At 39.3% G+C, this 67,167-nt stretch overlaps 2 protein-coding genes across 5 annotated transcripts in view; both read left to right on the forward strand.

Moving 5' to 3' along the window:
• cbfb.S (core-binding factor subunit beta S homeolog) overlaps nucleotides 1–14,215 on the forward strand; it is a 22,810-nt gene extending 8,595 nt beyond the window's left edge. Inside the window, exons 4-6 of one of the 4 annotated variants that reach the window (XM_018259639.1) lie at nucleotides 10,510–10,626; nucleotides 11,320–11,448; nucleotides 12,899–14,215. In XM_018259639.1, coding sequence (XP_018115128.1) covers nucleotides 10,510–10,626; nucleotides 11,320–11,445 — 243 coding nt within the window. In that variant the 3' untranslated portion in view covers nucleotides 11,446–11,448; nucleotides 12,899–14,215. The remainder of the gene's footprint in view (nucleotides 1–10,509; nucleotides 10,627–11,319; nucleotides 11,449–12,898) is intronic. The other 3 variants (XM_018259640.1, XM_018259638.1, NM_001093578.1) reach the window with 3 other exon arrangements.
• A 13,197-nt stretch (nucleotides 14,216–27,412) lies between these two features.
• phaf1.S (phagosome assembly factor 1 S homeolog) lies at nucleotides 27,413–50,186 on the forward strand. Its single transcript, XM_018260457.2, has 17 exons — nucleotides 27,413–27,802; nucleotides 29,646–29,770; nucleotides 30,899–30,981; nucleotides 34,986–35,069; nucleotides 35,159–35,202; nucleotides 35,386–35,465; nucleotides 35,540–35,634; nucleotides 35,852–35,949; nucleotides 36,037–36,149; nucleotides 37,193–37,326; nucleotides 37,863–37,946; nucleotides 40,281–40,363; nucleotides 41,448–41,491; nucleotides 43,202–43,245; nucleotides 43,618–43,676; nucleotides 45,399–45,471; nucleotides 47,297–50,186. The coding sequence occupies exons 2-17, from the start codon at nucleotides 29,707–29,709 to the stop codon at nucleotides 47,384–47,386; spliced, it is 1,272 nt and encodes a 423-aa protein (XP_018115946.1). The 5' UTR covers nucleotides 27,413–27,802; nucleotides 29,646–29,706; the 3' UTR covers nucleotides 47,387–50,186.
• The last annotated feature ends 16,981 nt before the right edge of the window (nucleotides 50,187–67,167 follow it).

Below are 67,167 nucleotides of genomic sequence, written 5' to 3' on the forward strand. Positions count from 1 at the left end.
CCCTTTCATAAGCTTGCTACACTAACCTCTGATATCAGTTTGTGAGTGATATGTTTTCTTTCAATAGCCCTCTCCTGATATAGTTGCTTAGTGCATGGATTTCTAGACACAAATATAATGTTTGTTTTCATCCACTTAAAACTAGGGACTATAAAGATAACAATGATATGTGGGAGAAGAAAAAAAACTGGTGTTTAAATTAACAGGATAGCAGCAGTTCACTAGTTAATCTCACTTGGGCTGCCATCCAACTATAGAAACTCCATCTCACATTCTTCTCAGATTCTGCACCCGCTGAATTCCTGTATGATCCCACACACCTTGGCAAGCAGCCCGTGCTAAATGGCTTTTCTGTTCTGACTGTGCCAGGTTTGTTTCCTCAAAGTCCTTAACCATTTCTCACTTACTGGTTGGTACTGCTGAATTTTTTACACACTTTTCAGCTGTTCCAAGTAAGTCATTGGCTCATAATTTGTCTTCTGCCTATGGCAAACTGGGTATCTCATTGCAGCTAATTCTCACAGGAAAAACTCTAGAGATATAGGGGCACGTTTATCAAAATGTGAGATTCGAACTCACCCCAGAAAATCTCAATCGCTTTCTATCCAGTCCTATAGGATTTTTAGAATCGTATTTATCAATGCAGTTCACCATTTGATAAATATGCTTTTAAAAATCCCATAGGAATGAACTGAAAGTTAGTGAGGTTTTCTGTGGTGAGTTCTAACCTCACATTTTGATAAATCTGCCCTGAAATGTTGAAAATTGTTGTGTTGTGGACTCCAGTTGTGGACTCCAGTTGAGCTATGGTTTACTTGTGTGTCCCTGTGTTGTTTTATTGCCTGGAAAATTCACCTCTTTTAATTAAAATGAAAACAGCAATAAACTATTGACAGTGGCCTAGTTTTGTGCCGGTCTGGTGTCTGAACATTGGTCTTACTGAAAAATATGTTTTCTAAGAGGTAAAAACTTCACCACAGGAAATGTTTAAGTATGCAAGAAGCAAGTTTCATTTGTGTTTTCTTTGGTAAGGAGTCTGCTTTCTATATAACATGCCAGGAACTGCAGATAACACAATTCATTCTAAGAAAAAAAAAATGTTGCTGTAAAATATATTGGTCCTTATTTGTATCACTGTGTTTCTGTGTTTTTGTCTATATGTTTTTATAAACTAATTTCTGTACATACATTGAATATCTGCATTCTGTGGAGTATTTGTCAGTATGGTGTTAATGGAAAAAAACTGGAGTAAATAATATACATCAGTACTAGTATCCTATATATAATTCCTGAAAATCCTGTGATGCTTTTCTCATTTTAACATTTTTAAGAACAAATCATTCTATAGCATACTAAAGGTAAGCTGGGCACATAAGGAGTACAGTAAAGCTTTGCCAACATTTTTTAATGAAATTCTTGAAAACTGACCTGCAAGCTTCAGATGTAGATGGGTTAGAGAAAGAGACTAAAGGAAAGGGGGTGGCACTGGAGGGTGACTCAGAATGCATAGACAGCAGGAGTGAAATGTTTTGTTACTCAACAGGGGCCACTAGTCCCCCTGCCTAAGGGCAATAAGCAGAATAAGTGCCAAGTGAAGGCATGGCTTGAGAAACCAGTGCTACACTCCGTGACCTGCAAATAATTGACTGTATATTCAGTGTAGATCACTGTAGCCACAGACAATAGATTATGTTATCTGTGGAACTTTTAAGGGTTAAACAAGTTACACCAGAAAATTAAAATGCCCTATATGAATGTTCAGTTAATGGTACATTGTATCAATGTGTAAAAGCACAGGCATGAGATCTATCGCCTGGAATGCTTGGGACCTGGGGTGTTCTAGATTAGGGGCTTTTCTGTAATTATGTTCACCATACCTTAACTCTGCTAAAAATGGTACAGGTATGGATCTGTTATCTGGAAACCTGTTATCCAGAAAGCTCCGAATTACGGATAAACTGTCTCCCATATACTCCATTTGATCCAAACAATCCAATGATTTTTTCTCTAATAATAAAAAAGCATCTTGTATTTGATCCAAACTAAAATAAAAGTAATCCTTATTTTAAGCAAAATCAACCTATTGGGTTTACGTAATGTTTACCAGGCCTGGATTTGTGGAAAGGCCACAAAGGCCCAAGCTTAGGGAGCGGCATGCTGCCCAACCACACCCACATTGGTTCGGAAGCACTGAGGATTCATAGGAGATACAAAAGTTTTAAAAATTTCCCGTGCACCAATCCCCAGTACTCCGAAACCGATGCTGAAAATTTGTGCATAAAGGAAGGGGATGGGAGCAGTGGCGTAACTACCGAGGAAGCAGACCCCGCTGTTGCGGGGGGGTACAGGGGGCCCGGCGGGGCCTACTTCCTCAGCAGTATGCACAACCGGCAGGGACCATTTCAGCAGTGGCGGAACTACCCGATGGGGTCCGCAATCATTGCAGGGCCGGCCCGTGCCAACAGGGTGCCCTAGGCACCAGGTCGGCTATTCCACCCCCGTGTGTGTGCATACACACTCTTTACGCGCTTGTGCTCCATAGGAAGATGGTGGAGGGAGGTAGTGGGTGTGACAAAGGGAGGAAAAAAGATAGAGGAGAGCTAGTGCGTAGATGCGGTCCGCGCCAATCTCCACAGCGGCCTGGTGTGACAATGGAGGGTAGGTAACTAGCCACTATTCTTTCTATTCTCCCTGCTGACAACCAAGGGAATAGTTGGCCATACCGTAGCCCTCATTCCTTGCCGGCTTTACCGATGCACTTTTGCCGCACATTCTAGGAAGGAGTAGGACGTGAAATGTGGTGATTTACTTTTATGGAGGGAGTGTCAGCTAGCACATTAACCTCCCTGACAAATAAAGCTGTTTGGTCTGTGCAGTCTGACGTCCCCCCCCCCCGAGTTATATTTGTTCCATAGATCTCTATTCCAGTATTGGGGACATGCTGGTGCTGGCCCCATTGTAAGCAGCAGTCCTGCCCTACTTTACGACTGAAATTCTAGCTATCTATAACAGAGCATTCTGTCCCAGTGGCTGCACAGATCATATCTGATCCCCATTGTAAGCATCAGTCCTGCCCTGCTTTATGGCAGCTGAAATTCTAGCTATCTGTACAACGGAGCATTCTGTCCCAGTGGCTGCATAGATCATATCTTATCCCCATTGTAAACAGCAGTCCTGTCCGGCTTTAGGGCTATCATCTTAGCTATTTGTATAGCAGGGCTACAGGATTAAAGGTTGATAGGTAATTCAACAGCATCAGAGAAGAACTGTTTTGCCTTGTTAAGTATTCATATTTATCTTATTATTAAAATCATTTTTAGCATGTTGTATCTAATAGTGAAGGGAAGGTTATGTAGCTGAAATAGATCTGGCAAAAGCAAGGTCAGAAAGTCACACAACATGGGGCATCAGAGCATGAATACAATGTACCACTCAGTCAGCTTTTTTTAGCAGACCCTCTCAGCACAGGGGAAGGATGCACAGAATGTGAGGATGGTAGACAGACCATTTTAAAATACATTAAACCTGTGTGGATGTGCTCCTTCTACACATTATACAGTATACTTGTGGATATAGCAAAGCTGTGTAGAAGGTAGCATTAACTAGGATGAGTTGAGGCCGGGGGCCCAAATGTATTTTTGCAGGGGGGCCCTGTGACTTCTAGTTACGCCACTGGATGGGAGAGATGAGCGGCAGTGGGCCTAGGGGCACCTGCTCTTTAAATCCGGCCCTGATTTTACATGATCCTCTAGTAGACTTAAGGTATGAAGATTCAAATTACAGAAAGATCCATTACCTGGGGAAAAACCCAGGTCCGATAATAGGCCCCATACCTGAAAATATATCCAATATGGATTATGCTAAATTGGAATATTGTGGAATATTTGATAAACATGGCCCTCTGTTTTTACTTTGTAAATCTTCATTGGGTGGGCCTTTCTGACCCTCATCATGAATGAAAATTATAATCAACATAAACATATCTAACCCTGTATTTCAGAATAATTTGTATTTGTTAGTACAGGTTCTGGTTTCAAGTGGTGTATTTGCTTATCTTGCCTATATCATAATTGATCTGTTCCATAGTCAAGAACCCTGCCTACTCGTTCTTTTTTGTCAATAACTAAACATAAAGATACAACAAACAAATAGTCCTTGTCTGGACCTGCAGTGCTGGTCTGGCTGGTGAATTGTGCCTACTCACCACTTGTATACAAAATATTCATATTGCATGCACTTACACTTTATTATTCAGCTCAGTACTTTATTCCAGAATCATGGGCGGGGTTGCCTCCAACCAAGAGCATTCGCTGCCCATCAAAATGAAAGTAAAAGACACAAAAAGATTATTAAAGGAACATTTAGTCAGGATTTGTATCAGCACTCCATTACACAGAGTTTCATTCATGTGGTTACAGTTTGGGTTCTCTCTTGTGTAGACTGGTGTTTTGTTGTATGTGTGTGGTACATACTTTCTCATACATGTGGGTATGGGTATATGGTTATCATTTTATCTAATGGTCTCTGCTTATACCATTCCTCTGACCACACACAAGTCTATATGTTAAACCTGATATTTTAGTAAGTTGTGCATTGGTTCCCCATTTTTTCTAAGGATAATGTAACTTAGAAGAGCATAGTATTGTCATTTCTAAGTCATTATTTTTTTATTGTGTAATTCACAATTATTTTTATTAAATAGTCCCAACATTTGCGCTGTAATTTATGTGTGTGGCTTTTGATTGTGTGTGGCTTTTGATTGTGTGTTGGTTAGATGTTGTGTGCAGTCTCAGTCAAGATATAGACAGGAAGCTTGATCCTGTATACTGCACACAGTGTGTGAGCTGAAGCCATGGCTTCTGTGAAGCAGATAACACAACATCCTCTTCCTGAGTCAGCATGCTTATAGATATGTAGTTATAGGCACAAGCCCCAAACTTGTCTTTCCTCCACTATACAAGCTTTCAATAGTAACGATATAAGTAATGATATATTTTTACTTTTCCCATCAAAGACTAGTCTCATTGGCTTATTTATTGCTTTACAAATTGTATTCAAAAGTCTTTCAACCCTTTGAAGATATATCAAAAAGTAGGGACTACTGTGGCCACAGCTTAAACCCTACAGGTTAAAGGAGAACTAACCCCCCCCCATATACCCAGGCTCCCTCAGCTCCCTTTCCACAACATCTATTTCATTTAAAATGTTTCCCTGTGTGTGGACCTGGCACAAAAATGCAGAGTTGAGCAACCAAGTTCGCAAATGCCATTTTCCCCTGTCATTTCTTATGTAACATTGACATAATAAAAATATTAATAAAAAGCATGAAATAGGAGGGTGATTTAGACAAATTGTTTGTTGACACTGTCTTGAGATCTATTGATCACCAGCTAAAGGTCTACTGGTAGATCCCGATCTACCTTTTGGGCACCCCTGGAATAGATGTGGGGAGTTTTTGTGCTCCTTTAAGGCATTCAAGCCTTTCTGAGTGAGGTGTGTGTGTCTGTATATGTTATTTAAAACATCCACATACAGGGGCGTAACTACAGAGGAAGCAGACCCTGCAGCTGCAAGAGGTCTCAGAAGGTAAAGGGGGCCCTAATAAATTAGCAATTTTATATTGGTAAAAGAGGTCAACCTCTGCATATGTTAATTTTTTATTTTTTTTAAATAAATTTTCTGTGGAGCCCAGTATTAATTAAATGCTATAGTGAATTTCAAGTGTATGCACAAATGATCAATACCAGCATTTATTTATTTGGCGCCAAAGTTACACAGCATGTTACAATATGTCAGTAGAAGGATCTGCACTCGCGCTGTGAAAAAAATACAGATTTAGTCTAAATCACTTTGCATTCCAAAATGCAAAATTCAGGCCTTATTGGGACCTTTAGCAAGGATCCTGTTCTCAATTTATGCATGTTAGAGTGCAGCTAAACAGCTGTGTATATATGTGTGTATATATATATATGTGTGTGTGTATATATATATATATATATATATATATATATATATATATATATATATATATATATATATATATATATATATATATAATTTATTTTTTTTTATATATATTGGGAGCCAGATCTAAAGGGCACCATGTGAAAGCATATTAAGATACAATTACGAACCCCTCTCCTGTTTGCAGTAGCAATAGAGCCTCTGGCCATAAGTATAAGAAATGCCCCTAATATAGTTGGACTTCGCTACAAGACATCCGAAGAACGCATAGCCCTCTATGCTGATGATATTCTGCTATTTTTGGCAGATCCGGGTCGTACACTTCAGTCGGCCTTAGATATAATACAGGACTTCGGTATGTACTCTGGTCTGAAGATAAAGTGGGGTAAATTGCTCATAATGCCCATAGATGACATCCCCCCACATCAACAAACCCCGGTCCACCAACTGGTCTGGGCAGCCCAAATAAAATACCTGGGTGTAACTGTGACATCAAAGGCTACCGATTTCCCTGAGCTTAATTTAGGTCCACTGGTGGCTAAGTTTACAGCGACTTCTGCTCAATGGCAGAACTTGCCTCTGACATTATGGGGGAAGATTAATATCTTTAAGATGGTTTTTCTCCCAAAATTCCTATACTTTTTCAGAAACACTCCGATCAAATTGTCGAAGGAATTTTTTCGGAAAGTCAACACGGTGTTAATATCATTTATATGGGCAGGGAAGCAGGCCAGAATTTCCTGGGAATCCCTCACGGCTCCACCTTCGTGTGGGGGTCTAGGTCTACCAAACCTTTGGCTGTATTATTTAGCGGCTCAACTATCACATATTCATGAATGGTTTAATCCTGATCCTGAAAACCCCAATATGCTATTACATGGCCTGCTCTTGGGCTCTTTGGAAGCTTTGGCACTTTGTCCCATGCGTAAATTGAAAGATCTACCCCAGCTTCCCCCAGTTCTATATGCCCCATATATGGCCTGGCAGCTGGCTCTCCGACTGTGCAAGGTGTCTCCAACTTTGTTCTCCCACCACACTCCACTGTGGGGAAATTCCAATCTCCCGCATCTCCGCTACCTCACTGATTTTTTGTACTGGCCCACTAGACGGATCAAAAAACTCGGAGACATCCTGAAAGATGGGGTCTTTGTCACTCTCCCCCAATTGCAAGAGTTATGTCCTGACACAATAATCAACCCCTTCAGATACTTGCAATTAAAGCATGCCTTTAAAGCTCAGTTTGATGGGTATATACCCTCCTTTCACAAATTTGATGTTTCCAGTACATTACATGCGGAGAACCCGCGCAAATTGGTATCATGCCTTTACAGGAATTTAATGGAGGCGGGGAGTACTCCCTTCCAAGTAGCCCAGCGGAAATGGCAGAGAGTTCTACCTACGATAACTGATGATGTGTGGGATGAGGCTACTGACAAAGCCTATAATTACCTTATCTCAACGAAAGACAGGCTGATTAGTTTTAAAATATTGCATTTCTATTACTATTCCCCTCTTAGGCTGAGTAGGATCTTTCCTGATAAGTCTTCGGCATGTCCCCGATGTGCTCAGGCTAATGCAGATTTTATATATATGTTGTGGGAGTGCCCAAGAATACTCCAGTTCTGGAAAAGAGTGGTTGGTTTGCTTAGTGATACTTTAGCCCTTCCCCAAGTAGTCTCCCCTGAAGCCTGCCTTCTGGGGGCAATAGATGAGCTAGTTCCTAAAAGCGGTACTAGAATAATGTATAGATCCCTGTTATTTTATGCAAGGAAGGTCATTATTATGCACTGGATTCAACCTATGCCTCCCTCAATTAACCAATGGCTTAACATGGTGAATCATATGCTTCCGGTAATAAAGCTTACGTATGAAGCCCGTGGTCACCCTGAGAAGTTTGACAAAGTATGGGGTCAATGGATAGACATATACCCTATGGTTTCCGGAAATGTGTGAGCATTGTACATTACAAGAAATGTGGTAACTTATGCTGTATGGTGTCACGTGTGATATTGTGTTGCTGTGCAACCTTTGTACTTTTCTGTTACTTGTCATTTGATGTCCTGCCAACTGTTCTTAATAAATAAAAACTTTTTTAAAAAAAAAAAGATACAATTACGAAAATAAATAGAAGGTGGACTGCAAAACCAATATTTTAAAAGTACAATTTATTATATAATCACAGAAACGCTGGCCGGCCAGAAAACACTGAAATTACTGATTTTAGAATTATTTATTCATAATTTATTCACTGTGTTTTCTGGCCGGCCAGTGTTTTTGTGATTATATAATAAATTGTACTTTTAATATATTGGTTTTGCAGTCCACCTTCTATTTATATTCGTAATTGGTTTTTATCCCCAATAGAACCTTAGGAATTGAAGGTGTGCAGTCTCGACCAATATAATACCCTTCCCCCATCTGTCACAGGAATTTCTTCATATTAAGATACATAATTTCTGTGAGGTTTCAACTCTCCACAGTTACCTGCTGGCTTTTGCATTACTTTGCTTTAACTTTCATTATGCTGCAGTCTTGGTTTATAATTTTATCCTGAAATATCTGGGGTAGTTTTATTTTTGGGTCAATGCTCCTCCTTGGTAAAACAAGTCAAGTCCAGTAAATATTCCCAGCTATGGTATCTATGGTTGAAACTGAGATCACTTTATTTAAAAAAGTTCAATAGGAAGAACATCATGGAGCTTCATTACAAACAATGATCTTGTTGCTGTTTAAACATTATTTTAAACCTTTATTCTATCCTGTTTCCTAGAACAGGCGTATGTTAATACCTCTCTTGCTTAATTCTTAGGGTAAGTCACCTGGCGACTAATCGCCTCTTCTTCTGGGTGACAATCTCCCCGATCTGCCTTCCCCTACATTCCTGCCGGCTATAATAAGAAATCGCCAGCGGGATTGCACTCGCAGCACTCAGTTTTCGATGTTGCTTCACAAGGAAACTTCAGGCAGATCGGGGCGACCCTTATGTGAAACAAATGTGTGCACTATCTTGCTTATCAGTGCTGCCACATCTTCCTGTCTATTGCAGCACAAACTGCTCTGTGGTATGTCCAGGTTAGACCATCTAATGAGTGTAGTGGAAGTAGGGGGAAGCTGCAGCCCTTACACACATTGAGAAGATGCACTGGTATGCAGCGCTTTCTGTTCAAACATATTTAATCTGATTCACTACAATACTCTGTGACTATGAAGGGTTTTTGTGGTTTTTTTTTATTGAAAACTTTATAACAAAATATGAACAGTGGAATATAGCAATAATCAAGGAATCTATAATAGCACTGTAATATTACTAAGGGGGTTAAAACATTTCACAAATGAAGACAGCTACAAGTTAAGGGGAGTGTGAGACACAAGGTGTAGTGATGCACAAGTTTAGCAGTCAGCAGAATAAGATGTTGCATTGGTCATTGTATTAAAAGAAAATGTTAAACTCATTGTACAATAGGTCAATAAAAAGGAAACATTTTTGCCATAGGAAAAATTGCTAATGCAACCGATATTATTTTGGCCAGTTTTCAATGTGGCATTAGCAGACTCCTTATTACAAACTACTTTAAAGAACTGTACAACTTATCTGCTTTCAGAAATATTTTTTTTAATGAGGTGTGATCCTGCCTTTTTGGGGAACATTTCAATGAGGAAAATATAAGATGCGGATTTCTATGAATGTTTTCATTCATCCAGGTCGTGATATACAGTATCACATACAGTACAAGTCTAAAGCAACTTGACTTTGAGCATCTTAAAAATGTGTCATCATTCATCCAAGCGGCTTCTTCAGTTGAACTGAGTGGTAGGGAATTCCCTGGTATTATTGTTAACATGTATTTATAAAGTGCCAGCATATTATGCAGTGCTGTACAGTAAATGGGTGTATACACTGAACATACAGATTTACTCACAAATCAAACCGTAACCAAGAGAAAAGATAATGAGGGTCCTGCCCAAATGAGCTTACATTTTAAACCCTTAAAAAGGCACAAAAGATTTAACAGCAAAGCACAACAAATGGTTATCTATGCTGTTCAGTGTAGTAAAGGCTGCTCAACTTTGTAAATTGGGAAACCAGGGAACTCTGTGTCGCTCTGAGGTGGCTTTTGCAATGCTGCTCCCCCAGGGTTACCTTTCCAGCACCAGAGTGGGTCCAGAGGGGCTGCGTTGCTAGTGCAGACAGTACAATTATGCTTTCTGCACTAGAAGAATGGAATTTCCAATTCAATACCAGAAAGTAGGCTTTTACATTTACCAGGAGCTGTTTTTTGCTGTAGCTTGTAACTAGCAAAGCACTGCCATGTGAGGCAAGGTTGTCACATTTCCTCATTTCAGTAGCACCCCTACAAATAACCACTACGTAAGGAAATAACCCAACATAGGCAGCGTGTAAGGGGGAAAAAAAATTACCTTTCAGGAGAGTAGCTTCATCCCTATATTTGAGCAGTAGGCTGAAATAATACATATCCTTCTCTTTAAGATGTAAAATGGTATTAATTGTCAATACTAAATACAAAAACTATGGCTCTTTTACAGGTTTATTTGAAAGCTCCAATGATTTTGAATGGTGTCTGTGTCCTGTGGAAAGGCTGGATTGATCTTCAGAGATTGGATGGGATGGGCTGCCTTGAATTTGATGATGATAGAGCACAGGTAAATGGGTAGCCTGTTTTACGATGGCAATATCTTGCAGGCAATTCTACTGTCTCAGCCTGGCTTTCAGAGTCCGTTCTATGGTGTTTAACCTGGACTGTGGTAATGCCTATCTTGTAATGATAGGTCCTGTTTGTGGTAATGTCTGGGAGGGCTAAGGGGTTATTTGCTGCAGGCGTACTGATAAATACATTTAGCCCATCACTGTGTGGGCAGCTTGCACCAGGGACCCATGGCATGTAGTAGATAAGAAATAGTGTTTTCCCAGCAGATTGCTGTTATCACAAGGAAACACTTTTTTTAGCAGATTCACAAAATTCTGAGCTGAGGCTTTGTTAATTACTGAATCTTAGCTACATTTTGGTCCTCTTTAAAAAGACAATACAACTCATCAAACTTTTTGGGACAAGCTTTGTTCTTCAGTTTTGCCCACCTAAACCCATTTTATACCTTGGATAGTCTTCATTTATTACTTGGGCTAAATTTGCCCCAGCCATTTCATGGCATCCAGACATCTGTCACAGAAATGCTCCCGTTTTTAGAAATGTTGCCATAAAATTGTACTGTCTCGCTGTCGCTCCTCATAACCATCATTTAACCATGCCTACATCACTTGTATCGCTTTGTCCTTATCTTGTGTGGCCCGTGTTTACCATCTCAGTTTGATCTTATTTTCTTCTCTTTCTCCCCCAGCAGGAGGATGCTTTGGCCCAGCAGGCCTTTGAAGACTCTCGAAGGAGAACACGTGAGTTTGAAGACAGAGACCGCTCTCACCGGGAGGAAATGGAGGTGAGAGTTTTACGACCACGCTGCCCATAACTGGTCAGTACCCATGATAAAATGATTACTAATTTTGTTTATTAAGCTGCTAATAAAACAGCTGTTTGAGTAATATATTCTCCACATCTGTTTGCATATGTCTTCAAGGAACAGTTCAGTGTGAAAATAAAAACTGGGTAAATAGCTAGGCTGTGCAAAATAAAAAATGTTTCTAATATAGTTAGTTAGCCAAAAATGCAATGTATAAAGGCTGGAGTGACTGGATGCCTCACATAATAGCCAGAACACTACTTCCTGCTTTTCAGCTCTATAACTGAGCTAGTCAGCGACTTGAAGGGGGGCCGCATGGTACATATCTGTTCAGTGAGTTTGCTAATTGATCCTCAGAATTCAGCTCAGATTTAAAAGCAACAGATATGACCCATGTGGCCCACCCTCAAGTCTCTGATTGGTTACTGCCTGAAAACAAGGGTAACCAGCCATTGTAAACCAAGAGAGCTGAAAAGCCGGAAGTAGTGTTCTGGCTATTATGTTAGACATCCAGTCACTCCAGCCTTTATACATTACATTTTTGGCTAAAAACTATATTAGAAACATTTTATATTTTGCACAGTCTATCTATTTACCCAGTTTTTATTTTTACACTGAACAATTCCTTTAACACACTTCTTCACAGCTGTCAAGACAGACCACAATTGCTTTTGTAACAAGATAGTCTCAGATACATGTGGCCTGGTGAGATTTATGTTGCCTTTATATTTAACTTGCAACATTTGAATTTTCTGTACTGTTTAGGGCCACTAATCTCTAAAGTCTTCTTGCTGAATATTGGGGGGGGGGGCTTGGATAGTTAATACAGCCTCCTTTAAGGGGATTAAAGGAACACAAAAAAAGTGTTTTAAAGGAATGACAATATATTCTACTGAACTGGTAAAACTGGTGTTTTTGCTTCAAAAACTCTACAATAAATAATATAAACAAGCTGCTGTGTATCCATGGGGGCAGCCATTCAAAGCTGAAAAGGAAAAAATGCACAGGATACACAGCAGATAACAGATAATCTGTAGAATGTATCTATAAACTGTGTATCCTGTTCTTGAAAGGCTGTCCCCATGACTGCACAGCAGCTTGTTTATATAAACTATAGTTGTGTTTCTGAAGCAAACACACCAGTTTTATCAGTGCAGAGCAACTGTACATTATATTTTCATTCCTTTAATAAACTTTGCTTTTTTGGTGTTACTGTTCCTTAAAAGAGAAATTAGTTAGAGGCTTATGGGTGACAATTAACATTTTGGCCTGGCTGACAAGTAACAGTGGAATCTTGTGCAAGGTTGACAGTCAGCAGTACATTTTTTGTAAAGAAGCTAGAGAAAACAAACCCTGAAATACTTCTAAATATATCTATTTCAGATTGTTCTAAGTCTCCTTTATTTTCATCACTGTTTACCTCTTGTTAACTGAATTTGCCTTTGTTTTAACCTTTTAACAGTATTCTGTTTTCATGTAGGCTCGGCGACAGCAGGATCCCAGCTCTGGTCTGGGTGGCGGGGATGATCTAAAGCTGCGTTAAGTCTCTATCTCCAAGTTCACTGTACCACCTGCTTAACAAGGAGAGTAGGACTATTTTATTTGCAGCCCCTTGTCTTTGGTTCACTGTGGACCTTTATGCCTTTCACCCCATGTCTGTAAGCATGCTGCTTGTGCTTTTACAAACGGTTCATATAGATCTTTTGGTGCACTATGTGTCCAACAATAGGTCATGATTTAAAGTTTACTACATAAATTAGGTCAAGTTTTAAAATATTGTTTTTGTTCTGTTGCTTTTAGGTGCTGGTAGTTTAATTTGAATATCCCTGCAAGATGTATAGTTGAAATGACTGTCAGGTCACACATAAATGCATTGCACAATTTAAGATGAGAAGCTTTGGATCCCCATCTATGTAATGTAAAAACAGTTACAGAGCAGTCTATGCATGTTTTTATACAGAAAAAGTCTAGTCATACCTTAACTGGAATCATATAATCAAATTAATGTTGTTTTCTGTTATTGTTTTTATATTCTATGTAATATTTTGAGATAGCATACTGAGACTATATTTTCTCTTTTAATAAAAGTCTGAAGTAGTTATAAGCACACTAAAAAGACATTTTCATATGCTATAAATGTTATAATGGCAATTTTAAGCTGGTTATTGGCTATCAATTGAAAGGTATGAATAGATGACAGTCCCATGATAAAAAGAAAACCAGTCATAACAAAACAGCTTAAGGAAGTGTATTTAAAAAATGTAGAAAAATGTGATTTTTCCAAAGCGCTTACCTTATTTTTTATATATAATTTAATTTCATTTTTTGGAAATTGGAAATGTCTAGCGTGAGCAAAATTTGCAAAATTTTTGTTAAAGCCCTATAACACCCCCCTGCAGGTTAAGCAATTTGTTACATAAAATCATTAAAGGGAAAGTATCAAAAATAAGTTAAATATAAGACTCATATATCATAAATATAAAGCGCTTTACAGTTTTAAGAGGGGTGAGTTCCATGTGATTTGCAGATGTCAATCATGTTAGAACTCTAAATTATTTTATTCAGAAGTCAGTTTTACCAGCATATATCAGTGTTGCAAATATGTAAATCCAAACAAATACATACTATGCATTGTTTGATGTTAATTAAGCCTTAAATCATATAACGTTTGTCCTTTATTGATTTATTTTGTCATGTGTAAACTGTATTATTCAGATACAGAACTGTTACCTTGTTTTAATAAAGTAATGCTATTGCCTAAATAGCTGGTTTACAATTACATCTCCATGTCAAATTCACATTCACATAATTGAAAACATCATTTTGGTAGCAGGGAATGTAAAAGTGAATGATTGTGAAAGCTTGGTAGAGACCAGTAGAGACACATATCATCAATGCATAGCTAACTCCTATATATGAATGTAAGCATATGCCTAATATAGGAATGAACTGGACACATTTTCAAATATTGCCCTAACTCCACTTTACAGATGCGACTGGAGAATCCGGCCTCCCTTATTTGACAGGTATGCCTAATAGTCCAACATAGTCTAACTGGATGTGTAGCAGGCACTTTGGCTGATTTAGGCCGAATAGTCTGAACTGTGCATTCGAAAGACCACTTTCAGATGCTAATTGTGAATGATTTGATAAGTATGCTTTGAAGCAAAGCATTGTTTGCAGTATAACCCAGAGGTTATTGCCTAACTTGAAAATGCTTGGGAGCACATTCCTGTAGCGTGATCCAATTGGTTTAATCAGTGCACATTGACCACTTTTGTTATATCAAGCTAATTTTTGTCCATCCTTGTAAAGGGCCCTGTGGCTCCCTCAGTCCCATTGTGAAGCAGGTCTTGGATGAAAACTTTACCCCCAAAAAAGGAGTACTTAAGCAACAGATATTTTTTATCAAATTAAGTGGCATATTAAAGAATCTTATCAAACTGCAATATATATTTAAGTAAATATTGCCCTTTTTCATCTCTTGCCTTGAACCACCATTTTGTGATGCTCTCTGTGCTATCTCAGAGATCACCTGACCAGAAATACTACAACTCTTAACTGTAACAGGAAGAAGTGTGGGAAGCAAAAGACAGAACTCTTCCTGTTAATTGGCTCATGTGACATAACATATATGGTTTGTTTGGTATGTTTGTGTGCACCGTGAATCATATGATCCCAGGGGGCTGCCCTTATTTTTTAAAATGGTAATTTTCTATTTATGATTACCCAGTGGCACATCCTACTAAAAAAGTATATTTTTATGAAAATGGTTTATTAACATGAAGCAGGGTTTTACATATGAGCTGTTTTATGCAATGCAATATATTTTTATAGAAACCTACATTGCTTAAGGGTTTAGTTTTCCTTTAAGCAGTTAGAGTAGTAGACTAATATTTGGTCTGCAGCACTCTAGTAAGACAGCTGCGATCTGACAGAGGACCCCCTTCAATTTCTGGAGAGACGACAATAGCACTGAAAATAAAATTATTAGAAACATTTATTTTCTAATTATTTTGGACAGTTATTGGGTTATTTTTTAATTCCACTGTGCAAAAACTGGATTATGATATTAACTTCTTCCACTTTAGGTTTAGCAAATTTGAAGCAATATATACTATGCATTCTGTACCAGAACCAATGCATATAGGAAAGAAATATAAATAAATCCCAGCCACAAAAACACTCCACCCAGGCAAACAAAGTCGTAATCCTCTGAAATTGCAGACTCTCTTCTTTCATACCATTTCCATTCCTACATTTATGAAATGCCAAGATGAATAAATCATTCACTCTGACCAAGGTTAGCGGAGTACATGCTAAGCTCTTGATTACACAAGTGTTTTATTTGATCTGTATATGATTTGTGTATTTTGACAACTGTACAAATGCTGCTTTTTAAATTCTCCACAAATTTTAACTGATTAAGCAAATTTGGACAGCTATGTTGATTTCATGCACCCTCTATGGGGCTTTATTGAAACAGTTTATACAAATTCCTTTGCAGGATGGAATTTTAATTTGAAGTTGTATGTAACAAAAATGAGGCTGATGAAATCACCTGTGTAAACTGCCCTTAAAAGACTTGCCAACCCAGTATATTTTAGGGGGGATTTCTGGATTCTGAGTTTATAAAGGAGCAAGGAATTCAGTGAATCTATGCAGAAGTGAAAGAGCTGAATAATAATAAAATGATGTGCGGGCCGACTTGAAACTCGCGGGTCGGGCGAGTTCGGGTCAACTTTCAACGGACAAGCTCCTTTTTATAAACGTGCATATCGGCGTGCCCCGCCCCCTTCCGTGTGATCACAGCGGGTTGGATCAGGAGCGGGTATATATAGTCATATGAAAAAGTTTGGGAACCCCTCTGAGCCTGCATAATAATTTACTCCACTTTCAACAAAAAAGATAACAGTGGTATGTCTTTCATTTCCCAGGAACATCTGAGTACTGGGTGTTTTATGAAAAAAGATTTTTAGTGAAGCATTATTCAATTGTATGGTATTAAATCAAATGTGAAAAACTGGCTATGCAAGCATTTTGGGTACCCTTGTAGTTTTGCTAATTTGAATGCATGTAACTGCTCAAAACTGATTACTGGCAACACCAAATTGGTTGAATAAGCTGGTTAAGCCTTGAATGTCATAGGCAGGCAATCATTAAAAAAGGTATTTAAGGTGGCCAATTGCAAGTTGTACTTCTGTTTGACTCTCCTCTGAAGATCCTCAAAGCAACTCTCAAAAGGTCTGAAAACAAAGATTGCTCAGTATCATGTGTAACCCTAATTTGGTTACTGTCTCTTTAAATAGAAATAAACCCCGGGCAATCCAGGGATTTATTCAACCCAATAGCAATAAATTCTTCAGAATAATGTTCAAGCATCAGTCACAAAGTTGACGTTATGCAGGGGTTGGATATTCCCACAAGACAATAACCAAAAACACACTTTGAAATTTACAAAGGCATTTATGCAGAGGGAGTAGTACAATATTCTGGAATGGCCGTCACAGTCCCCCGACTTGAATATCATGGAAAATATATGGAATGATTTGAAGCAGGCTGTCCCTGCTCGGCAATCCTCAAATTTAACTGAACAGGAGAGATTTTTTATGGACGAATGGTCAAAAATACCGCCATCCACAATCCAGAGACTCATCACAGGCCAAAGGAGGTGTATAGAGGCTGTTACATTTGCAAAAGGAGGATCAACTAAGTATTTATGTAATATTTCTGTTGGGGTGCTCAAATTTATGCACCTGTCTAATTTTGTTATGATGCATGCATAAAACTGGAAAATGAGGTTCAATGTTGATAAATGCAAGGTTATGCACTTTGGCAAAAATAATATAAATGCAAGTTATACACTAAATGGCAATGTGTTGGGAGTTTCCTTAAATGAAAAGGATCTAGGGGTCTTTGTAGATAACACGTTGTCTAATTCTGGGCAGTGTCATTCTGTGGCTACTAAAGCAAATAAAGTTCTGTCTTGCATAAAAAAGGGCATTAACTCAAGGGATGAAAACATAATTATGCCTCTTTATAGGTCCCTGGTAAGGCCTCATCTGGAGTATGCAGTTCAGTTTTGGACTCCAGTCCTTAAGAGGGATATAAATGAGCTGGAGAGAGTGCAGAGACGTGCAACTAAATTGGTTAGAGGGACGGAAGACTTAAATTATGAGGGTAGACTGTCAAGGTTGGGGTTGTTTTCTCTGGAAAAAAGGCGCTTGCGAGGGGACATGATTACACTTTACAAGTACATTAGAGGACATTATAGACAAATGGCAGGGGACCTTTTTACCCATAAAGTGGATCACCGTACCAGAGGCCACCCCTTTAGACTAGAAGAAAAGAACTTTCATTTGAAGCAACGTAGAGGGTTCTTCACAGTCAGGACAGTGAGGTTGTGGAATGCACTGCCGGGTGATGTTGTGATGGCTGATTCAGTTAATGCCTTTAAGAATGGCTTGGATGATTTTTTGGACAGACATAATATTAAAGGCTATTGTGATACTAAACTCTATAGTTAATATAGGTATGGGTATATAGAATTTTAATTAAAAGTAGGGAGGGGTGTGTGTATGGATGCTGGGTTTTCATTTGGAGGGGTTGAACTTGATGGACTTTGTCTTTTTTCAACCCAATTTAACTATGTAACTATGTAACTATGTAACTATGTATAATGCATATTTTCTGTTAATCCAATAATCTTTATGCCACTGCTGAAATACTACTGTTTCTATAACATGTGGCCATTTAGTAGTCTCTGTGAAGACTAGCACCCTACATGAGTCTATATTTTGCAGTTTGGCTAGTTTTTATGCAACCAAAACTTGCCTCCAAGCAGGCAACATTCAAGGGGTTGGTAAGCAACGTGTTGCTCACAAGTCACTGGTAGATTAGGGAAAATCATATCATACTAACCGAGATTTTCCTTTCCTGGACTGGAACATGGCAGTGGGCCACAATGGGTTAATCCCTCCCACCATGCAATGGGACAGGAAATACAACATAAAAACCCTGCTTCCGCCCCCTGGCCGCCATCTTTGAACTCCTGGAGTCTCCCCCAATAGAGGGTGGGAAGCCGTGCCCACTGCCATGTTCCAGTCCAGGAAAGGAAAATCTCGGTAAGTATGATATGATTTTCCCTATTCCTGTTCCTTACACATGGCAGTGGGCCACAATGGGATATACCAAAGAACCCAACATAAACGAGGGAGGGAGAAGTTAGATTTTAGACAGAATTTAATACAGAACTCAGCACCGTAGTGCCGAAAGCAACTGGTTTGTTAACAAAAACATCGAATTTGTAATGGTTGAGAAATGTATGAAAGGAGGACCACACTGCAGCTTTGCAGATTTCTTCTGAAGTGACACCTGCATGGAAAGCCCAGGATGTCGCCATCCCTCTGGTTGAATGTGCCTTAATAATCGAGGGTACTGTGCTGGATTTTAACATGTAAGCTTTCTGAATGCATTCCTTGATCCAACCTGCTATTGTGGATTTAGATGGTTGAGCCCCAGCTTTCTTTCCTTGAGGAATCACCAAGAGGGAGTCCGAAGATCTTATTGGCCGAACTCTGTCCAGGTAGGTTTTCAGACATCTAACAACATCCAGCTTGTGCCATTGATGCTCTGAGTCGGATTTTGGATCAGGGAAAAAAGTGGGAAGAATAATGTCTTGTGTGGTATGGAATTCAGACACCACCTTGGGGATGAACCTATCTGCTGTTTTGAGGACCACCTTATCCTGCAGAAAGGTAAGTTTCCCTTCCTGGATAGAAAGAGCTTGGAGTTCCCCGACTCTTCTTGCAGAGGTAATTGCCAATAAGAAACACATTTTCAAGTTTAACATCTTTAATGGAATGTCCTCTATGGGTTCAAAAGGTTCTCTGGTGAGCGCGTTCAAGACCAGACCTAGATCCCATGGAGGGATCTGAGGTCTAATGACAGGCGCAAGTTTTTTGGCTCCTTGGAAAAATTTCTTAACCAGAGTATTTTGAGACCATGCCACTTTAGAGAAATGGGAAATGGCTGTCACCTGACCCCTCAGGGTGGAAATGCTTATTTTAAGTTCCAAACCTTTCTGTAAAAACTCCACAAGCTGAACTTCTGAAGCATTGAGTGGATTGACTTGAATTTCCTCACACCACTTGCCAAATTTTTCCCAAGTGATGAAATATTTCTGTAAGGTGTTCGTTTTCCTTGCTGCCAATAGTGTAGACACGGAGGCATCTGAAAGGCCAGAGGAGGAGAGGTTCAACCTCTCAAGAGCCACGCCGTCAAGGCCCATCTGTCCGGGTGAGGATGAATAACCTCGCCCTGTGTCATCAGATCCTGCCAATTGGGGAGTCTGAGAGGAAAATCCTTGGATAGTAGAAGTAGTTGTGAGAACCAAGGCCTTTTTGGCCACCACGGTGCTACAAGAACTATTTCCGCATGATCCTCTTTTATTTTTTTCAGAACTCTTGGGATCAAAGGCACAGGAGGGAATATATATGCTCTGCGGAATCTCCACTGGATGGAAAACGCGTCCGTCATCCAAGCACCTTGATCTGCTGTCCAGGAGACATACTTTGGTAATTTCGAGTTCACTCTGGTTGCCATAAGATCGAGGCAGAATGGACCCCATTTCTTCAGGATTACCTTGAAGGCTGATTGATGGAGTTCCCATTCCCCAGCTTGGGGCATGGCTCTGCTCAGTCTGTCCGCTTTCACATTCTGAACTCCCGGAATGTAGTCCGCCTTCAATTCCTTCAAGTTCTTTTCCGCCCATGAAAAAATATGTATGGTCAAGTCCAATAGACCTCTTGATCTCGTCCCTCCTTGCCTGTTCAGGTATCTGACTGAAGTCATATTGTCTGATCTTATCAGAACTGCCTCGTTTAGGAGGTGACTCTCGAAAGTTAACAGCCCTAGGAACACTGCCTTCAACTCCTTCCAATTGGAAGATTTGGGGACTTCCAATGGATCCCACCTGCCCTGAACCTCGAACCCCAGTGTGTGGGCCCCCCAGCCCCACTTGCTGGCATCTGTGGTTAGCACTATCCCTTGTGGCTGACTCAAAGATACTGGGTGTCGAAGGTTTCCAACTTTTGTCCACCAATTCAGAGACTGGACTGTATTCGGCTGCAACCGGATTCGTTGGTGAGGTCGGAGGTAATTGTGATCCCATTTGGTCAGGAATTCGTATTGTAACATCCTGGTGTGAATTTGGGCCCACTTCACACAATCTATCGTGGAAATCAATTTTCCTAAAATTCTTTGGCAGCTTACTGCTGTCCACATAGTTTTGGCTTGAAACTTGTTTACCGAGTTTTTGATATCCTGAATCCTTCTTTCTGGGAGACTGAGATTGAAATTCTCTGTGTCGATGATTACTCCCAGGAACTCTAGCCGTTGGGCTGGAATTGTGATGCTTTTCTCCCAGTTCACTATCCATCCCAGTTTTGTCAGATAACCTGACACTTCCGTCAGATGAGCTTCGAGAACCTCTTTCGACCGGGCTTTGATCAGGATGTCGTCTAAATAAGCGAACAGCTGAACACCCTGGAGCCTTAGATTTGCTATGATGGGTGCTAGAATTTTTGTGAACAACCTGGGAGCTGTAGCTAGCCCAAATGGAAGGACGGCATACTGGTAATGCTCGTTCAGGATTTTGAACCGTAGAAATTTTCTGTGAGATCTTCTCACTGGAATGTGCCAATAGGCGTCTTTTATATCTAGCTTCACTAGCCAATCGCCTGGATCCACACATTGAGTGATTGATTTTAGAGTTTCCATCTTGAAAGAAGGGACTTTCAATTGTTTGTTCACTCTTCTGAGGTTGAGGATAACCCTGAATTCTCCGTTCTGTTTTCTTCTGAGAAACAGATGGGAGTATGTCCCCGAAAATTCTTGAGGAACTTTTGTTATTACTTTGCTTTTCAGTAATTCCCGAATGATTGGTCTTAGAACTGAAGAGTTCTTTGCGGATCTTTGCTTGTCCGAAGAAATGAAATGGTGAGGAAGTTTGTTTTGCAGCTTTAGTTTGTATCCTCTCGTGATTACGTCTAAAACCCATTTGTCCGGGCAAACTCGAGCCCACATTGCACTGAATCTGGACAACCTTCCTCCTACGTGCAATGGGACTCCAACATCTTCATGCTCTAGGCTTCTCGGATTTAACATTGGGGCCCCAATCTCTTCTTTTAGCCTGAAAGGACTGGTTTCTGTTCTTCCATTGTCCAGAAAAAGATTTCCCGGACTTGTACTGCCTGGTATCTCTGAAAGAACCCTTGAAGTTCCTAGCTGGGTTTCTTTTGTCCCTACGCTCTTGCGGCAGAAAGGAAGACTTCCCTGCCGATGCTTTAGAAATAATTTGATCCAGGTCTGAACCAAACAAGAGGTTTCCCTTGAATGGAAGACTGCATAAATTATGCTTAGACTGGGAATCCGCATGCCATTGTCTCAACCATAATCCTCTTCTCGCCACAACGGATAGACCCATAGATCTAGCTGCCAGTTTTATTGATTCCAGAGACGCCTCTGCAGCAAATTCATTTGCGACTTTCACGTCCTGAAGCAATTCAATCAGTTTATCTCTGTCAGTGCCCGCCTTAATTGCTTCTTCCAGTTCCTGAAGCCATATCTTATTGGCCCTAGTGACCGAGGTAATCGCAATTGCTGACTTACATGCTGCACCGCCTGCCACATAGACTCTTTTCAATGCCCCATCTTGTCGCCTTTCCATTGTATCCTTAAGGGATTCTCCTTCATCTATCGGAAGGGTAGTTTTCCTGGCAACCCTCGTGATGGCTGCATCTACTTTAGGAGAATTCTCCCACGGCTTAGACACATCCTCTGGGAAGGGAAATAGTTTTTTAAACTTTCTAGGAACTACTTGCTTTCTGTCAGGATTCTCCCATTCAGACTGGATAGTTGACTTGATGACATCGTGGACTGGGAATAAATGATTCTTTTTTGCAGCAGATTTAAACATTCTATCTTGCTTAACTGGAGATTTGTTTGAATCTTCTAAATCCAAAGTTTTCCTAATTGCTTTAATAAGAGGTTCTACCATGTCAGTATTGAATGAAGATTCCCCATCATCAACTGTATCCTGATCAGAGATTTCCCCTTCCGAGTTTGACCAAGTCCTGGAAGATTCCGTTCTAACTGGAGTAGGCCTATCCGGGCTACTTCTGCCCCCTGCAGAGGAAGATCTACTTGTGGTCTGACCTAAGCTTTTCAACACATTATCCGTAACTTGCGACATCATGGAAGTTACTGATTGGTTAATTGTTTCCTTCATCCAATTCATCATGTCAGGAGCTTGTGTTGGAATCACTCCAAAAGCTTCCTGCAGGCATTTAGCGCACAATCTTTTATCTGGAAGAGCATAGCTTGAACATGAGGCACAATCTCTCCTGGCCGTTTCCTCCTACTTCCTTCTCTGGTTGGAGAACTCCTATTAAGAGAAAAAGCCACCATTACTAAATTAAGCGAAATAAACCTTTTTTTTTTTTTTTTTTTTACTTCTCCTTTAATACAGTTTGATCCCGTGTTCACCTCTCAAAGGAACACTCACCCCCTTGAGCCTGAGTGAGATCTTCTAGAGCTCATCATGCAGATAGGGATACACTCCAGCAGTTATCCAATATGAAGTGAAGACCAACCTAAAGATCCAATGCAAATTATAAATACCTGTCCAAGGAGGATCCCTGCAGGCTCAGCAGTAGTAGTCAGGAAAAACATATACTAACAACAGTACCCTCCTGACAGCACAAACGGCACAGAAACACCTTACCAGATCTGCAGCCAACCGGGGGAGAGGAAGCGCCTCTTTTAAGTTTGGGCGCCAGGCCTCAGGCGCCATTTTGCCAAGCGTGTCACTTCCGGGTTGCAGCGTCAGCACGCCGGCGCCATCTTGGAGGCTGATTACTCGGCGTCTTATCGCGCATGGTGCCTGAATAGGCTTTTGCGACTTACAGCACCGGTGGCACACATGGCCCAAGCCTACTTGGCTTTCCCAAGGACACCCACAAGAAAACATCTCGGTCCTGGGACATCAGAAGGGGAGAGGTACCCATCTGGAACTAGCGGGGTGAGCGACAGGAGGAAAAAAAGATGGCGGCCAGGGGACGGAAGCAGGGTTTTTATGTTGTATTTCCTGTCCCATTGCATGGTGGGAGGGATTAACCCATTGTGGCCCACTGCCATGTGTAAGGAACAGGAAAGCTGCGATCCTTGCCTTTTCGCCGCCCCCACCCCTCCTCACAGCACTCACCTTTTCAGCGCCGGAGGGGGTCGGGAGCGGTGCACGTCGCTAGTGCAGACATGCACTGCACTAGAAGAACCGAATTTCCTGGTTGAAAACAGGAAATTCGGCTCTTAGTTACCAGGAGCGGCATTTTTGCCTCCCCTGGCAACCAGGGGGGTGCTGCCGCCTGAGGCGAGTGGCTCAACTCATCATTGGTGGAGCGCCCCTGACTGTAGATTGTTACACTGCTAAGCTCTAAGAATTCATTTAGTGGCATAGTACCCCTTGCCATGCCCCTTTTCAACCCTGGACATGTCCCATTACACCCAGAACACCCCCATGATGTATAAAAAACCCACCTGAGCCCTGCCCCCTGCGTGGTTCATGAATCTATTCTCTAAGGGCCCCTGACTGTAGTTCCCCTACACACGACCCTTTTCAATGCCCTTACCTCAGATCATTGTTATTACAAGACACATCTGCCAGGGATTACAAACTGCGTGCCCTGGAAGTAATGCTATTAGACTATTAGACTGTGAGAGCAAACATTCAAACTGTGCAGTGGGAGTGTTCCGTGGTAGAAAAGAGGATTATTGCTACTTGCTAGAATATGTTCCATTGTTTTATATGACAAGTTTACCTATTAAAGTGCAAGTCAACCCCAAAAATTTGCCTAATAAAAGAAAATATAATTCTAAACAACTTTTCAATAACTATTTTAAAAAAAAAATTTCAGTGCTTATAAAGTTATTTGTAAAATCAATTGCTATTGAAAGCAGCATTTGGGTTGACATTTCCTTTAAACAGAAAGGGAAAAATATTAAATGTAACTCTGACATAGTTGCAGTCCTAAATCACTAACCTGATCAATCACTGTTTTTGGTAGAAATTTTATTTCTATAAGTTACTTGTTAGTATTGTTACAATTAGAAGACGCCTATGTGAAGCCAAGCTATCGGCATGAAGCCCCAGCAAAGTCCCATTGTTGAAAAAAAGAAATGCTGAAGAAGTTACAATTTGCCAAAGAACACATTGACTGGCCTAAAAAGAAATAGCGTAACATTTTGTGGACTGATGAAAGCAAGATTGTTCCTTTTGGGTCTAGGGGCCGCAGACAGTTTGTCAGACGACCCCCAAACACTGAATTCAAGACACCATACACTGTGAAGACAGTGAAACACGGTGGCGCAAGCATCAAGATATGTGGATGTTTCTCATACTATGGTGTTGGGCCTATTTATCTCATACCAGGGATCATGGATCAGTTTCAATACATCAATATACTTGAAAAACTCCCTCAGGCAGCAGTGCCAAATAGGTTACCAGGGGTGACAAAAAGCCGCCAGTAAATGAGCAACATTTTGGTTCCAGACCAACAACTTGATGTTATGGAGTGGCCAGCCCAATCCCCGGAACTTAATCCAATAGAAAACTTGTGGGTGACATGAAAAATGCTGTTTCTGAGGCAAAACCAATAAATGCAGAAGAATTGTGGAATGTAACAGGTGCCAGAAGTTGGTCTACTCAGTGTAACACAGATGTGCAGCAGTTCTCAGAAACATTGCTTATACAACTAAATATTAGTTCAGTGATTCGAAGGAAAGCACAATCTTGAAACATTTTTTATACAGTGAATGTTTGAGTTTGTAAAGAAGAATGCAGATACTACTATTTTAGGAATGACCCAATATTCCCTATCTGTTGCTCCCTGTACTTACAAGCCATGACTGCCTCTAAATATTAGCACGCAAATCCCTTCTGATTCATGTGAGCTTAAACCATCGCCCTTTTTTAGGCATCGGTGCAGTGTGAAGCTGGAGTCATGATGGATGGAGTATGTAGCAGTCACCAAAACAATATGAAGGGTTAATTTTCTCCTAAATTATTAACAATTCACAAAGGTTTCTTGCTCTTTCCACTTGCCATATGTAGTACATGTGGGACCTGTTATCCAGAATGCTTGGGACCTGAGGTTTTCTAGATAAGCAGTCTTTCCGTAATTTGGATCTCCATGTCTTAAGTCTACTAAAACATTATTTAAACATGAAACCCAACACAAATTTTCTGCCTACGTTAAGGATTGATTGATCTTAGTTGGGATTAAGGTAGCGCAAATTCTGTTCTATAACAAAGAAAAAGTTAAATTATGTTAAAAATGTTTAAATTATTTGCACAAAATGGAGTTTATAGGAGATGGCTGTACCATAATTTGAATTCTACATACCTAACAAGTTTCCAGATAACAGATCCCACACCTGTGCTTGTTCCAGCAGTATTTCACACATCTGGCGCAAAGTACTCTGAGTGTGTATTACAAGGCCTGGTCACTACAGCACTACAAATATATTAAGTAAAAATACTTTCTCCTGACTTTCATACCAGCACTGATATGCAAATTTTAACACAGTTGCACGGTTTTCTAATAGACTTAAGGTGGCCATACACGGGCAGATAAAGCTGCCGATATCGGTCGTTTGGACCGATTTGACAGCTTATCTGCCCGTGTATGGGGGCTTCCGACGGGTCTTCCCGATCGATATCTGGCCACGATATTGATCGGGAAGGTTGGATTTTTACCTGACTGACCCGTCGGAGCCCCTTGGCGCATCGTAATTTCGATCGTTCGGCCATATGGCCGAACGTTCGAATTACCCCCGATATAGCCATGCAGTTAGTGGCATATCGGGGAAAGAAACGCTCGTTTGGCGATGTCGCCAAACGAGCGGATCTTTGAGTCCATGGCCACCTCTAAGGTGTGAAGATCCAAATTACAGAAAGATCCATTATCTGGAAAACCCGAGCATTCTGGATAACAGGTCCCATACCTGTTCTTACAACAGGGATGATGCTCAACATGTTTCATTGAGGTTTATCTGTGTGAAATGCCTCACTAAACTAGGCAATTTGTAGCATGCAATACGTACATTTCCCACAGGAAAGAATGTTCTAGCTTTCTAGTTAGTGTTGAACATTAACTTGAAGTCACAATGCACCACAAATATACCACAAAAGGGAAGCAGTCTCAGCAGCTCCCCAGTGGTTTTTGTGCTTCTTCTATGCTTCATATGCTACCTGGATTTGAGAGGCAGCAAACTGTTATTGGACAGAGAGGAGAATCACAAAATTGAACCTTTTCAGTCACTTTTTGCTATGTGATTTGTATTATCCAATCACAATTCAGTAGGGCACCAGGCAGAGGTTGTGTTGAAGGCATGAGAGCAGCAACAAATATATTCTCATGTTTATGCCATTATATTTTGTCTATGGGCTACTCGGCCTGGGCTGGTCCCACATCTTGTTGAACTACCTTACTGGCTTCAAATTCTGCAATGGTGTCAATACAGCCACCACGTGACCTCTTTAAAAATCACCTATTGGAACCCCAATCCTTTGTCAGGATGAAGACATGAATGTGATGTTCACTGCTATGTTGATCAGTGATTAGCCACAGCAGAGCGGGCTTTTTTTTTTACTGTTTCTGGTTTTAAAATGGTGAGGCAGTAATTATATAGTAAGGCCGGTAGCTTGTCAGCCATAAAGCATCATAGAACTGCTGCCTTTGCAATAAACATAGTAACACGACATTCCTCATCGAAGCACACACGTGAAGACGTTTTTTTCAAAGATACTGTGTTTATTTAACAGTAGACAAAGTTTACAAGAACGGAAAAGGTAGTTTGTAATAAGTATGTACCCTTTGTGATATGAAACTACCGTGACCCTGCCCCCCCCCTCCCCTCCCCTCCCCTCCCTCCTTTCCGTGGTTTCTCTGTCTCCCTCCAAGTCTTCTCCATTAAGCCCTCAAAGCCTTTTACGCTGCCTGGCTGCCCATTTCCGTAAATAGTCCGCCATTCCTTCTTCACTTGTTACCGGGATTCTAGTCACTCCCCACCTCTCCTGTATGACACTTGGAGGAGGGCACAATTCACTTTGCGGCAGCTGCTTGTAGAAACCGGAAGTTTTACGGCAGCGACTGGGAGAAAAGAAAACAGAGAGGCGAGAGCGACAAAAAAGCAGCCTGTGCGCTGCGAGAATAGACGGGAGAGAAGTGTCTGTGTATTGACGGAATAGGAACATTGTATATTAGCAGCTGCCACATTTGTACCCGCATAGTGTCCACATACACTGGTAAGTACATGGGTTGCGTACAACAGGGAATGTATTTGTCTTTAGGGGGTGGAGGTAGAGGAGGAGGGTCTGTCCTACCTGCCAAAGGGGTTTAGTTGTCTCTCTCTCTCTCTCTCTCTCTCTCTCTCTCTCTCTCTCTCTCTCTCTCTATCAAACCTACCCAAGGCTGACAGGGAATGCTGGGTGTTGTAGTGTGGAGCCAGCTGACCGTAGGCTATATAGCCTTGTACAGTTATGTGAATAAAGTAAGCTCCACTTTGTAAATAAGGGAGGGGTTATACATTGTATTCACAGAAAAGCTGACTGTTATGCAAGTACATTATGCTAATTCTGTGTAAAAGATCCACTATCAATGCAACCTTATTTTGAGTGAAAATATAATGTCCTTTGTCACTCTATGGGCAAGAACTGACACATAAAAACATAATACTCATAATAAAGAATGTTATACACTTCATGGGCTGATTTAATAGTGGAGGATGGCAATGCCATACTGTGGAACTGTATGTACAACCAAGCATTGAAACAAACAGTAGCATCTTATAGAATACGCTGCAGAAAAACTATTTTGTCAGTAGAGAATGTCATGCTTTTTTAGTCTCCCAGTGAGTGTTTTCTGATGAATATTACTACATTTACAAGCAGTGCACTCCCTATCAGAACCACACCATGCACCGCTGTGTTGCTATACTGTTCGACAGCTAAAAGGGTTAAATATATACATTTCAGTCTAGGTTTTGCATTACTGAATCATGTATTTTCCTGCAATTTACACCACTTAACACCTGCATATGTTTACACTTTATGGCATGGTATGACATGTTTCTGCTGTTCCACTTAGAACTGTAACAGAAAAGGACCAGTAACACCAAAAAAAGTGAAGGATTTTCTCTGAATTTAAATGTGATGTAGTTACCTTGTAAATTATATAACATTGTGTTGCTACTGAAACTTGTATATATAGTTAATAAAAAATAAGCTGCTTTAACCTTTGGGTAGCCTTTTCAATATTAACAGGCCCAGACTGGCAATCTGTGGGTTATCACAAATACCATAGTGGCTGTTGTGTCTATTGACAGTCCCTATTTATTGGGCTGGTGTGGGGCTCTTTGGGCCTCTGTGAATCTGAAATGTCTGGGTCTATTTTAATTTTCAGTCTAGACCTGAGTATTATGTGTTCTATTAGAGAAGAAACATTGTGAACATACTTTAATTCACCTGTATGAACAAACAAAGATATACTCAGCAATAGCCATTTATTTTATCTACATTTAAAGTGCATCCCTCAGCAAGAATACTCTGCACTTGTGGTTGCAGGTGAATCTCACCAGAAAACTCTGCTGCAGAACTACCAGAAATCGAATTTCCAAAACAAAGTTAGCCCCAACTGCACTGACCACACAGTTTATTATACCTTGGGGCGGATAGCACTCTTTTTGTTGTAGATATGCTGGCAAGCACCCCACATCACAGAAAGGATGATTTTAACTATTTCTGCCTGTATGTCACTCTTGTATAATTTGTCCATTTTGAATAACCTTGTTATACCTTATACCTTGTTATAAAAAACAAATGCAAACAGGATACCAGAGTAGTACAAGCATTTAGTAAAGAGCTTTTATAGAATAGAATCTGACCACATATTGTCTTGGGGAAAAAGAAGAACTAGAAGTCAATTTATTCACATATGCATTGCTGCCACTAGTGCAGGAAATTGGACTGCAGCTTTTGTTTTTAGAAAAAGAAGCTAAGAACATGTCATAAGGGTTATATTGTGCCACCTGTAAAAAAAAAATTTATTATAGACACATAATAAACTTCTGTTGTTCTGTTTCCCTGACAGTTTTCTCCTTGGTTACATTCGGGACCTCAGCTGATCCCTGGAGACTCCCTGCCTTGAGCCAATGCTGGATCTGGAGGTTGTACCAGAGAGATCTTTAGGAAACCAGCAATGGGAATTTACACTAGGTAAAGGCTGTGAATAATAATAATGGTAATATTTTACGCTAGATTTATATTAGTTTCGCCAAAAATTTGCTGGCGGCGAAATATCATAGAAGTCTATGGGCATCATTTTTGCGGTGAAACAAGGCGAAAAAAATTCGCCCATCCCTATTCCTGAAGGGTTGGATGTGCTTAAAGATTCTTTTTTAAGATTAGAGATACATATTTATGAGCTTTTCCAGCATATTGGTTGGCTTCCCAATTTAAAAACGTAATTGCAGTAATTGCAGACATTCAAGTGCTGGAGAGAAGGCTGCTTATAGAAAGTTATTATCATCGTAGACTAGCAGAGGTCTAAAAGACATAGAGCTGTAAAGAAATCAGCCATGCAGAGTGACCAATAAAAACTCCAGTATGATAAGAAGATAAAATATATGATGATATCTAAGACACATGGCTATTTGGAAATATTTTCTAACCAATATTTAAATTATGTAAATGTTTCTTTAACAGTATACATTGAGAATATTTGGATTTGCCACATGATTGGTTAGTGGGGCAACAAGACATTCTAGGACTCCCTTTTCTGGATTAAACTATTCACTTCTGTATAATGATCCCTTTCTTTACCTTAAGCAAGGAATATTTTCTGCTTGGTTTGCACAGCTTCTCTTGGGGTCCCTTAATTACAGAATGAGTTTATTTCTCTTAACACTTTTGTTTTTAGAAAAAGGGCATATATTCATATTTTGTGTTGAATAAAATTATGTGCTCCAATAAGATTATTAGAAGTAAGAAGTATTTTAGCCTGATTATATGAATCTTCAGCTCATAGCTATCTAAATAGACATATTTAGATATTAAACAGATTCAAATAACCTTGCTATCACTGGAAACAAGGGGTTGTTCACCTTTTAGTTAAGTTTTAGTATGATGTAGAGAGTAAGATAGTGACGCCATTTGAAAGCTAAAAAGAGTCAGAAGAAAAAGGCAAATTATTCAAAAAAATAAATACAGATCATTAAAAAGTTGCTTAGAATTGGCCATTCTGTAACATACTAAAAGTTAATTTAAAAGTGAACTACCCTTTTAATGTATATTGGCCAATATCGTTGCCTTTGTTTTGTAACCAACTCTTTTTCTTGGTTACAGGAATGCCCTTTGCTCAGGGAGTAGCCATCCTCCAAAAGAATTGCAGGACCATCAGAAATGTTCAGATCCTTTATAGTGATCAGGTACATATAACAATGAATTTTGGTCAGAAGTGACTAATATGAGAGTTTTATTATTTTACATTATAAGCTTTACTTCCTGTATCGGTCAATATTTGCATGTTCAATATATACACCAATCCGTTGTACTGCACTGCAGAATATGTTGGTGCATTAATACATGATGATAAAACCTGATTATTATGACCCTCAATCTGCTTTTGTGAATACAATTTGATAAATAATTTGACCTTATCAGCCATGATCATATGTACCCCTACAGGTACTGTACATATGATCATGGTTGATCTGATTGAAAAATACCAACATGAAAAATCACTTGCGCTATTGGGCATACACACAAGGCAATTTTGGGATTACCCATCTGTCCATCTCACTAGCTATTTGGCTAAATACTGTATGGTTTATTCTTAAAAGGAGACTTAACAAATTTTCATAGTAGGTGAGAACCAGGTGGTCATGTCAGTTGCAGGTTGATTAATGCCCCAATCGCTAATGGAAGTCAGTAGCAGACCTAAATTTGTACAGTTGTGGGGCCAGCTAGACATGCTTTTAGCAACCTTGGGTTTATAAAAGTTCAGAATAATCAAACTAATTCTGTAATTGGTGAAGCACAGTCTTCCTTAGATTTGTTGTTGTAATGAACACCCCTCTGTTGGTATATGGATGATGTTTTGCCTGTTATCTTGATGTTTTGTCTCATTTCTTGTCTACTCTTTATGTGGATCTAAATATTAGTCTGATAGCAGTAGTTAGAATAAAAATTTTATATAGTGAACAAAGTACCCCCTATTGTAAAGTATAAGTATATTATAAGTCACTGAGGAGTTCCATGAACATATGGTCATGGAACTCCAAGGTTACTTCCAATATCCTCATATTTTTCAACAAGGGGTACATTATTTGTTATAATACACGAGTTTTAGTGAGTCGTGACAAAAAATGCTCCGTTTATAACTGATGAAATCACTAACAGCCGTTTATAAGGATATCATTTACAGGATACTCATGGCTATTGTTTGTGTGTGTGTATACACACACACATCCACACATCAGGGAAATGTATTATGCATAATATATAGGTGAGACCACAAAAAAACAATGTAAAATGAGGGAAAACTTGAAATCAGGGGATGCAAAAATCCACTGTATAAAGAACTTTCAGCTAAGTATAATCCTGCCAGTCATTCAGTCATAAAACAAAGTGTATTGTGAGATATTTGTGCCATAGATCCTGCTTATTGCCTATATCAATGATAAAGCTAGTTATTTGGGCATACTGTATATCCCTAGTTTTCCACAAAGGAAGACTCCTTTGCAGAAGGTACAAAGAAGGCCATATACAGTTAGGCCCATAAATCTTTGGACAGAGACAACTTTTTTAATTTTGGTTTTGTACATTACCACAACTCGGATGCAGTCGAACTGCAGACTTGCAACTTCAATTCGGTGGGTTGAACAAAAAGATTGCATAAAAATGTGAGGAACTAAAACCTTTTTTTAACATAATCACTTCATTTCAGGGGCTCAAGTAATTAGACGAATTAAAAAACTGAAAATAAAATGTTCACTTCTAATACTTGGTTAAAAACCCTTTGCTGGCAATGACAGCCTGAAGTCTTGAACTCATGGACATAACCAGATTCTGGGTTTCCTCCTTTTTAATGCTCTGCGGTGGCTTTCAGTTGCTGTTTGTTTGTGGGCCTTTCTGTCCAAAGTTTAGTCTTCAACATGTGAAATACATGCTCAATTGGGTTCAGATCAGGTGACTGACTTGGCCATTCAAGAATATTCCACTTCTTTGCTTTAATAAACTCCTGAGTTGCTTTGGCTGTATGTTTTGGGTCATTGACCATCTGTATTATGAAACACTTTGAATCAATTTGACTGCATTTAGCTTGATTTGAGCAGACAGTCTCTGAACACCTCAGAATTCATTTGGTTGTTTCTGTCCTTTGTCACATCATGGATAAACACTAGTGTCCCAGTGCCACTGGCAGCCATGCACGCCAAAGCCATCACACTGCTTCCGCCATGTTTTATAGAGATTTGGTATACTTTGGATCATGAGCTGTTCCTCGCCTTCTCCATACTTTTTTCTTGCCATCATTCTGGTAGAGGTGGATCTTGGTTTCATCTGACCAATGAATGTTTTTCCAGAACTGTGCTGGCTTATTTAGATGTTTTCTAGCAAAGTCCAATCAAGCCTTTCTATTCTCAATGCTTATGAGTAGCTTGCACCTTGCAGTGCACCCTCTGTATTTACTTCCATGCAGTCTTCTCTTTAAGGTAGACTTGGATATTGATATGCCTACCTCCTGAAGAGTGGTGTTCACTTGTTTGGCTGTTGTGAAGGGCTTTCACTTCACTATGGAAATGATTCTGTGATCATCCACCACTGTTGTCTTCTGTGGACGTCCAGATCTTTTTGCGTTGCTGAGTTCACCAGTGCTTTCTTTCTTTCTCAGGATGTACCAAACTGTAGATTTTGCCACTCCTAATATGGTAGCAATTTCTCAGATGGTTTTTTTCTGTTTTTGCAGCTTAAGGATGGCTTGTTTCACCTGCATGGAGAGCTCCTTTGACCGCATGTTGTTTGTTCACAGCAAAATAATCCACATACAAGCACCCCCCCCCTCAAATCAACTCCAGGGCTTTTATCTGCTAAATTGATAATGACATAACAAAGGAATTGGCCGCACATGACTGTAGGTAGAACTCCACGGGCGATTTTGTCGCAATCCAATACTCTGCACAAAAACGCAGTCGTCGGGTGCGGTGGGAATAAGGTAAGCAACAGGAACGTCTGATGGTGTCGCAGTGTTCGTCCGACGCGACACAACTGTCGCATGCAGACTATGCACGAAGCGTCTAGATCCGTCAGTCGTGTCGCGTCTGATGAATTCTGCGACTTCACCCGACATTTCCATCTATTACCTTATTTCCGTCGCATCCGACTTGACGCCTGCATTTTTTAAAAAAGGCTTTAGTTCCTCACATTTTTATGCAATCTTTTTGTTCAACCCACTGAATTAAAGCTGAAAGTCTGCAGTTCAACTGCATCTGAGTTGTATCATTTAAAATTAATTGTATAATGTACAGAACCAAAATTAGAAAAAAATTGTCTCTGTCCAAAGATTTATGAACCTAACTGTGTGGGCCTAACTGTGTGTATATATATATATATATATATATATCGATCCTAACTAAGATATAATGAATCCTTATTGGATACTAAACAATCCTGTTTGGTTTTTTCATGTTTAAAGGATTTTTAGCAGATTTAAAAAAAAAAACAGTAACACCAAAAAATGAAAGTGTTTTAAAGTACTGAAAATATAATGTACTCTTGTGCTGCACTTGTACAACTGGTGTGTTTGCTTTAGAAACACTACTATAGTTTATATAAAAAGGCTGCTGTGTAGCCATGGAGTCAGACATTCAGAGTTGAAAAAGGAGAAAAAGTACAGGAAACACAACAGATAGCAGATGAGCTCTGTAGAATACAATGGGATTCTTTAGACATTATCTGTTATCTACTGTGTATCCTGTGCTTGAATGGCTGCCCCCATGGCTACACAGCAGCTTGTTTATATAAACTATAGTAGTGTTTCTGAAGCAAACACGCAAGTTTTACCACTGGAGGCCAACACTACATTATATTGTATCTTTCCTTTAAAACACTTTCATTTTTTGGTGTTAATGTTCCTTTAGTATGGAGAACCAAGTAACAGGTCTTCGCTTATCTGGAAAACCTTATGTTCTGTGCAGTCTGGATAACAACATGTTCCATAGCCATTTCCCTACAATTAATATTATTGTTGTAAAGCTTAATTCAGTGTTTTAACCTCTTCAGATTGTTGTATAATAATTGTTTTGGAAGAATTACTTTTAGCTGTATTCAGCTTAATGGGTGATGCATTTACAAATAAGGGAACTGGGTAAGAGGTTTTGTGATGTAGTATGTTGCTCTCTCTCATATGCTTAGTTTCCTATCTGTTTTACAGTGTCCTTTAAACCATGACCTCATCCTTAGCTTGACTCAAGATGGAATTAAACTGCTGTTCGATGCCTTTAATCAGAGACTAAAGGTGACTTGTTATTTTCATATGGAGAATGAAAGAGGTATGCAATATGAAGTTTTTTCATACATAACACACACATTTCTCTTTTTGCCTAGGTGATAGAAGTCTATGATTTGACCAAAGTGAAATTAAAATACTGGTAAGAGTCACTATATGGAAATTATAATATGCAAATTGTGGTTCAAAATTTGTGTTTGTTATTTGGCCAAATACAAAAATTATATAGCTGGTGCTTCCTGAAATGTGAGTCAGTATTCTTCTGTAATACATTTTAACACCACCAAATATTATGAGTGAGTCATTTTCAGTCTTGCTTTCACAGTGGCGTTCACTTCAACTCGCAAGCCATTGCACCTACCATAGAACAAATAGATCAATCATTTGGAGCAACACACCCAGGAGGTAAGATGGTACAATTTTGCCAGATTTGGAATGGGTATACATGTCTTGGTATTTATACGTATTTTCTGTTTCAGTATACAATTCTGCAGAGCAACTGTTCCACCTTAATTTCCGTGGTCTGTCTTTCTCTTTCCAATTGGATTCCTGGACAGAAGCTCCCAAGTATGAGGTTAGACTTTTCCTTGTTCTACCAGAGCAAAGAGTATAACCATCTAAAACTGTCTGTAAGAGCACAGCAAGAATAGGAATGATTTGGCTTAATTGTAAAATATGTTGCAGTAATTTGGGCCAATGTGGGTTTGCTATTGTGTACAGTGAGACGTGGGCACTGAGCCAAATGTAAGTATATGTCTGGTTTGGTTGATTATATTTTTTATTTTTTAAAGCCAAACTTTGCCCATGGATTAGCTTCCCTCCAAATCCCGCATGGGGCCATGGTCAAACGAATGTTCATCTACAGTGGAAATAGCCTCCAAGATACAAAGTGAGTTGCAGTTACTGGAAGAAATAATATTGTATGCTTAGCTAATTGAGTTGATTTTTGTGCAATTCTTCAATTTTTCCTGTGCAGGGCTCCTAGTATGCCACTTGGGTGTTACCATGGCAATGTATACACAGAGAGTGTTGATGTTCTTCGAGATGACTCTGGACCATTGGGGCTACGACTTCGTCTGCTTAGTACTGGTATGCATACTTTAGGGGTGGTTCACCTTTAAGGTAACTTTTAGTATGTTATAGAATGGCCAATTCTGAGCAACTTTTCAATTGATTATATTTCTTAGTTTTATAATTATTTGCCTTTTTCTTCTGACTCTTTGCAGCTTTTAAATGGGCGTCGCTGACCCCTTATAAAAAGCAAATGCTCTGTAAGGCTACAAATGTATTGTTGTTGGAATTTTTATTACTCATCTTTCTATTCAGGCCCACTCCTATTCAACTTCCAGTCTCTTATTCAAATCAGTGTGTGGTTGCTAGAGTAATTTGAACCCTAGCAACCAGACAGCTGAAACTGCAAACTTGAGAGCTGCTGAATAAAAATCTAAATAACTCAAAAACCACAAATAATAATATTTCAAAGAAGAACCACCCCTTTAATATATTGTTGCATTGTTTACATATTCTTGGCCTTCATTTACTAATATAAGTAAAATGTGGTATCCAAGCAGTAACCATGTAAGTGTAGCAGCAGTTTACATAGATTGTCAAGTTGCAGACTAAACAAATCACATTTCTGATTTCTGCATTAGTTTCCCAGGCAAAAAATGCACTACTTATTTTAAGCATGGGTTGACATCAGAATCAGCTTCTGAAGGACTCACCATATAATTCTAGGTGTCATGCATTCACAGACCTCCATGATGATGGCCTGTCAATCAAGTTCAAAATTATTGAGGTGGAATGGGTAACTTTCATAGTTCATATGAAAGTTAATGACCACTTATAGCCTGCAAGCCTGCACTCATCTGGAGTAATACCTTGATGAGCGCTCTGTTTGCTAACATTACAGTTAACAGGAAAATGATTTGGTTAGTGATCTTGTAAGTATGCTGAACAAGAAGGTATTTTAAAATGTTGACCACAAGTTTTTCTGCTGTGGTTAATGGGAGGGAAAGGGTGAAATACATTTAGCAAAATATACAAAGGAAGTTTGAATTCTCTAATATTTTTGTCTTGTATCACTTGTATCATTTTTAAGTCTGCTCACCCCTTTCTGGTTTTCTCAACAGGCTGTGGCCCAGGTGTAATGGGAGATGCCAAGTTAAGAGTTTCAGAGCGATGTATACACTTTGGTGATTCTTGCCAAGATGTGTTGAGCACTCTAGGGGCACCTCATAAAGTATTCTTCAAGTCTGAAGACAAGGTAAGGATAACAGAAGAGAGGTTAGGGAATAAAAGGAGCAGAGTCCTAGGTTGTAGTTACACACCATAACTTTGTAGGTCTCCAAAATGTAGATCTCACCACATATATTTCTCCCAATGCTATGATTCTATGAAAGAAACAACAGATCTAGTTTAAAAACAAAAACAGAAAACCCCAAAAAGTATTGACTAAATATTTTATAGCAAAACATGTGGAGAGACCTGATTTTGCAGACCAACACGTTATGATGTGTAATTAAAACCTGCTGTGGAGTCGGAATAACATTAGGGGTTATAGGGATGCACTGAGTGCAGAATTCGGTTTGGGACACGGCTAAATGCCATGACTTTTTACAAGATTTGAAAATGGTGTTAGGCAATTTGCCTCAATTTTAGTGCTTTGCACTTGCAATGGTAAAGAGGCATGTTATGCTATATAAATAATCTTCCAAAGCAAGTTTACTGCTGATGTAGTCTGTGACCTATAAATAAGGATCAAACTTTTCTCTCTTCAAATTCTATTTTTTTTTTTTTCAGATGAAAATCCATTCACCATCTCCTCACAAACAGGTTTCTTCTAAGTGCAATGACTATTATTACAACTATTTTACCATGGGAGTGGTAAGTCTAGCCAAATAATCTAGCATTTATCAAATGTTTGATGTATATTCTTTTACAAATAGACTGTTCTCTTTTGTATAAACGTTAAAAATAAAGCAATTTACCAATACTTAGAATTTTTTCCTCATATGCAATACAATGCACCATGTTTGCCCAGGAGCAGTAACCCATAACAACCAATGAGATTTTTGCTTATAAACATGTGACTGGTATATGCTACCCACTGATTGGTTGCTTTGGGTTACTGCTCCTGGGCAAACTTTAGTGCCTTTTATAACATAAACCCCTACATCTCTAAGTGGAGTGGTAAATCTATCTAGTCAGTAATATTATGATGTTGAAAACAGATGCTAATGTGAATGGTAAAAACTAATTTCTGTAAGGCCTCGTTCACACTGGAGTTAATTTTATGCATTCCCAATAGAAGAGGGGGATGGTGGTTAGCACAGCTTTTCCAAATGGTATGCGTCCAATTCCTTAATAGTTGCTCTGTGCTGCAACTGCTGCAAATGATCCAAGGATAGGAGAAGGAAGAGGAACTCCAGCAGTATTACTGCAAACAACTTTTTATTCCAGACAGTGGTAAACACAACATATTTCGGGTTCAATACCCTTTATCAAGCGAAAGTCAAACAAACCTAATAGCCAGAGCCTTTTTATTGTTTTACATCTTGTATTTAACATACCTTTAACAAATAGAGATGTCATTGGCATATTAGGTGGCTGTCCTTTTGATAAAACATATTTTAATACATTTAATACATATTTCATTTTTTATTTTATAGTAAATAATCGTTAAAATTAACATAGATTATTACAAGGAGCTTTATGTGCAGTTGTGCTTATAAGTTTACAAAGCCCTGGTAGAATTTGTAAAATGTTAGCTTTCTTCAGATAATAAGATCCTACAAAATGCTACCTATTTTGGAATTCTGGTCAGGGGACACTATCATTGCAGAATGCCTTGATCAAAAGTTTACATAGCCTTCAATGTTTGTGCTGATAATATGCACTCAAAATGACGCACCCAGGTTGAAAGGGTAATAAAGGAGAAGTATCCACACCCGTGCCTTGTTTGATTGTAATTTAGTGTCTATGTATAAACAGTCAGGTAAATTTGTAGTTTTTGAGAAACTATTTTGCATTTCATTCGTGGCTACACTAACTTTTGCTAGTTACTAAAGCATGGAAAAAGTAGATCAACTTTATAAATCGGGATAAGGATATTACAATATATCCAAATATTTAAAAAAAGTCCACCAGTACTTTTCAAGCTTCAAACACAAGAAGTTGTAAATTAGGGTTTCTGTCAGGTCCAAAAAAATATTGCCAGGGAAATTTTAAGGTATGCTAAGAAATACCCCAAAGCAACTACTGAAACACAGGCTTCTATGAAGCAAATGGTGTGTCTGTTTCAGCATGCACAATAGAAATACCTTGTCTACTAAGTCTATTAGATAAACCTAATAGGATTGTCTTGCTACTGGTATGGATTCATGCAGCTTTCTATCAAGTAGAATGTACTATTTTATTATTATAGAGAAAAAGGAAATTGTTTTCTAGAATAAGCTTTAGTTACTTAAAATGAACTTTGTGGGAGAAGGTCTTCCTGTAATGCTGAGCTTTTTAGATATTGGGTTTCCAGATAAGAAATCCCATATCTGATTGTAAATTCGAACTGCATTTCCTGCTTAGTATTCAACTTGCTCAGAGAACTGCATGTTACTGTATTTGATCTACTATTTGGGTTGTTAGGAAATCACGCAAGGTTCCCCTAATTTGGCCAAACCTGTGTATACATTGTTTATGTTTAAAGCACAGGTGCCAAACTTTTAGCCCCTCCCCATCTAGGATAGAAGGGACTGTGGGCAAGAACCAATGTGTGCAAGTTTGAATAACAGCACCTTGCATGTGCAATAGCGTATCATTTATGGACTCTCTGCTGCACACATGCCAAAGCTGGGTAAGCAAGGTAAGATGGTACTGTGATTCAAACTTCCACAACTAGGTGCAATTTTTGAAGCACCAACCCAAAGAATAACCCTAGCAATGGCTTAACATTTTGGCATAGAATTTAAGATTTTAATAAAAGGGAAACTATGTGGCTACATTTCAGGTCTTTCAGGAGCCTAAAAGACCTTGCTTCAACCTGTTTGCTTTTATCATCATCACAATAGATTTTATAGATATGTTGCATAATGGTGTTTTATATCATATCTGAGAGATGTTTATTGTTATGCTGCACTGTGTTCTGTTGCTGTGTAGCACATTATCATGCAGTATGACGGAGAGCCCAGCAGGCACTGATTCATTGCATATTTCTGATGTTTGCAGGATATTCTCTTTGATGCAAACACACACAGCGTCAAGAAGTTTGTATTGCACACAAATTATCCTGGACATTACAACTTCAACATGTGAGTAGATATGTTGAGCACTAAAGCATGTTGCGTGATTTAAGATTAAGTTTTAGAACGAATCTGCTTTAGTATTTGTGTATGAGTAATGATGGATCACTCGGTTCTTAATAAAGTGTTTTTTTTTTGTTTGCTGGTAGTTTAGTGTCAACCCACCTAAAATCATAACTAAAAAAATAAAAAATGTATTGAAATCAATTGCAGAGCCTTTCTGTTGTTATAGAGGATGACTATTGTTTTTTTAAATAGAAATAAAAAGTGATATTGTTGTAACGACCTTAAAGGAGAACAATCGCGAAAATGAAAATTTAATATAAGCTTCATCATACTGAAATAAGAAACTTTCTAAATGCAATCAATTAAAATTTCTGTACTGTTTCTGAAATCAAGTTTATCTTCACTATACCTCTCAGCATCTGTTTCTCTTCATTCTCTCTTCATGCAGTAGTTGGGTGTCAGATAATCATTGACAGTTAGATCCAATATATCTTATAGGGGGGCTCCATTTTACCTAGAAAATGTATTAGGGTTCACTCTATTAAAATCACCAGAAATGATGTCTCTCTACATGTAAAACTTGTGCAAAAGGCAGTTATTTTGTTAGATTGTTTTATGGAATCAGTTATTTGAATGAGCTCTAATTAATTTGCTAGGAAACGAGCCCCCCAATAAGATATATTGGATCTAATTGTCAATAACTATCTGACTTGACTCCTACATGAAAACAGAATGAAGAGAAACAGCTGCTGAGAGAGGAATAGTGAACATAAACTTGATTATTTCAGAAACTATGCAGAATATTTAATTGATTGTATTTAAACATTTTCTTATGTCTGTTTGCTTAAGCTTATATTAAATTTTCATTTTTGCGATAGTTCCCCTTTAAGTTCCATTTATGTAGGAAATAACGCACCCAAGAGTTTAGTTGACCATCTACTGGCATAATGCCACAGGTCAAGTGCATTTATGCACGTATTTATATTATGTGTTGTAATTTAACAAACCTCATTGGTTGCAAACAAATATGCATAAAATTAATGATGCATCTAATCTCTGAAATAACAAGCTTGCTTTGTTTCTGCAGCTACCATCGTTGTGATTTCCGGATTCCTTTAACAGTAAAGAGAGGTTAGTTGTCTGCCATCAACCTAAACAAGTTCCAAGTGAACATTAGTAAATAGACAAAGCAATTATTATTATGGTTTTAGCACTGTAAATACAGGAAATACAAAGACATACGATTATAGGGCTGAAAACATTGTTATGCTGTGTAAAGCACCTTTTGGTGGTCCTGTGTTCCTTTACGCTGATGATTGTTTTTTTCTTAGCTAATAGGATTTTTTTTGTACCATGGCAATTGGTTGTTTAGTGGATCCGACAGGTTGGAAGATTTCTGTTGGCTACCGATAATTTCTCTGCATGTATTACCTATCTGCCGATATCAATGGTTGGCGGTCACTAGTATTTGTCAGGCATAACTTTCGTAGCAATTGCTGTCATGGCCAGAATATCGTCTGATTTGTTCTTTTACTACTGTATTTAATCTGAATAGTTAGTTGCAGATCGGGAGATAGGGTTGTAGGATCGTTCATACAATAAGAGGCTAAAATCTGTCTAAAGGTGGCCATACATGGATAGATCCGCTCGTTTGGCGATGTCGCCAAACGAGCGGATCTCCCTCCGATATGCCCACCTTGAGGTGGGCAATATCGGGCAGATCCGATCGTGGGCCCTAGGGCCCAACGATCGGATCCTAGCATTCGCAAACGGGCGGTCGGATCGCGGGACCGCATCAACGAACAGATGCGCCCGCGATCCGACGGGATTTTTAATCCCATCCGATCGAGATCTGGCCGATTTTCGGCCAGATCTCGATCGGGGAAGCCCGTCGGGGGCCCCCATACACGGGCCAATAAGCTGCCGACTTGATCTGTCGGCAGCTTTTATCGGCCCGTGTATGGCCACCTTAAGGCCAGCTTTAGTGTTTGGCCATATTGGTCACATCCAGTCTTGCAATTCGATCTGACCATTTGAGGTCAGTGTTAATCGTAAGCACGTTTCATCTTTTATCTGGAATGGAAATGCATTTGTCCTTTGCACTATTTGCTACCCTACATCCTTTATTAAGTTGTTTCCAGTAATGGAATACTTCCTTTGAACTATTTGTAATTTTTTTGGAATAATGCCTCATTATTTTTTTGTTCTGTAGCTCTCCTTCAAGTTTCGAATTTCTATAGCCACCTGTTCGCTACGGTCCCACTTACAACACAGTGGTTTGACTTTAGAATGGAGTGTGAGTAGGACAGGACTTCTACAGAACAAAGTCGTTTTAGGGCAATCTCCTACTGGTGACAAAGTGTCCGAACATAACTTTTAATCCAGCAGAATGGGTATAAAGCACTTTACATATGGCAATCCAACTTAATCAACGGAAACTAAGGGACCTGGCAATTAGATAGCACTCTAAATCGCAAGTTTAAGATGCAGAACAGGAAAGCAAATAAAAGTAGGCCAATCTGTACTATCATACTAAAAGCATAATGTAATTCTTTTGAGTGGTGAACATGTCAGCCATTACCAGCACCACACAATGCGAAGTCAAAGTTTTTTGTTTGTTTTTTTTATTGGTCGTTTGGGTCCGTTTTTGATAAATCTGCCCCTAAATGTTAAAGGTTAAGTTACCATTTAAGTTTCTCCCTCAGACTCTGAGGGAGAACAGACATACGATATACCGGCAGAGGAAGCGGACAACCAGAATCCCTGATATCCTTTTTACCTTTTACCATTTAAGTTTCTACCTTCTAAGTAGAAATAACACAATTTTTTTTTCTTGTGCAGATAATTCAGAAAACCAAACAGAAATCTGTACCACATACAGCAAGGTCAGTAATTACCATCCCACCAAAATCTTTGTGGGTGTATACAATCATTTAATGTAATACACAACAAGAGGATGCTGTTCAAAATGAAGGTTTTTACAAAGTTAAAGTTGTCTGGGTAAAACCTAATTGGGGAAATCTGTTTATGCAAGGCTGGCAACAAAATAGCCAGACTTTGCAGCCCAGTGCCACCTTCTGAGGATGTTCAATAAAGTTAAAATGACTGCATTATATTCCTGACTGTGTGGGATTGAGTGACGAATCATTCTAACCTATAAATAAACCCTCCAGTTTGTCGCTTATGACTTTTGTCGTTGGTGTATATACTGCCAGGTTAAAACAAAATCCACTGACTCGTATGTGATTTGATTGCAGTGGGACAGTATTCAGGAATTTCTGGGGCACCCCGTGGAGAAGCCAGTTGTACTTCACAGGTAAGAGATACTTAAGAAAATGTCTGGAACTGCTTTTCTCTGTCGTCTTAGGGGGACACAGGGCCCGATGGGGTTAAGCTCCACCCTCCAGGAGGCAGGACACTTGATAATAATTAGAGATACTGAAGAAAATGTCTGGAACTGGTTTTACCTATTGCTGTAATGTCTATGCCAAGGCAAGGTTTGATATTAAACAAGTCATAGTAAAAGGTGTTTGTGTGTGGGGAAAAAAATGTTGCTGTGCAGAGCACATAATTTTTAAGTTTTAACACTTTGTACTTCCCATGTAGGGAAGGGTGACAGGCAGACATGGCAGCCCTGACCACTGAACCCAATCACCAGTTCACTCGATCTATAGTTTCCCCACAGCGAAGTGTGCCTTTAGTGCAGGGAATTATTTGTGCTCCAGTAATGTTATTATCTTTCTGACAAGAACCAAACATGGAATTTTTCTCTCCCAAATATTTTTTTCATGATTAAAACAATAGGAAAAAAGTATGTTCAGAACATGCCACATTCATTGAAAGCAAAAACTTTCTGCCACCTTTGTAGCAATAAGGGCAGTGGAAGAGGAGGTGATCTTTTCGCCTGTGGTGAAAATCTCTGGTGAAAAAAATCTCCTGAAAATGCCATCCCTTTCACTAATCTTAGGATTGCCGCAAGTAAACGTTACTTGCAACGATTGAATTTGATTGCTGGGAAATAACTTCCTTCCCACGATAGTGCAGGTTTATCTGCAGGTAACAAGTGTATCTGTTATCTGCTTTGTTAACTGAATCTTGAATGGCTGCCCCCATGGCTACACTGCAGCTTGTTTATATAAACTATAGTTGTGTTTCTGAAGCAAACACACACACATATTTTACTAGTGCAGGGAAAAAGTAAATACTTTAATACACTTTAATTTGTTGGTGTTCCTGTTCCTTTAAGCAAATGTCCGTTATACAATTATATGTCCAATTATACTTGTATGGTACTTAATGGGGTGGAACCTTGCTCTTTGGCAAAACTTATCTATATAATAAGGAAAGGCTTAAGAGTGGTGGCACATGGGGAGATTAGTCACCAAGTGACAAATCTTCTCTACTGTGGGTGACTAATCTCCCCAAATGCTATCCCGTCGGCAAGAATGTGAATTGCTGGTGGGATGGCATATGTATCGCTTGCCTCATGAGGAAACTTCGGACGACTTTGGGAAAACTAAATTGATACATATGCCATCCCGCCGGTGATTCGTATTCTTGCCGGCGGGAAGGCATTTCGGGAACATTAGTTGCCCGCAGATTTGAAAATTTTCACTTGCTAACTAAACTCCCTGTGTGCCACCACCCTAAGAGGTAGGACTAACTGGTTAATGTGAGGCTCAATCTAATTTGCAGAATAGATTTTAAAGTAAGCTCAATGACATACAGAGCTATATGTAGCCAGCTACTTGTGGCTATAAAGTAGACAATACTGATAATTGTCTCTATGTGTGTTTTAGCAGAGACAATTCTCAGTATTGTTCATGGTAGTGCATTTTCTGGTGTTTTGTAGCCACAGCAAGTAGTTCCCTGTGTCATAGCCCTAATCAAGATATTTCATGCAAAGTTAGGCTGGGCGGATACTGAATATTGTTTGTGTGCCACTTAGATGTATGCATGAAATTTAAAAAAAAAACGATCCAGTAACAGTATTTTAATATTTTTATAAACATGTTTGTCAAAATTTGGTGCAATTTAGGTCTTCTTCTCCAAACAACACAAACCCGTTTGGATCTACTTTTTGCTTTGGCCTCCAGAGGATGATTTTTGAGGTCTGTATGTCTTAGATCAGTTTCTTATCCCGTATTATTGACAGAGAATGCAAATGCTTGTTTATGCAAGTGCAAAGGACAAAACTTGGGCATTCATTTTCGCACACTTAGGGGCAGATTTATCAAGGGTCGAATTTCGAAGTGTAAAAAACTTCGAAATTCAGCCATCGAATTGCATTACTTAGATATTCGAAGTCAATGGTTTTTTAATCGAATTTGACCATATTCGGTCAAAGTAAAATTGTTCGATCGTATGATGAAATCCTTCGAAACGAACGATTTTTTGATTGATCGAACGATTTTACTTTGACTTCTAAAAACTTAGCCAAATGTTGGCTATAGGTTCTAGAAAGTCCCCATAGGCTAACATAGCAATTCGGCAGGTTTAAGGTGGCGAAGTGTCGAAGACAGTACTGTGATTTTCAAAATCAAACTTTTTTACTTTGAATCAAAGTCGAATTTAGGCCTATTCGATGGTCGAAGTACCCAAAATTTGTTCGAAATTCGAAAATTCACTTAGACCCTTATTAAATGTACCCCTTACTGTAACATTATTCACATAGGAGCCTGCACTTATTCAGGTTTCTTAAAAAGAAACTCAAATATTTAATGCCTACAGATAGGTTTTATGGTGTTGTACAAGGCTCTATTGCTCCTCATCAAAAACCTAAATTTAGGGTACCAAAATATAGAAGCTAATGGTATTTTACAGGTTTTGTGTACACTAGTTTGCATATCACTTCCTTCTGCCAAGACTGAACTTAGTAGATGTGCATTGATCCCTCCAGGATTGATAGGAGGACTGGGCATGTGAATAACCTGGGCTTGGAGAGGTGTACTTGCTTCATGTTGAACATGGGGGTGGGAGGCCAAGTGGAAGTGGGTTAACGTCACCAAGCACCAAGGATGATGGTACACAAGGAGATTTGTCGGCCATGGCATACAATCTCCCAAAACATACTATTCATAGGATAACCTTGAGATCACTGCAATTATAATGGAATACTCACAACAATCTGGCTTCACTGTATGAAAATGTAAAGGGAGACATTTTCCTGCTGGGAACAATGCTTTTTATGTGCCATCATCCTAAAAGAATTAAAGACTGGAAATCATTGCTACTTGACAAGCAAAGCTTACTGGCACGTTTATTACAGAATCATTTCAGATAATGCATACTTTTAGGGGCAGATTTATTATGTGGTCTAAACAAAATGGTGGAATAATTCACAACCCATCATCAGGCATCGGAGTGTAAATTTTTTTTTTTTTACCGAATTTTCCTTTGAGCAACTTCCACTGGAACTTACCTACAAAGTTCTGAAGCATTGTAAAATAACAGCAGCAAATCTGGTGTTCACAATTGACATAAAATAAATAAATTCCAAATTTATCAAGATGTGTTTTAACTTTACACAGAATAAAAAATAAGCCACTTAGAGTATCCTTTCTTCTACTTTAAAAACTGTGCCTAATGCCAATGTACTGGCTTAGTGCACTTGTGTAAAAGTGTGCTTGAGGTGCAAAGTAGAGGCCCCATGGATCAAGGTTACATTTAAATAAACACATCCCTAGATGAGGTGAAACTTTCAGGGTTCCCTAAGAATGACTTGCACCCAGTGAATTGTACGCTCATGTCTTATTTGATTCTGCACACCATTCACATGAATTGAAACAGCGGATACAAATTTTCTCCTGCATTACATAAACTGCATACAAGTTGTAACACACACAGCTGGATTTCTGGTAAAATGTTGCATAGTGAGTAAAAAACACTGATGTATGATCTCTTGCAATTCATGATTTACCTGCCTTTGTGTTTTAGGTTATGCAGAATAACCACATAGCATCTGTTACTCTGTATGGAGCCACAAGATCCAGCGGGCAGCAGAAACCTTCCGAGCCAAGCCAATAAACCTGAAACAGCTAGTGGGGAAGTATAGTCCAGTGTGCCTTGATTTGCACCCTGATACCTACACAAAGCAGAGCTTGAATAACCATGCTGTGTCTGCTGTTTGCAGAACAGGGGGTGCGACTAGATTGTGGGTATCTACAACTGCCGTCCATGTTCCTCCGTTCTGCAGAAGGCCTCCTAAAAGTCAGTGTTGTCAGCGTTCCTCAAGCCTAATGAAGGGAGAAGTCCAGGCTGGCAGAGCGCTGTATGCTGCATCAATAAGCACAAGTACATGTGAGACAGGAGCAGGAAGCGAGGAGCCTGCGTATTAGTGTTACTCTTTTCACCTGATAGTCACATCTGTATGCTATTACTGTATATATACAAGTATGATGTTAACACATTGATTTCTGTGGCTTTGGATACTTTACATGCAACTGGCGTGCTTGTATGTACAGTATGTATGTATGTATGTAAGTACGTACGTGTGTGTGTATATAATATATATAATGATTTGTTTCTATGCATGTGTACATATACACACATACATATATATCATGTGACTAGAAACTCCAAACACATGCAGAATCCTTGCATATTTTTGCAGTAATATAATACATTTCTTGCCATGCTGTAAAACAAGGGCAGGCATTGCTTTGCTCCCCAACTGTTGCAGCACTACAATTGACAGAATCTGGCTTATGATCCTGGGAGTGGTTTTTCAGCACTATACCTTCTGTAGAGCATTGCATTGCTGTCATTACTTAAACATCCATTTCTTCTGCTCCTTTGAATAAATGTACAAACCCTTTGCTTTCTAACTGCTATAGCAGCCAGAAATAGGCAAGTGTATGTGATATACAGCAGAAATGGCATGAAGTGGTTTGGGAATTTCAGCATGATGTTACTTGCTGCTGCAGTGGTCAACATTTTTGTTTTTAGGACATCAGTCTGTCTTAATCCCATTGTAGCCAAAGGCCACTACAGACATTGTACACAGTAGGAACACAAGCATATGGTTCCGGTGAATGTGAGAATGTGTATTAGTTATCCTCACCGCAGAATTATCCTGTGGGGGGGGGTTCTATTTCATGTAAGCATGTAATGTTCTGCAAGTTACCTCTGAGATGTGAGCACAAAGATGAACTTGCTTGTTACTTGGTCGCACCATTTGCACTACATACACTTTATTTGATCAGTCATCTTGTCCACTGGGCAGCCTTCGAATGTGGACCCAGAAGACATAAGGCTGAGAGAAATATTTATGCGACAGGGAAGATTTCCCCCTTTTTCCTGCACTATTAATTACTTGACCTACGTAATAATTTTATTTTAGAGTTAATTTTCCTGAACAACTCAAATCATCTTTGTTCTGTTAAATCCATATTCTCTTTCAACATCCTTCTCTTTTTGATCATTTCTGATATGATTTCCATGATGTCCATAGCCTAAACTAAACCGTTTAATTTAAATTGTGAGTGAACATGTGCCTCCTTTGTCGATCACTTCATAACTGTGCTGGATTTTTTTGGCAAAAAAAAATGTATACCTTTTGCTACAGTGTTTCGTTTGAGGCCAAATTCCCCAAAAAATGCATTCATTTTAGTGGGATAATGTTATTCTCCATCCTATACAGCAGCCAAAGACCAGCTCAGCGCAAGGAATATTGTTTTTATAAGCTGGAATAAAGCAGTGACTGAAAGGCACAGTATAATGCATTGCTCTGCAATCTGAAGCTCATGGGAATACTACTGAGAGATAGGTTCCTGCAGCGATGTGACCACAAGAGATCGGAAAAGAGTGGCAGTTCAGCAACATGAAAAAATTTAATATTGCTAAGAAGTTGGATGTCTGTCTACTGAGCAATGCATTCTGTGCCTTTTTAAGCCAGAAATGTCTGTGCCCAGCAAACTCTGTATAATTCACTGGAATCTGCAACTACCTTTCTCTGTAGTTAGGAGTATAAGCTGGTTAAGATATATGGTTATAGTGGAAAATCATGTACGTCGTGTAGCAATACAAGTGTGGTGGTAGACAGGCAGTGAAACAATAACATACCCCCACTTGTACTATTTTGGTGTAGCAACTTGTGATACATGGACAAATTTAACGTGTTTCCCAAATCCTGTGTACAGAACTTTGTATATAAGGACATTTTTTGTACAAGCAACTTGCGTTTATGGGATATCAACTAGTAGGAGACAGAACCAACAGGAAAAAAAACGCCAGGACCAACCCCCAGGATAATGTGATGAGAGCAAATTCACTACTTTCTGTCTTCCTCCTATCAAAGTGTGTTCCTGTTATACCTGCTAGTGGACTAGTATTGAAAGTTTCTACAGTGTCACCTTGCCATGGCAGCTGAGGGGATTATATAGTAAAAGCTGAATGTTCTCTGCTGCACATTGTCTGTAGTTTATTATCCACTTATTTGCAGGCCTTGGGTAGACTCTTCTTATGGTGTATTTGCTGCTTTTCTTTATTTTGTTTACATTGCTCGTCCCTTATAGTATTATGCCCTATAGGTCATATGACATTACCTGCCCAGGTAACTGGCTGCACAGGAAAAGCACAGCCGAGTCTTGGCTGAGAAGAAAGAAGCTATAACTGTATATTTGTGGGTTAATTTTGGAGCTGTTCAACCAAGTGTACGGTATCCTTTGGGGTGCTCTTTTGTGCAGTGGGCGGCTCGAAAAATCCTGTTTTGATTAAGATGTTTATCCTTTTTTTGTTCATATTTTTGGTTTTATAAGAATTGAAATCTGTAGCCCCAAAAAGCATGTGTACCTATAGGCCAATAAAGGGAGACCCTTTGTCACAAGTCTTGAATTTTTTGTGAAGTATTTTGTAAGCCCACTGGGTGTATTTCATGCTTCCCATCATACAGTGATTGGCTAATCATTTTAGAATGTCAGTTGGGTGTGTTTGTGCATGTTTCTCGTTACACACAGTTACATTTTATATTCACAAATTATTGCTCCTTATAATAACATTCCGAAATATATTTTGGTGGTCTTTAAGGTCATTTTAAAGCACCAACAAATTTTTTTCATCTTTGTCATTTATACAGTACTTACAAAATGTACAGTATTTTGTGTATATTTAATACAAATGAAACTCTGCCACCTATCTGATTTTTTGCATTTTGCTGCCCTGAACAGTAGAATGATACTCAATACTTATGGTTACAGTATATCTGCAGAGACCACTGAGGTAGGAGAAGCTCAGTATATTAAGTATTTAGCCCATAGGAACACTAGAATGGAGGTTAGAGGGTTTGCCAAAAGTACTCTGCAGCTCCATTCACTTGTATAGGAGTTCTGTTCTGGTGATTTTTAGCAAATTTCCTGTCCACCAGTTGATAATTGTGCTTCTTGTTTTTAGCATTTGAACCACTAACCAAATTGAAGAGTACTCTACAAGCTGTGGAAAAGTGAAGAAAAGATACTACATTACTGGTTTGGTAAAACGTGAAATAAACCCTAAAAAACAACCCAAGCCACTTCCACAGGGCAGCCTCCTGAACCAAGACTACTGCAGCTGTTATAGTGCAGGAGAGTTGTCAGGTGGTATTTTCCCATTTCTTAAATCCCCTTCATTGAATTCCCCCCACAGGAACATGCGAGTTGGTGTTGATCTGCACCTTACTACAACTGCATGTTTGGTGTTGGCAATTGTGAAGAGGGCCAGAAGAAGCACTAAATGACTTTTACTAACTGTGCTATTTTTCTGCCCTGGGTAGTTTATAGTTGCTGTTTGGTAACTGCCTGGTATGGTGGGAACAGGGGTTTCCAGGGTTTCATGGTTGGAGACAAACGAGTAATTGTTTTTTTCAAACCTTTTCTTCTAAATTTATGGCATGCTGTTCTGAAGAGATCCTCTGTTTTTCTGAAGGCTGCAACCTTGTCAAGGTAAGTACAAAGGCATCTGACTACATCTAAAGTGTGCCATTTTTCATCTTGTTGATTCCGTGGCTCAGGATGAAATATGGGTAAAAACAAATCTTGACATTGTAGGAACCTAGAGGAAACTTTAGGCAAGAATCCATCTGCTGTTTTGAGTACCACTTTGTCTGGAAAAAACATAATCTTTGAGGTTTTGATGGATAACGCATGTAGCTCACCTACTCTTCTGGCCGAGGTTATGACTAGAAGAAATACAGTCTTTAGACGCAACAACTTAAGTGATGAATTCTCTAGTGGTTCAAAGGGGCTCTCTATAAGAGCATTGAGAACTAAAGGTAGATACCAGGGAGGGATCTCCGTTCTCATGATGGGTCAGAGCTTTTTGAGACCCTGAAAGAATCTTTTGATAAGGTGCCCAGAGGACCACTGAACACATATATTCAGATATAGCTGTTACCTGCCCTTTCAGGGTGGAGATGCTTAAGCTGCGATCAACTCCTGCCTGAAGGAATTCCATTAATCTAATTTCTGAAGCCTTGAATGGGTTGTGATCTCTTTATTTACATCATTGCGCAAAGACATCGCAAGTTATAGCATATTTGATGTGTGTGGATTTCTTCTTTGAAGCCAATATGGTGATGATTGTGGAGTTGGATAATCCTAACTTTGTCAGCCTGACTCTTTCAGTTTCCAAGTTGTTATTGCCCAGCTGTTCAGGTGCAGTATTGCTCCTTCATGGAGAATCGTTGGCAGGATGGGAAGGTGAAGGGGTTCCTCTTGCTTTAGTTGAATCAAAAGGGAACCAGGCCCTTCTGGGCCACCAGGGGGTCACCATGACCACATTTTCTTTGTCCATTCGGGATAACCACCAGGGGTGGAAATATATATGCCATGTGGACTTTCCAGGGGAATGAAAAAGCGTCCCAGTACGTTGTTCGGCTGTCCTTCCCCCATGAGCAGAATGTCTGTATTGTTGTGAAATGTTGCCATTAGGTCTATCGCGAATGGTCCCCATCTGTTGAATATCATTTTGAAAATCTCCTGGCTGAGTTCCCATTCCCCTATTTCTGGGAATTGTTTGCTTAGGTGGTCCACCAGAGAGTTCTGGACCCCCGGGATGTAGCTGACTGAGATGTCTTTCAGGTTTTCTTCCGCCCAGGAAAAAATAGCTATGGTCGTGTTCAACAGTGCTTGAGATCTGGTTCCTCCCTGCTTGTTGATGTAGTTGACCACTGTGAGGTTTTATCTGGACTTCTTTCCCTTTGATGATCATCTGAGATTTTGGCAGGCTCAATAATACTGTATTCAATAACTCAAAATAGTATAGGATGGAGCACACAGTGGGCAGACTCTGCTGCAATAAATTTTATTCGGACCACAACATGTTTCGGACCAGCATGGATCCTTTTTCAAGTGACCACCTAAGCAAACAATTCCTGCTACATCTGACAGAGTCTATTGTAGAGACTAGTTTCCCCAATATCTGTTGGCAAGTTTTGGGTTGGGATTTGAGTAGAGTCGTTTTACAAGACCCTGAATGTCGGGTATCTTTTCCCGAGGGAGCCTCAAGTACCCTTCTTTTGTATTGATCATAGTTCCTAAAAATATTATTTCCTTGGTTGGTGTTAGGACTGATTTGTCCCAGTTGATTAACCACCCCCAGTTTGACAGGGTGGTCTCCACCACCTTGAATTGTTTGGAGCTATGCACAGTGCTTGAATTGGGGCGGGATGCGGCGGGATGGCATTTTTTACTAAATTGCATACCCTCAGGTGGGATGGTAAGGTTGAGAATACCGGAGCTTTTTGTTCCGGGGTTTTTTTGTTTTGTTTTTTTACCTCACATAGCAGCATGTAGCAGCCCTAACCTTCCCTGATAATGCAAATCTTAGTCAGCAACAAGTTACAATCAGCCTTGTGGCCTTAACTTCCCCACCTCCGTACCAGTTATTTTCAAACAGCAGCCGTCCAGCACTCGAGTCACTAAAAGCGCGTAGGAGGATTGGACTGCACAAGCACTTGTAGTTTTCTGTAGTCTACTGGCGATCGTGCTCTGAGAAGGGCGCTCTTACAGACGGCTGCTCTTTGAAGTTACAGTAACTTTTATAAGGGGGAGTTAAGGCCACAAGATGGATCGTAATTTGTTGCTGAATATGAATAAGAGCTGCTGTTTAAACTAGTTAACAGGTTTTTAATGTCACACCATAGATAGCATTGTTGGCAATACTTGTAAGCTGCTGTTTAACTATTTCAGTGTGAGACAAAGCAAGAGCAGGAGATTTTTGCTGGCTATACTGTCAATGGATTTATGCTACCAGGGACAAAGTTAGGTCAGCTTCTGCTGTCATCATTCAGTGCACACTGCACAGAACAAATATGAAGAGGCCAGGGCACAAAAAAATAGGAGAGCAGTCAAAAAGATTCAAGAGGCAGGAGTCAGAAAGGGGAATGTGGGAGATACAAAGAAAAGAGAGGAGCTAGCTGAAGAACAGGACAAACTAAAGCAGAATGTAAAACTAAAGAATATGTAAGAAAAGTAAATAAATGCTGGAAGAAAAAAACAAGACCAAATGTAAGGTAAATTAAAAGGTTATATAATTAAAAGGTGAAGAAAAAAGCAAAGCAGGGGACACAAATTAAAGTTTAGTATTTTATACTATAATGTGGTCCTTTCCCATGGGTAATTTGTTTTCAGAACAATGCATTGTTTGTGGTGCAAAAGGGGCGTGTTGGTGGGACTGCACCTTACTTTTGTAATTATTGGACAGCATTTTCCTGACAGACCTGCAGTAGACCTGCTCTATAGTATACAATGGGATTCTTTAGAACTTATCTTTTATCCTGTGTATCCTGTGCTTGAATGGCTGTCCCCATGGCTTCACAGCAGCTTGTTTATACAAACTATAGTAGTACTTATCTGTTATCTACTGTGTATCCTGTACTTGAATGGCTGCCCCATGGCTAAACATCAGCTTGTTTATATAAACTATTGTAGTATTTATCTGTTATCTACTGTGTATCCTGTGCATGAATGGCTGCCCCCATCTCTACACGGCAGGTTGTTTATGTGAACTATAGTAGTACTTATCTGTTATCTACTGTGTATCCTGTGCTTGAATGGCCATGTTTATATGAACTATAGTAGTACTTATCTGTTATCTACTGTGTATCCTGTGCTTGAATGGCTGCCACCATGGCTACACAACAGCTTGTTTATATAAACTACATTTGTGTTTCTGAAGCATACACCAGTTTTACCAGTGCAGGGCAACACTAAATTATATTGTCATTCCTTTAAAACACTTTCATCTTTTCTTTTTGTGTTTTATGCTAGTGGGCGAAGCTTATATTTTTCCAGAGCCACGCTACACGCGGCGCACATACCATCCCTCCACCTTTATAGGCCCAATTCAAGCATAGGGTATGCAAGAAATGGGGAAAGGATTTTGGTGAAATCTCTGGGTCCTGTTGATAGCTCAAAGGGTATGGCTCGATACTGGAAGTGCTTCCCCAGGATCAGAAACCGGAGAAATCTCTTGTGGGGTGTGAAAATATGCATCTAAAAGATCTATCTTTGCCATCCAGTATCCAGGGCAGATGTGCATGGCGATGGTTCTAATTGATTCCATCTTGAAGGTTTGAATGTTTAAGTGTTGAATGAGGGACTTCAGGTTGAGAATGACCTGAAATTATTCACTTTGCTTTTGTTTTAGGAATAGGTGAGAATAAGTACCTGAAAAACGCTCTTGTTTTGGTACATCTTCTATGACCTTCTTGTTTAGGAGATCCGACAGGGTGATTTGAATGTTTTTCATGTCTTGTTCCGATCTTTTTTTGTCGGATGACACAAAACTTCTTTTGGGAGTGCTTTTCAGTCGCAGAGCATAACCTCTTATGATGGTGTTGAGGACCCAGGAATCTGTTACATGTTGAGCCCACACTGTCCCAAAGGCTTGTAATCTGCCTCCTACTTGGGCCAGAGAGGCTTGGGCACCTTCATGATGACTATTTTTTTGTTCTTTTTTTTTGTGATTTTAAAACCTGGATCTCCAAGGCTGACAAAAAAGGGCTTTATTGGTTTATACTGTTTTGCGTCGCGAAAGGAGGGCTTTTGATTTCTGTAGGGCTTCCTATCTTTTTTATCTTGTTGCAGAAAAGCAGATTTTCCAGCCGAAGCCTTAGAAATGACCTGGTGTAACAGTTCTTCAAAATGGAAGTTCCCTTTGAATGGTAATGAACACAGATTATGCTTAGATTGGGAGTCTGCTTGCCAGTGATGCAGCCACAATGTCCTTCTAGCTGCAACTGCCAATCCCATAGACTTTGTGGCAAATCTTGCTCCATCGAGTGAAACCTCAGATGTAAAGTTGTTGGCTGTTTTTATATCTTGAATGATGTCTAAGATTTTTTCGTTATCAACACCCGACTTGCTGGCATTCTCAATATATTGATATATTGATCAATTGATATATTGTTAGCTCTGGCCAATGAAGTGGTTGCTACCGCGATCTTGCATGACATCCCTCCTACCAAGTACATCTTCTTTAGTATGGCGTCTTGCCTTCTTTCCATAGCATCCTTTAGGGACACTCCCTCATCCACAGGTAGTGTTGTTCGTCGGGCTACTCTGGTAATGGCAGCATCCACCTTGGGGGTGGACACCCCATTCTTTACCTCTTGTTCTGAAAATGGGTACATTTTATTGAAGTGTTTAAATTCCCCCAGTTTCTTGTCTGAGGATTCCCATTCAGATTGTAGCATTTTGGAAATTACTTCATGTACAGGAAACACTTGACTCCTTTTTGCGCTAGATTTGAACATTTTGTCATGTTTTGGTAAAGGACCCTCCTCATCTAGGTCCAATGTGGCTCTCATATGTTTTATCAGCGGTTCAATAAAGTCAATGTTGAATCCCTCTGGAGCCTGAATGTGAGCGTCTGTTACTCATTACAGACAGCCTGTAAGACATATGCACATAACAGGTTACTTTTTTACTTACACCTGGGACTCAGTAATGCTCTTAACACACATAGTTCTGCCTCCAGAAGCAGCAACCAGCCACATACAAATTCAGTGTAGCAGCTAAGAGGGTTATTAAAAACTTTTTTGGCGCCATCCCGCCCCTTTAAGGCTTACCCGTAAGTTTGCACCTGCGCATAGCGCATTTAGGATAGGCGTTGGTGCTCCATCATCTTATTGCGTATGCGCCGCTCAACTGAGCGACATTGCGAGTTATTGAGCTGTTGGCAACTGATGGCCATGAGCATTTTGGTAGTCATTGGCTACATCAAACCTACAGAACTGCCATATTTGGCACATAGGTCTTGTTGATTCTGCCACAAATACCTCCATTGCAGTTTTCTCCTTAAGGGTTAAGTAATGTGGTGGCCTGGCATATTGGGGCCCTTCTAATCCTGGACATTGTGTGAACTGCAGACTCTCCCACAAGGGTACTGGATAAGTGGCATGGTACTGTCAACTGAAGCTCACAGTCATCTGTTGCATGATGAAGAAAAGTAAGCATTAAAAGGAGAATCAGAACAGAAGAGGAATGGAATAGCAGGGATATAAAAAGGCAGAAACAGGAGGGCAAAATTGAGGGGAGCCTTAAAGACAATTGAAATGGAAGCATAAAATAAAATGGATGGGCTGAGAAAATTAGGGGAAAGGGAAAACAGAAGAGGATTAGTTGAGAACAAAATGGAAAGCAGAAAAAAGGGTAAGAGCAAAATATAAGTAAAGAAAGATTAGGGAGGAGAGAGAGTGTGAAAAATGGAGAAAGAAAAAGAGAAACACAAGTGTAGAAGAAAGGTTAAAGAGGGAAAAAAGGTGGAGTGGAGATGAAAAGAGGACAATAGATGAACACTTGAAAAGAAAATTAAACTAGAAAAGTAGAAAGAACCAAATAGGCGTCTGTCTTGTAGTACTGATGTCTTGAGTTTGATGATGATGAAGACTAGTGCACTGTAAGGATACAGATAGTGTCCACGGGTTTCCTCTAAGTATTCCTCTTTACTTCCACTCTCCAAATGGCTGCAGACAGGATAATTAACTCCTGATTAAATCAGGTACAGACCGTAGGCTTCACTGGACAGGGACTGTGTTAACTATACTATATGAAAGATACAAATAAAACATATACACGCACGCGCACACACACACAGAGTTAGGCCTATAAATATTTGGACAGAGACAACTTAACTTTTTTTCTAATTTGTACATTACCACAATGAATTTTTAACAAAACAACTCAGATGCAGTTGAACTGCAGACTTTCAGCTTTAATTCAGTGGGTAGAACAAAACAATTGCATAAAAATGGGAGGATCTAAAGCCTTCTTTTTTTTTTAAAAATTGTTTTTTAGTTTTCAAAGCATATTATACATTTCTTGGACATTTTGTATGTCCAATTAATGGTTTGTAGTAATTGTTGATATCAAAATAACATGTATTTAGTAAAGAAAGTGAAAGATAAAAAAAGGAAGAAAAACTAAAGTAATAACACTACATTTCTGTAATTGTACATTGTTAAGTATCAAATTCCGAGATCAATTCAAAATCAAAACAGGTTACCGGTAGGTTTATTTACCTTAGATAATATGTCAAAAGCCTATTAGTACGGTGATTCCTGGGGGGGGGGGGTGAGCTTGTAGTTGGTCCAGTTCATTGAAGCAAACTTTGAACATAGTTGTTTGTTTCTTGTAGCAGAGAATTGCCCCTTAGAATTTCTATATCATACCATGTTGTATTTATGAAGGTATGAGTGGTAAAGGGAGACTGTTAATGTATATGTTCCAGGTGGAGAAAAATTTCTCCGTTTGTTCTCTTTTTGTCATGGCTTCCAGCCAGTCCATGTGGAAGATATGGTGCAATTTCTCTTTTGTGAGTGTGATCGATGGGGCCTCCGTGGAAAGCCATTGCTGTAAAATCGTTTTTCGAGATGCTGCTGCCAACCTATCCGCCAAATGTTTCTCCCCTTTGTTTAAATTTGGATAATATTGAACAATGCTAAATAGGGCCCATTCCATAGTTGGTTGGATTGGTTTGTGTGTTATCTGCGTCCAAAAGGAGGTTACTTCCAGACAGAAGTTTTGTACTCAAGGGCATGACCAGAGTATATGTAAAAAGATCCGCCTTAGGGGCTGTGCTTCAAATGCATCTATCTGAGGGGAGAGTTACCATCTTAAATCGTTTTTTGGGTGTTAGGTATGAGCTATGGAGAAGTTGTTGGGCCATTTCTTGGTATCTGCTGGTTGGCAATAGTTGAGTTATGTGTATATGAGATTGTAAAATTTCTGTGATAGGAATGTGTGGTATGAGTGTTACCCATTTAAATGAGAGGGAGTCCTCATTATCTATATTAATAGTTGTTCGTATTATATGGTAAATTTGTGCTGTTGAACGTATTGTAGTTGTCTCTTTCCAGAGATTGTCTATCATATTATTATCCTCTATTTGTTTTATTTTATGGATCGTGTTCTTTGTGAAGTGTAATATTTGTATGTTAAGGAATGTATGTGGGTCCGTGAATGAGAATTTGTCTTTTAATTCCATTGGGGAGAGCAGGTCTCGATTGCTTTTGATGAGATTTCGCACAGTACCTAGACCTGCATCTCGCCAATGACGTAAAATCGGGTTGGGTAAGCCCATAGGGAAACCCTCATTCCCTAGCCATAAAGCCTTCTTTTAACACAATCACATGGGCAGATGTTTTTTTTTTCTGTTAAGTACAAAAAATGTTTTAAAAAAAAGTGTTTTATGTTACTGGTTACTGGAATATCAATGGTTTTAATTATATCTTGCACTGATGCATAAAAAGTAAAATTTAGTGATACCTTTTATTAACTGAATAAGTAACAATTGCAAGTGTTCAGAGTACACAGGCCCCTTTGTCAGACCAAATATGAACGGGTGTGAAGGCTTACCCTGGTGGTCTAGTGGGGGGACGGCAGGGACGCCCGATGCGTCCGCTTTTTCCTGCGCCGAACTGTTAAGGGGCGTGCGCCGCGCCTCTGCTGTTTTTATTGGCGCATGCGCGCTGGCGTGATGATGTCAGCGCGCAATGGCACGAAAATTTGAAAATTTAAAGGCCCATCATACAGTTTCTCATTGCCCGTTATAGGTTGTTCCTGGTGCCTTTAGATGTTGCTATTCTGATTCTGTATTTGATTCGGACTACCTGTTGTGATCCCTGCCTGTTCCTGATGATTCTGACCTCTGTATCCTAATCCATTGCCTGAAATTCGACTACCTCTTCTGCCATATCCCTCAGATTGATCTCCCGGTTTTGACCCTTGCCTGCCTGACCTCGCTTTGAACGCTGCCTGCCCAGACCCAGCCTGAATTGTTTACGCTGACTTTCTGCCTGCCTCGACCCAGCCTGATCTGACTACTCTATTGCCTAACGCCTTGTACTACGACCTTCTGCCCAAAGACTTTGCTCTACAGTCGTGCCCCTCTGCCTATCCAGAACCCTCATCTTGCACCTCTCGTTTAATTCCAGGTGACATCCAAGTAAGCCGAGGGCTCCTCCCGAGGCCCAAAGGCGGTCACACTACTGGTGAAGCACGAGCCGAGACCAGGGTGCCTGGTGTTTGCTCTGGTATTGGGTGCCAACCGTTACAAGGGGCCTGTGTGCTCTGAAAGCTTACAATTGTTACTTATTCAGTTAGCCAATAAAAGGTATCACCAAACTTTACATTTTCTGCATACTTGCAATTGCTAACACGCTACAACATCTTAAATCTTGCACTAAGTAGGGGAAAGAGTTATGTCAAAGTTTTAGTAACAGTCATAGCAACTTCCTTGCTCTAACTATGTGTTTAAAACTAAAACTAAGTTCTATGTATAATGAGATGCTCCTTATCTCAGAGACTGTGGCTAGGGAAATACAGTTTTTTATACCATTTTTATTAGATATTATTTTATATTTTTTGCAACTCTTACTGGTTGTCTGCACTGTAAATCCACAGCATATACGTTCTGGTGTAATTGGCTAAATGGTGAATCATAATGCAGTGTCGCAGCTAATCGTGCATCTTGCAAAGCAATAATAATTTGTCATTGCACCGTGAAAGTCTCAATTAATTTGCACAGCAAGGTATTTTGCAAGTGTAATTTTTAAATTAGTGCCAACATAGTGATAAAGTATAAAGATTTGGAAATTTGCATAATTTTGTGTATTTGAATATTGGTTATTTATTGTATGTTATTTATTGTATCTCAATGTTTTTAAATAATACACTTGTTTTTTTATTTCATAATGTTCAATTTAAAAAAACAAAAAACATGCACTTTATTGGACTCTGTAATCTACTTCATGCATTTATTATGCTATGTCATTCTTGGTATGAAAAATTATGAGGGCATTTAACATATACTACACAGCATGATAAACTTACACCTGGCTATTATTGTATGGCTTAAACAAAAAATGGAAAGAAAATAAGTAAATAAAATAGAAATTCACTGAAAAATAAAACCATGTTAATATTGCAAAATGCGAGTTGGGTCTTTGTGGAAAGGGGTGCCACAGTTGCTTTTTGTGTATCACTCAAAGACTGTAACACACAAGGGGCAATACACTTCTGTACTTGAATAAGTACACTTTCCCACTGGGAAAGGCACATATGCCTTATGTAACACTTGCAAATCTGGTTGGTATACGAGCATGTATATTATCCTTTTGTGGAAAGTGCTATTTTGTAACAGAGTAGCTTTCTATTTCTTTAATCCTGGCGAGAGGTTGCAGTTGCCATTTTCACACCATAGTAGTGCATTAATTACAAGGGCAGCAAAACCCTTCCTCACATCTTTGTAGGCTGCTAAAAAAACAGAATTGGTTTTCGATCAGGCACCAAAAAAGTCACATCCCTTGCTTCATTATTTTTTAAAGCTTGTTTGATATCATTGAAGATGTTCAGTGGATATTAATCTATGTTTCAAAGCCGTTTGCTTTAGGCTAATTGTATTTAATTTTCGAATTTGGCCACTTGATGGCAGCCATCCTCTAGTATGATTCTCTTTGCAAGAGTAAAAACTTGATTCTCATTTTTTTTTGTACTTTTTCTGCTACATAAATGATTCAGCCATCTTCAATGCTAGCTGGCATTGTCTGACTCCTAGCTCTGTATGAGCGTCCATGCTATAATTTGACTTGACTGAAAGTTTATGAATGATGATGCCCGATGCAGCATTATAACAAAATAATAATGAGCCCTTGACTGGTGTTTGAAGTTATCTCTGTTTTGGTGCAGTCTGGATTTCTTTACAAAAGGACAAACACCATTCTGCCTAATCTTATTCTTTAACCCCTTTTTTGTTAAATTATTATAGGACCCCTGTTTGTTATACATTTATATAAAGTTCTTTGTAACTTGTTAGCTCTATACGAATAAATGATGATCCAGACATCACTTATATAGTTTTGACCAAAAAAGTTCTTCATCTTCTCTTATGGAAACAATGAAACATTGCCAAGTCTGAGCTCGCAAACACGTTAAAGGTAAGGTGAAGCAAAAAAATATGCAAGCCGATTCAAAGTAGAAACAGAATGAATAATTTGTAAAGAAGCATTATAAATCATGATTTTAGTTACTGAGGAAGCGTGGAGGGTTACCATGTGAAACACATCAAACCTCTCATTCTGCATGCTAAATTATGTTTGAACGTTTGTGAGTAACTTTTTTGGCATTCTTCCTAACTTTTAATAAAGCGTATTAAACATATTATGCTATTTTACCTAATATATATGATACTGCATGAGAAAGCCTAGGAACATTCATTTATGCAAGAAGCCCAGGCTGAAGTTAAGCAGCCATTCAATATCTGGTTCTGGTGTGCAGTTTTGTAGCAGTAAAGGGAGTGGATCATTTGTTTTATTGTACACACATTTAAGTTCACAATGTGTGTCACTGTAACTTTTATGTTTCACATGCACTGTTTATAACACACATACATCAGGAGTGTGTGTTTTATTTTAAAGTACTACACCATACTGTATATATTTTAGGAGGCTACAATTTTCACTTTTATTATTCTGAAGATCATGGAAAGTGCCACGCACAAATAGATTGGTACTTATGAATAAGTGAAAGTAAAATGTCAAAGCTGCTAATGTCTATCAATTATGTTGCTTCATTTGTTTACCAATCCAAATGTTGACTAGGGCATGGGCAATTCGGGCCACTAAGCAACCCTGAGGCGGGTCCTGTGGTGCCGCTCCTCCCAAACCGCTCTTACTATCTTCCTTTGGAGCAGGCGCATTGCTAGTGCAGAGAGCATAATTGTACTCTCATGCATTAGGAAAGCTGGATTACTGGTTTAAAACCCAGAAATTCAGCTATTAAAGTTACCAGGAGCGGGAAATGCAGCCTGAAGCAAGGTTTTCAAGGCTGGTGCTCCCCTAACTTAGGGGGTCTCCATAATACACAGAAATGTCCAAGTCTGCTCGGTTCTAAAATCAGTGCCCATCAAAAATGTTTCTGAATCTTTGATCTCCTGGAACCCAATAGATATATGGGCCTGAAATATCCACATAACTTAAAGCTAAACTGCACAAATAAACAGACTGAGACAAACACTAATAATTTGAGTCTTTAGTTTTTACAGCAAACCTGAACATCAACCAATGGAGTTCCGATAGAGTGTGGAGTATATCTGGCACTGAAAAACCATATGTGCCTCTGAATATTGACAGGGGAATTAAATTGAAAATAGAATAGATTAGTGCTGAGATAATAGAGCGTTCTTACTGTGACTTGATGGAAACAGAGGTGTTTTCCTAAAGCTAAGCTGCACCATCTCTTTAATAGCAGCTATAGCTATTTATATATGTCTGAATGGCTATTTTTGCCTGTAATTTATGGTGTTTTCTAACCCTGTCAACAGGTAAGGAGCACATGCATCAGAAATACTGAGGGTTCTACAACGCCACTCCACTGAATCACAGCAATGTGTACCATAGGCTGTTGGAAGGTACATTCAATTTATTCTTAAAACATGATATTGTATTGTTAAGTTAGTTCAGCTAAAATGTAATAATCTTGTGGAAAGATCAAAACTGCATTGCAACTGGGCTTTATTATTTTGTCATTTCAAAATGATCTTCCTTTTGTATTCAGACTCTATCCAAGCTGCAATAGATATTACATAATAAATAAACTCTGTTTTTCTAGGGTCTATGACTCTAGCAAACAGAATATTATGATACTTCATATGTGTTATTACAATTTTTATGTGAATACAATTTCTGATCAGTTTCTCTCCCCTTTAATTTAACTTTTAGTATGCTATAGAATGGGCAAGTTTTAGCAACTTTTTAATTGGTCTGCATTATTTTTTATAGCTTTTGAATGCATTTGACTCTTTCCATTTTTGAAATGAAGGTCACTGACCCCATTTAATAAACAAATGTTCCATAGTTCTACAAATGTATTATTGTTGCTAATTTGTATTACTCATCTTTCTATTCCGACCCTCTTCTATTTATATTTTAGTCTCTTATTCAAATCATTGCATGGTTGCTAGGGTAATCTGGACCTTAGCAACCAAATTGCTGAAATTACAGACTGCTGAATTAAAAGCTAAATAGCTAAAAGCTAAATAACTACATATGATAAAAAATAAAACAAATTGCAAATTGTTTTAGAACATCACTCGCTACATCACTTTAAGGGGCAGATTTACTTAGGGTCGAATATCGAGGGTTAATTAACCCTTGATATTCGACTGTTGACGTTAAATCCTTCGACTTCAAATAACGAAGCAATTCGTTCGATCGAACGTTCGAAGGAAAAATCGAACGATTCGAACGACGGCTCCAGGTGAGCCGAAACGCGTTGATACACCATGCACCAATAAATGATTTCTTGATACACGCTGGATGGCGACTGCTGTGAGTGCTGTCATGGACTGTGGGCTATAATTATTTATTGGTTAGCACCCAGCAAGTGACTTTGTGAATGGTGAGTGCCGATATTCTCTACATATTTATATATATCCAACGCGGAGGGGGAAGAAGAAGGGGAAGAGGCCGCAGACCACAGTAGCCCCTATCTTCAATCTTTCCCACCATACTTTAACTCCGGCTGAGACAAGTATACTACGCAAAGGCTTGTCCTTTGTACCGACCTGTCCTTTCAACTCTTTAGACTGGGAGGTTGATTGCTTTAAATTTGGCCGACTACTTAATTTGAAGGATTAATTTAAGAACACTGCACAGTCTGATACAACTGTTAGCCGTTTGAAGTTGAAAAGTACTTTTAATCCACCTACAGTTAATCCTGCCATTAGACTTTTTAAACAGTCCGTGGAGTCCGATGTGTGCAGTAAAGTCTCTGAAAATGCCTTCAAGGACAATCTAACTAAACAGGAACGTGCGGCAATTAAGTCTCTGACAAGTGACATTGGCATTGTGATTTACCCTGCAGATAAGGGAGGGGGTGTAGTGGTGTTAAATTATGATGATTATAGGGCTGAAATTTTGAACCAAATATCTGACTGTAAAGTTTATACCAAGCTGACTGGTGATCCGTTAATACAGTTTAAATCAAAGGTCCAGAAAGTTGTGATTAATTCCTTTGATTCATGTATAATTGATATGCAGTTGAAAGATATTTTGGTGCATGAACATCCTAAATGCCCGGTTTTGTACACCCTACCCAAAGTTCATAAGAGTCTTTTAAACCCCCCAGGGAGGCCCATTGTGTCTGGTCGCGATTCATTATTGCATCCCTTGGGAATGTACCTCGATTCCATATTACAACCGGTGGTTTGTAATACACCCACCAATTTAAAGGATACACCGCATTTATTGGAATGCATTAAAAATCTATCCTTACCAGAGAACGAACCTTGTATGCTTGTCAGCATGGATGTAGTCAGTCTCTACACCATCATACCACATCATTCGGGTATTGAGGCTGTACAATTATCATTAGAACAATTTGAGATGTATTCGGGTCCACCAATATCATTTGTTTTAGATTTACTGAGACTTACATTGTCTCTTAACTATTTCCGCTTCGAGCATGATTATTATCTTCAAGTGTCTGGCACTGCTATGGGTGCAGCCATGGCACCAGCTTATGCCAATTTATATATGCATCAATATGAGAAGCACTACATTGTACCAAAATTTGGTAACAGACTTTTATTCTTTCGTCGCTATATCAACGACATGATTATGGTTTGGCGGGGTAGTGAGACTGAATTTGTTGAAATGGTGGAGGAACTCAACAATATAGATAGTCCAGTTAAATTTACATATTCCATCAATCCGCTTAAAATTAACTTTTTGGATGTAGAAATTATGATTAATGGTAGCAAACTTGAATATACCTTATATAGGAAGCCTACTCACAAGAATGTCCTTTTGGATTACAGTAGTTGCCATCCTAGCCCTATGAAAAGGTCACTTCCTATCTCACAATTTTGTAGAGTGTTACGCAATAATTCTAATTCTTCTATCGGTGCGCAACAAATATCCGACATGTGGATACAGTTCAAAGAAAGAGGCTATCCTGATACACTCTTATCGCAGGCTCTGGATATAGCTAAAAAACGCTGTAGTGAGACAAATTCATCAGACAGAGGAAAAGCCGGATTAGTATTTAGCACTAAATTTAATGCATGTACAAAGAACTTGGGGCAGCTTGTTAGGAAACAATGTAACATTGTACAAGCTGATAAGGATTTGGCGATAATAATTCCTGAACCTCCTAAGATATGTTTTAAACGAGGTACCAATTTACGTGACCTTTTGGTCAAAACAGATCCTGTACAATGTTACACTAAGGTTACACGAACCTGGCTTTCTGGAGTTAAACCAGGATGTTTTCGTTGCCCTAACTGTACTTCGTGCTGGTATATGACACCTGGCAATACATTTTTACACCCACATTCTGGCAAGCGATTTGCGATAAGACACCATATTACCTGTAATACAAGCCATGTCATATATTTGATTACATGTCCTTGTGGGTTGCCCTATGTTGGTAAGACAGACCTTACCCTTAGACTGAGAATGGACGCCCACCGCTCAGCGATTAGTGTAGCATTCAGGGATGGAGCATCTATTAAACCAGTTGCCAAGCATTTCCTTGAGCAGGGACATAGGTTACCCACTTTTAAATATACAGTATTGCCATTGATCATGTACCGCCCCTGAAACGGGGTTGAGACAGATCAAGAATCCTAGTTCAGCGAGAAGTTTTTTGGATAAAAAAAATTGAATACGATGGCCCCTTTAGGGTTAAATGAACATTGTTCCTTTATGTGCTTTCTGAATCAAAGGTGAAGTCTCATAATTTGCAATATAATCTAACGGGGGTAAGATCATATCTCTGTAATTATGGGTTGTTCTTTTAAATCTATTTATATTTGTATACATGTAACCTGATCTGTTACAATTTCTCTGGTTATCAGTGATCATTGATACATTGTTTTATGATGCTTTTAAAGGAGAAGGAAAGCTACGGAGGCATTTTATTACCAATAGATTAGCTGCAATAGTACAAGCTAGAATGCTATATTTATTCTGTAGAATGTTTTGCCATACCTGAGTAAAAAGGTCTAGAAGCTCTCTGTTTGTTTAGGATAGGAGCTGCAGTATTAATGTGGTGTGACATCACTTCCTGCCTGAGTCTCTCCCTGCTCTGGGCTCAGATTACAGTAGAGAAGGGAGGGGGGGGGGGGAGAGGAGCAAACTGAGCATGCTCTTGCCCAGGGCAATGAGGTTTAAGCAGAAGGCAGGAAGTCTGATACAGTAGCCCACGTGTACACAATAGAAGGAAAGAAATGCCGTGTTTCTTTTGACAGGGGACTCAGAGCAACATTACTTTGGGGGTTTACTGGTATATTTAGATTGACCTTTCAGATAAAGCTTACTTAGTTTTAAC

Source organism: Xenopus laevis, chromosome 4S (assembly GCF_017654675.1).
Source record: "Xenopus laevis strain J_2021 chromosome 4S, Xenopus_laevis_v10.1, whole genome shotgun sequence".
Classification (NCBI taxonomy): Eukaryota; Metazoa; Chordata; class Amphibia; order Anura; family Pipidae; genus Xenopus; species Xenopus laevis.

Bases quoted from the DNA above. Each gene is read 5' to 3' on its own strand.
- phaf1.S (XM_018260457.2), top strand. From the start codon at position 29,707: ATGCTGGATCTGGAGGTTGTACCAGAGAGATCTTTAGGAAACCAGCAA. The intron at 30,982-34,985 runs GTACATATAACA...TCTGTTTTACAG, and splicing joins AGATCCTTTATAGTGATCAG to TGTCCTTTAAACCATGACCT. The intron at 35,203-35,385 runs GTAAGAGTCACT...TTGCTTTCACAG, and splicing joins AAAGTGAAATTAAAATACTG to TGGCGTTCACTTCAACTCGC.